This window comes from Platalea leucorodia (genome assembly GCF_965183815.1).
Source record: "Platalea leucorodia genome assembly, chromosome: 3".
Taxonomy (NCBI): Eukaryota; Metazoa; Chordata; class Aves; order Pelecaniformes; family Threskiornithidae; genus Platalea; species Platalea leucorodia.
The window spans coordinates 86,494,336-86,566,424 of record NC_138825.1 but is presented as its reverse complement, the minus strand read 5'-3'; the positions used below and the strand labels follow the sequence as shown (position 1 = coordinate 86,566,424).

General features: G+C 38.7%; 1 protein-coding gene across 4 annotated transcripts; it reads right to left on the bottom strand.

Annotated features, from left to right (window-relative positions):
- Window positions 1–13,350: 13,350 nt before the first annotated feature.
- MAP3K7 (mitogen-activated protein kinase kinase kinase 7) lies at window positions 13,351–63,134 on the bottom strand. Of its 4 annotated transcripts, none has more exons than XM_082306636.1 (17): window positions 62,825–63,131; window positions 50,334–50,444; window positions 48,536–48,601; window positions 47,613–47,658; window positions 46,787–46,925; window positions 45,517–45,641; window positions 41,908–42,036; window positions 39,607–39,737; window positions 39,110–39,191; window positions 37,792–37,943; window positions 36,998–37,157; window positions 34,357–34,437; window positions 27,957–28,021; window positions 22,106–22,214; window positions 19,138–19,199; window positions 18,472–18,587; window positions 13,351–16,406 (listed from the first exon to the last, which is right to left on the bottom strand). In XM_082306636.1, the coding sequence occupies exons 1-17, from the start codon at window positions 62,912–62,914 to the stop codon at window positions 16,226–16,228; spliced, it is 1,845 nt and encodes a 614-aa protein (XP_082162762.1). In that variant the 5' UTR covers window positions 62,915–63,131; the 3' UTR covers window positions 13,351–16,225. The 4 variants fall into 4 exon arrangements, with proteins under 4 accessions (XP_082162762.1, XP_082162761.1, XP_082162763.1 ...); XM_082306635.1 differs by having other exon boundaries at window positions 27,957–28,024; window positions 62,825–63,130; XM_082306637.1 differs by lacking the exon at window positions 34,357–34,437 and having other exon boundaries at window positions 27,957–28,024; window positions 62,825–63,134.
- Window positions 63,135–72,089: the final 8,955 nt, after the last annotated feature.

The following is a 72,089-nucleotide window of genomic DNA, read 5'->3' as shown; positions in this document are numbered from 1 at the left end:
AACACTTACTTCCATTTTATCCAAATATTGCCTCTTTGGAAAAAAATCCTTTAAAATGCTCAGCAGCCAAAAACCAACCACCACCAAACAGATAAACTAACAAACAAAAATATCCCAAATTTTACTGCAGCAGAAGAGGAGGGTCAGAAACTCCAGGAGCTCCCTCGGGACAACAATTCTGTTGTCTCTTGAACTTGGGAGACTAATTTTCCACGGCGGTGGGGCATCAGCATAACACCTAGCTAGGTAGTGATGATAGCACTTGCAAATTAACATCACCCACTGTATTACAAAGATTGGTTCATCAGATGCTCATACAGATGTTGTAGCTCCAGAGCATTTATAAGAGGCAAAGAGTAACTTAGCTTCCCAATTAGCTTGTAGAAAAGAATACATGGTGCTTAAGGTATGCCAAAAAAGTAGCATGCAACTCCTCTGAAAAAGCAATGCTGCTACTCCGTGTGATGCTTTAGCCTCCTGCGGTGCCAGATGTAGCTAGTGTTTTACTATTTCTTTCTTCAAATAGCAGTGCTCAGGGGGGATAAACTTTACTTAACCTAATTAATTTTAATCACAGCTTTCAAATCTCATACTGCGCAAAGAATTACAAATTGGAATACATTAATAGAAGCCATGGTTTATGCTGCAAGCTAATCGGGAAGTGTGCATTTACATTTTCTGCATGAGTTTGCAATTACCATTAAAATAAAATTCAGTTATGTCCTTTTAAATTACTAAAATGTGAGGAACAGATTGAGCTGGTCCCATTTGTTGTAGAAAATGACTTGAAAATGGCTTGCATTTCAAAGAATTAAATGATTCTTACTGAATAAGAGGTTTTAGAAAATGATTTCCAGTTGTCTAGAGTTAAGGTGCTTCTAGGCATTCTGGTTTAAACAATCTTTCTTTTAAAATAATGGATTGCTTAATGTTTCCTACCTGCTTCAGTACAGGTTCACGGAAGGAACAAAGGGAGTTCTCCCACAAAGCCTCAGCTACGTCTTCCTTTAGGAGTAAACCAGAGAAACAACATCTCAGCCGACCACATCCAAAACCTACCTCCAAGCTACCACAGCACTGAGAAGCAGTCCAGAAAACTTCCTTCCCAGTGGAGAGGTTCCTCCTCATCTGATGAATAACAGCAGGGGCAAAAATACCCCCAAATACTAGAATGCAGCAGCTCTGGGCTTTCACTACAAACACAGAACTCCTCTGGGTGTCTTTGAAATTGTAATTCAGGTAGGACGAGGCGAAAAATTTTATATATACCCAATGATTTAAGAGCCTATGTCCCATTTAAAATGAATAAATGTATGCACTTGGAAGACTGATCCCTTCAGCCACTGATGGTGACTTGGGCCCATTCCCCAGTGCCTGGCTGTGGGATTGTTGGACCACTCTTCAGCAATGCCCGCTTTTGTATCTGGAAGGTTAGGTGCCAAAGTTCTGTGGTATGTGTCACCTCAAGTCCAAGGGCCTCAATTTCAGGGATGCCAGTGACTACAGAAGGAGTAAAAATAAGGTGTCCTTCGCCTTGTTGATACATGCGAAAAGAGCAGATATTTTACATGTCTGCGATGCCAGGTCAAAATGATTTGGCCAACTGGCGGCCGTTTTCAAAAGCAACTTGAGCTTGTATGAAACTAAGTCCCATTGACTTCAGTGGAAACCCGGGTTTTGAGGTGCCAAATATCCTTCTGAGCATGCAGCTCAGATACCCAAGTCATCTGGCTCTTTTGAAAAAGTGTTATCTCACTAGAAATGGTCTCATTTGCAAGAAAAATTGAATTGGTCCCGAAAGGAGTGTTGTCCTCAGGAGTGTCTTCTGAGTACCAGTCTGACAGCACCCAAAATCGTTTTTAATATAAAGTTTTACATCATATTGTAATGACAGTGTTCAAGAGCGTACAGCAGTGTTTGTATTTATTTTCCGGTGTAAACCTGCTGCAACTTAACCTTTTTTTTTATTCAAGATCATGTAAAGCGAGCAGTGCAAAATAAAGAGGAAAACCACAGTCTCATCGTAGTTTGTACAGACACAAAAACAGTTTACTCTTTTCATAGCAAAAAGGTCAAAATGCATGGCTTTTGGGAAAACACAAGCAGATGTATCTATTATAGATGATAACCTTTAGCTAAGTTGTAAACTTCATGCTTACTAAATAATTGATAGTACATCAGAGCTTCAGGAAGCCCATGTTAAAACATGCTGAGTTTAAATAAAATGCCTTCTGATAATGATTTTTTTGTAAAACATAACATAAAGTACAAATACTGACACAGAGACCAACAGGATGAAACATTTCCATTTTATTAAACAGATTGTTATATCTAAAATAGCGCTGTACCTCACAAAATTCTCTGGAATAGGAAAATTAACCATGTTTTCACTGTGAAATATCACTTCAACCTTGTATTTGCATCAGAAAGCTTGTTGAGGGTTTCTTCTCTTAAAAAATGCAGCTTAAATGCTGTGTAGAGTGCTCATAACCACAGAATGATATAAGTAGCTTTAAAGGAAATGATGAGCTGGTTCTTAACTGATGTAAATCACCAGAGCTCTGCTAGAGTAAGTGGAAATCTACTCAATGGACAATTTTAATTTTAAATAAGATACAGACTGCAGATCCACCAAAATAGTTTCCATATACTTTCTTTAAATTGCAATGAGAAGAGGAAAATTCACTTTTCCACCCCTCCAGTTTCCGTAGGTGACTGTGAGACTACATGCTCATTTAGCAGAAGGAAATGCAAAAATGCACCTTTTTTTCCTTTCTGTCACACTCAGGTAAATCACCAGTCAGTTTAGAAAGGTTGCACTGCTGCAAAAAATATATAGTCAGAGGGAACATGTAGTTAAATGCAGAAATGCCTCATCTCAGAGTGCTTTGTCCACATTTTTTATGCCAGGTAGGAGGGTGAGAGTGGTGCAAATGCTACACTTCTGCCTTGAAAAGAGTACTGTCCACTGCTGAAGCAGAAGTTGGACTCCAGCAAGCACTTTTTGAATCCTTTAAGGGTTAAAGGTAAGAAGGCACTATGGGTATAAGGCTTACGCCAGGGCTTACCCATGGCAGTCACCAGCCGGAGCAGGAGAGCCCTGCACTTGTCCTGCTCTTCGGTGGCAGCTGCAAATACTGCAAGCATCCTTTGGCCACTTGAGTCATTTCAAAGGCTACGCTAGTAAGTAACCTGTGGGACTTAGGTACCATGTTGGTTTGTTTATTTTTTTTCACATGTGGAAAACCCTAAAGCAAAAGTAGCATCCAAGGTGTTCATTAAAAATAAAGTCTAATTTCAGATACTTCTAAGATTACTTCTTGTTAACGGCTATAATCCAACTTCTTTCTTGTGTCCAAGCTTGTCCAGCTGTCATCAAGGTCAGCCTGGGTTTTAAGTAGGATCTTTGTAGTAGCTGCAAAACTCAGCCTCTACCCAAGCGCACATTTTCTTTGCTCTTAAATTATTAACAATGTCTAATTTCAGACACAAAACCATTTTGCAACCATTAGAGAGGCTTTGTGTGTTGAACAGGCTCCACGTGATGTTCCTTGCCAACAATTCCAGACCAGGAGGAGGAAACCGCTGCAAGTCCCATTTCCAAGCTGTAAAGCAGCTTTCAGCACCACCAGCTGACTACTTACTGCATTCTAATTAGCTCAGGAACATTCCCAGGCCACTGCGTCGAAATGAAATGTGCGCACAACTGAAGACTCGGTCATTGGCAATCAAATTTTTAAGTTACCAGGCCTGCTGAGTTCTCTCTGCAGAGCAGAGCCGCTTCTTCAAAAGCAGTGATATTCCTCCGGGAGCAAGGGGAAAAAAAAGCCATATTTTTGCATAATCACAGCTTTCAGTAGTACAAAATTCACTGCTCTGTGGGAAATTGCAAAACAAAAAGACTTAGTAAGTACAAAGTCCTCAGTGCTCTGACATGTTAATGCAAGGGAAAAATTGCCTTGCACAAAAGAGATTATGAGGGCTATGTGGCACCATTTTTCTGTTGCCAGGTCTTTATTCAGGGTTTCATCGCAGTTACGGAGCAGAGCGGCCTGGTTTGAAGGGCTCCATGAGCAATACAGCTGCTAGCCCTCCTTCAGCAGGTCTCTCTCACCTCCAGGAAACCCAGGTTATAGCATGATTTAGCCCCTGCTGGCAGTCTCAGTATTGTTTAATTAACTTTTTCAAATTTATTCTGATTTCTTGCAGATCCAGCGTAAATGCAGTGTCTTGGCTACTGCAAAGCTGACACTGAGAAATTTTGCAGAAAAACTACGTGTATTTATTACCACTTACATAGTGAAAACATCTTGCTTTTGTCTACTAGTATGCACAATAAAGAGAGGAATAACACAATTTTCTTTTTCCCTTTGCTTGCATTTAGAGGCTAATTTGTGTCTATCATGTATTTATTTCTATATATTTATTTCTATATTTTGGCAAATAAGGTCAATAATTAGGTAGTTGAAAGTCCGTCTGTGCACATGTCCAGTCTTACAACAGAGATTACAAGTAAAGGATGACTGCGTAAGTCCTCTGTACTTGCCTAAACTTCAGTGATGAAGAATATGGGAAAAAGAAACCTAAGCTGGGCATGAAGAAGCCATTGATCAAAAAATCAACTGATCATTTCAATCCTAATTTAGGGTATTAGTAGTGCAGATCTTGCACCGGACAGGCGTTGGCCTTGGCTGGCTCCCTGGCCGGGGCTGAGTGAGAGTCCCGGGGGGGTAACAGCACCCCAAGCTAAGCATGTACAAAATTTGCTACAAAACTCAAAAAGGCGACTCTCCCAGCAAGACATGACAAATCAGATCTTCACTAACACAGCAACAGTGCACTGAGAGCAAACACAGAACAAAATGCCATTCTGTAGCGTGCTGGGTTTTGGCTGTACCCTCCTGAATTCAGCTGTATTTTCTGGATCATTGCAAGAAACTCTGGCATTAATTTTTTATTTTTTTAAAGAGAGTTTGGCCTGGTTTCTCAAGCCAAGTAGGCCACAGTCTCAGGCCTCCAGGGAGCCAAGAGTAACTGAGCTAAATCAAGAGACTAGCAAAATTCATTATTTTGTAGACCCTTAAATGTTTTCTCCAGATATAAGTGAAACATGCATTTATTTAATTTTTGTTTGCTCTTTCACCAATGTCACAAGAAAGTAATGCATTTTTATTTACAGCTTTGCAGTCGCTGCTGGATTCGTAAAAGGAAAATGATCTTGCATTTCCTGTGTTCTAAATTGTAGAAAAGAAAGAATTTGAGCTTGGTGAGAAATTCTTTCTTCTTATGAGCATTGCATGTGGAGATACAGCTTTAGGCACATGCTTTCCTAACTGCACAGCATTTTAATGTAATTAAGCATAGTCACTTGTAAGCAAGACCTTGAAGTGTATAACATAAACAGATCTCTGTCAACCTCTTATTTCAATGAAAAATGATACCATAATTTTAAAATGCTTTTACAGAATTGTTAACAAGTAACAATGTGTTTGGTTTAGGATATTTTACTGTCTCCCTGAACTATAAAGTTCTTTAGAGCATTACCAGAAAGTTGTCTCTTGGATTGTTTTATTTCATTAATAGTTATGATCCTGAGCAAGATTAAGCAGAGTCAGCTAGTTTGTAGCAAGGCCAAAACCCATGGTCTTTTATTAAAGCCTTTTATGTGTAGGAGACATATTATCTCATACTAAGATGTAATTTCATCACCCTGTTATGCATATCCAAAAGATGTACCCATTCATTCATTGCTGTCCCACTTTCGCAACAACAGCTGACCTGGTTTGTAAGGGATTTACTTCCATTTGTATCAGTTGAATCAACTTAGCTGCAAACAACAGTTAAAAATAAAAAAAAAGTACCCAGTCCTTGCTGACTAAAAGGATGTACTCTCTAGTCAAGCTAGACCCAGGAAACCTATCCTGAATTGTGCTGCTTAACTGATATTTAATCAGGGACAGAATTACTGGAGCCCACTACCTAAATTACTGGATGGACAGATAGATAGGAAACTTAAATCTTATTCCCAAATTAGGTATGGACCTTCTGGTAGGTCAGCTACATTCCTGTGGGCCTCTATTTCCCTGTAATCGTGCTTTTTGGAAAGTGATTTGAAGCCTTTAGGTGAGAAATACTCTGCAATGTTATATATCAGTAATAAAAGCAGGCCTAATGACAACATCTTTTTCCCTTAAAGGCTTCCCATGGGGCCAGCATCACCCACGGAGACTGTTCTGCAGCATTTCGCTGGTGGTTTTGCCCTATGAATTGTTGGAAGATGGGCTCCAGTTACTGATTTATCATTATAAGCCTGTGCTGAGGCTTGTGCATCTAAATACTGGTGAAAACCCAATCGCTGCTGTAAATTTTCTTATTACCTATGCTCTGTACATTGCCAAATAAGCTTTTGCCTCCTGGTCGCTGCAATGACATTTTTTACAAGATGCTGCTGCCTGTGAAACCAGATGACAGTGCTAATGACCCATGTCCTTGTTCTCTGCTTCCCTTGCTTACGCCTCTTGTTTCTCCACACTCAATTAAGGAAAGGAATTGAGGTTAATATTCCTGTCCTTGAAATTAAATCTATCCTTGCCCTACAGTGCAATTAATGAAAACAATTTGGATACAGAGCCTTTCATCTCTAGGTCACTGGTTTATTTAGTAGGAGTTGACAATGACTCACACCATTAATTTGTCTGCTGGGTGGCAAACACAGAGCGAATCGGCGACTTTAGCCTAGATTATAGGCAGTCACCTTACAAAACCACTGCTGCAACTTAACTCCCCTGCTGCTCTTTGAGGTGAAGAGTTGTGGTGGCTACAAGACTTCTCGTATCACAGGTCCTCCTGCAGCCTGCCTGCAGACACACCAAGGGTACACATGGCCTGCGCTCCTCTTGAGACTGCTGATTCTAGGGATGATTAGATAAACCTAGCTGTTATATGTCAAACATTAGTCTTGGTCCAAGTAACAGGGCAAGTTATGCTACGCACTCTTACTGTGAAAACTGCAGGTCAATTATATATTTATCTATTAAATGATTTTAAGGTCCAGAACATGTTCAGCAGCACAAACACAACAGATGGGTCAAAACGGGTGTAGGTATCATCTCTGGTTTTCCTCATTGGCAGATGCTGACAAATGGGGAGTTCTTGGGGTATTCACAAATGCTAAACTTGAGGCACCTGAGAGTCATCTCTCCCAGATCCACCTATGTAGTCTATGGGGACGCTGAGTCGCAAGGCAGAGATGTATGTTCTGCATCATCCGCTTCAGGAGCCTAAACTCAATCTCATGGCTTGAATTACTGTGGAGGAACACATCTCTCCCTTGCCTGTAAAGCAAGTGGGAGAAAGCCGCTTTGTGAATCCTTCTACCACCCCTCCAATTACCTGCTCTGAGGCTGAGCTCTGAGAAAATGGTGAGTATGGGAAGAGTAGCCATATACTGAGTAGAGACAGCATCATCCCTCTACAACCCTGATCCTTGTTACAGAGAAGGCTGCGTATCTTCAAGCTCACAGCTCCATTTGCTGCTGTCCTAGATACACACTGGATTAGGCTTTCCAACCCTGACAAGCACACTCAGCTCTTGAAAATAAAGAAAACCCTGTAGTTTTCTTTTCCTCATCTCTTCAGAACAAAACAAAAAAGATCCCCAGAGTCACGGCTTGCTTATAATCATGTTGAAAATTTTTGAACTCCGCTGCGCCTGAAAGAAAGGGGAGGCGGCATTAGTGCATTATCATCACTCACCCAGCAACGATTAGGTCTGAGCAGATACCGTGGGGAGCATTAGTCCAAGTAAATACCAGACCCTGGATCATAAAGGTTCAGGGGAGCTCAAAGTGCTTAGCGTTCACCAGCTGATTCTTAACGGATTTGTATTTATGCCAAGTTAATAAGTGAACAGCAGAGCCTGCGATTCATTGCCATACTGTACAGCAATATTTTTATGCAGCTGACTGCAATAGCATTGATGTTGCGTTCAATTTTTGACCGGCTTGTGGAGGCAGCCACTTTTCTTCTCTTGACACGCTCAGGCTGGACCACAGGGCAGACAGTGGAGCTGATAGCATTGAGATTTGAGAAATCTGTTGTGATGATCTTGCAAAAATCTTCACAATGTAGTGCTGCTATGGTAGCTTGAATACAGATGAATAAATGCCTCACCTGAATGCTTCTGTATTTAAGGTGCATTTTAGAGCTACTGCACACTTGTCCATTACACAGCAGGAGGGACACTGAACCAGAACATAATCAGTCAGCACTTCTGAACTTCTTTTAAGCACTTTTTAAACCATTCAGCTGATTCATCCTGCAAGCAAAAAGGGCTCTTGGGACCTAGCAGCACCGGCTGACAGAGGGCTACTACAGATAATTTTATATTACACTGCCAGCATGGACAGCTCTTTTGTTTTAACAAGTGATTTAAACCTCAGATTTCTTAAATATTAAGTTATAGATTACCTTTTAATTGATTCTAGTATGTTTTCTTTGGGGGTGGAATAAGTAATTATGAGAAATGCTGCCTTTTGGTGCAAGAAGCCAATTGAAATGAAGAAACCTTAAGCAGCAAGTTGCTTATCACTATAAACCATTCATAAGAAACTTGGCCATTGCGGCTGCTGCTGTGATATTAGTGAGACTTTCCTGGGAAATGTGGAAGCACATACCCTCTTCCTACAGCATGGTAACGCGCTGTTGCCGATCAAGGACTGTACTGTCTTGGGAGCCTGACGTTTGTTAAAGAGCAAAGAGTGCGATACTGTCTGCAGTTCTGACAGTGAAAGGGTCTCAGCCAGGCATGGTTTGCTGGAAGGGTAACAGCCTCTCAGACCAACTGACAGAGCTGGAAAAAGCAAACTTTTTGGAACACCATCTCCCTCCTGCAGGTGTGAGGGTAATACACCATTTGCTTCCCTGCCCAGCTAGTTTTAGACATCTGGATTAACATGCCAAATTGTCTGCAAATTAATTTTCCTCACTGGCATTCTCCTTCTATTTTCTTGCAAATTTTTGAGATTTCAGCATTTTGTTTGATTTCAGAAAGGGACTTCACAGGTTCACTTTCTGTGAACCCAAAGCTCTGCTTTCCCCCAGCAACTTCAATACCCAGACTAGAAGTAACCGCTCAGGCAAACGAAGACACAGTGCTGCTTAAAAACTTGCAACATCAACACCTGCTATTAGACTGATGTTCTCCTTACTAGAGATATTCTGAAAATGACTCACTTCAGTGTTACAAAATCTGCTCACAAATAAATCAAGTAAAGGCTGAACTTTGACAGAGCCATCTTCTTTGTAATTAGATTTTATGACTTTCTTTAGCAACTGTCTAATCTCTGTACATGAGACTCATTCTGAATCTGAATTCTCTCAGTGCCCGGAGGCACACAAGGCGCGAACATCGTTCTTCCACTTCAATCGGTCTGCGGCTGCGTGCTCTGGAGTCCCAAGGGCCACAGCACAGTCTTCTGTTGGTTTTTTCCTCAAGACATGACCGATCCAGTTCCATCTCCTCCTCCTCACTTCATTACTGATTTTCTCCATCTCCGAGTTGATGCTCGTCGTTTCTGCAACTTTTTATTTTTTTTCAGGGAGGAGGTAGTTGGCCTCCTGCCCAACCCCCATGACTTGGAGGGCCAGTGGTTTTTCTGTCAGGGTGGCCTTCCCTTAGGCTGCATTGGTTCGTGGCACCTTCTTCAATTTTATCCGGTGCACCCTCCAGAGAGGGATCCCCTATCATGAGCCTCATTGGCAGAGACTAAATTTGTAAAAGCTGAATAGAATACAGAAAAGCTGCGTGCAATTGGTTGTATCAGCTAGCTCCTCTTCTAGCTCTGAGACTGGGCACCAGGGAAGGAAAAAAATCCCCCAAATCTGAGCTCTCAGACAATTAAAACCAAGTTAGACTCTTAATGTTCATCCCTTTTCACGTATGTCATGATTTATCACAATAGGATTATATTAAAAAGAGATCAAGGTCTCAGCCTTACGTCCTGCTCCAGAAGCAGTTAGTTAAAAAAGTTATGCTTTATGGAGGGGCAAATTCATCTGCCCCTCCACCTTGCTCAAGTCACTGACTTGGAGAAAAGAAGTTGCTGCTGCTGGTAGCTCTCACACGAGTACACTGGCTCCTTCTACTCTTGGAAAGAAATAGCCCTTTCAGCTGTACCTGCTCAAAGCCAGTGAAGGCTGAGGTTTGCCCGGGAGGTGGAGGTTACATGGTCCTAAAACCGTAGAATTATAGCAGCTGAGATTGAAAACTCAGTTTGACCTATAGCACTTTTGGGGGGGGGGGGGGGGGGGGCATGGCATCATATACAAAATAAACAATGAGCCAGCCACATTCACATCCCCAGCTGTGTTGGTAAGGCTTTTTCCTCTTTTTCCTTTCAGGTCTGAGAAGTCAGAGCACTCAGGAAAGCAACCATGAAAGCCTCCAGCACATCACTTGTTTCACAAGGAGGGCTTGTGCCAAGGCTGCGGGTGTGTTTCCCCGATCCAGAGATGTGGGATACAGGACACTCAATGACCCTCACCCTTGGGTGGTTTTTTTTTGTTTGTTTGTTTGTTTTTTTTTTTTCTTTCCCAAAAAGAAATAAAACAAGTCCCTCCTCAGCCATCTCTTGGTACCTAGTGTTTCTGATGAGCAGAAAGAGATCACCCTAAACCTCATGCTTTGCTACAGCTTCAGTGCCTGCCAGCACTCCAGGGCACCTGGAGTGGTGGCTAAAGACCTCTAATGAAAAACAGCAGCAGAGCTCTCACCAGCAGCCCTGCTGACATGCAGCCATGGCACCGACCAAAATGGCTCCTTGCGCCCTCTCTGCCTCTTAGGTCCTACCTGAGCACTTTACTGACGGAAGCAGTTTGTGCCCAGCAGCCCCGCAGACCCCAGGCAGCCCTCAGAGGATGTGCTAAATTAGCTTCACCTCCTACCTCACGAATGATCCCCGGCTATGCTCTAGCCACGTTGCTAATGATGATGTAAGAAAATTTAATAAGAGTCTGATTTGCACGTACCAGGTTTAACTTTTTGGAGACAGCTGTTCAAGGAGTCCTCTGGTGACGGGCACAGGCAGGCTCTTCTGCGGCCTTGGAGAACAAAGACGTTCACAGGAACACTTCTGCAGCGGCAGCTTGGCAAATACGGACATCCTCAGATGACAGGACAATTTATTCCCTCGCTTAGACTAATCTTTGTAACTTTGCCTGTCTTTGGAAAGGAGTCCGAGTAGTCTTAATGTATATTGTATTGACACCAGCAATGCTGCATAAAAGGCTCCGTACAAACAGCTCTCCTCCTTTTCTTAAGCAGCTTTTTGCCCACCCCTCTTTTCCACTACAGAAGCTACCAGGACACTCATGGTGGCTCTGCACATTGCTCGAAGGCTGCCCAACAGGTGAAGTCTACCTTGCTGCTCCTCATGAAAGAGGAGAGGAATAGACCCAGATAGAGCTCTTAGGCATATCCACCTCATCATATGACCTTCAAGTCTCCTACAACTAGGGATTTTTTTTTTTTTCTCATTTTCTGCTATAAGCTAAAATCGTGTCCCATCCCACGTGCTGAGCCCATAGGTTACATGAATGCAAGTCACTCCTCGGTCATCTGCCTAAATGCCACAGGAAAGCAGCCTACGTGCAGCAGCTTCACAGCCTCTCCCCTTCAACACCAGTGGGAGGGAAAAGCTTGGCCAGGAAAAGGGAATTTCCACGAGCCTGCATGTCAACGTTAGCGGATTCGTATGTACGCCAGGAGCGCCCACTGCTTGAGGACAGGCAGAGGTCCGAGGGAAGCCAAAACTCGCAGCTGCGGCCTGCGCACTGGCAGGGAGCCGCAGTCGGGGTGCACTGCGTTAGCCCCCGTCTCCCCCAGCACTGGTGAAGAGCTGTGGTCTCACACCAAGGAGGCAGGGGCTCCACTCCACCCGCGTCCAGCTCTGCCTCTCCCAGTGCCTTCTGCTTCACGAGGCTGGATATGCTTCTAACTTCTTTTAATGCAACGATCTGCTCCTCTCTTTCCATCCGTAAAAGGCAATAGTTCCCAAGCGTAAGAGTAGCTGGGCTGTCTTTATCCAAGTTAACAAGGGGGTATCGACAAAGCATGTGTAATTATGTGAACGCGAACCTATTTTATCCTTTGGAGTATCTCAAAATTTTTATCTACTTAGTGTAAAGCACACAGCTATGAATAAAAACCTTTTTTCCATTAATGCTTGTTTAGGTCAAAGCCCTAGGATTAGCAGTGTTCTTTAAGTATTTTATTAATGATTAAAAATTTAAAGTATTTGGTCTAAATTCAGTTTTGCTCTTTCATTAAGTACCCCCTCCATGACCAGGATGTAGGTTTGAAGTCAAAATATTTGTAGCAAATCTGTCCAAGTGCGGTGGGAGATCTGAACCGTCCCTGCAAGAAGTAGAAAAGGGTTACACAGGCACAGAAGATAACCGATGCACTCTCACACACACACCTGTATTTACCTGTCTCTATAGAACTTGATCCTCACAGGCTTAGAGCGCTACTCATCTAGTGTCATTATTAAAGTAAATAAAAGCTAACTACAGAAAGCTCAGATTTTGGAAATAAAAAGACATCTATCAATTCTGATTTGATATACGTAGCTCTCTACACCTATACACATAGGTACATAACTGTGTATACGTGTGCATGTACACAGGCTTACTGTCGTAAGATCCTCCTCTTCAACCAGTTCACCGCAGGGAAATCTGTTATTTTCAGGGGTTGAGCATGCCGCACCTTTTTTTGCCTTTAGCCTTTCAAACTTTCCTGCAGGTTTGAGCAGGGCATCTGAAACAGCCGAGTTGTTCAAAGCAGCTCAGAGCAGATCTGGCGCACAATTTTGTGCTCTTCACAGGCAAGGAGACAGTTACGGAGTTGTCTCTGTCTGTGGTACGGCAACGGAAACTCTCAAGCAGTAAAATCCCTTATGAACAAAACAGAGACGTTCCAGGGCATGGAATTTGTCCCAACTGAATGACGAGAGATGAGCGCTTATCTTTTTGTAGAACATCCGTATGAAAGATGTGGCATTCTTAAAATATCTTGATACTCAGTCATGAGTAGGCCTATTCATCCTACACCCTACTTCTGCACGCAGGAAGGGAAGAGCTAATAGCAGAAGAATTTTCTTTCGGCGGTGGGAACAACTGCATGACGATTATCCCCCACCCCGTGTGGGATTCCATCGGAGATCAAGGATGCTCTGGCCAAGTGTTGGGGGCATTGCTACATGTTTGTGGAAGTCCCTCAGCTTTTATTAATTAGATTGCTGACAACGCAATAAAACCCTGTAGCAGAAAGCCACACTGCTCATTCCTGAATCATATGAAATCAGTCACCATTTTATGTACAAGTTTTGAATTACAATCTTCAACTTCTCATCAGAAAAAAGACCAAAAAGCCTAAAGAAAGCATTTTTGGCAGAACTGCAGTGTACATAAGCATACTTTCAATTACACAATATCTTACAGAACACATACTGTAACAAAAAGCAGAGCCTGTTACCTTTTCTGAGAAGGCAGTGCCCAGACAAAACTAGATGTTTCACCTCCATTATTAGAGGAACAGCTTTCACTGGACAAAAGAGTACATGAAAAAATTCCTGAACACTCCAGATGATAGTTTAACAGAAAAATAAAAGTACATCTGTAAACAACTTTAAAACAAGAGCCTTTTGAAAATAATAAAGGTCATTGAAAGTTAAGCTGTTAAACTCTTCTTAGCCCAAACTGCTATATTCTACCCTTATAGTTTTTTATCTTATGATACACAGATTTTGCCACACAGAACACTTCACTGAGAAATCTGGGCAAATACTTTTTAAATTTTTGGGGGAATTAAGAAGGACAATTTGAAGGCAAAAGGTCAAACTCCAAATTGCCTCTGAAAATTACAAGAGCAGTATAACCTAACTATTGAATGGAGCCGCATTCAACAGTGCATGGTAGCACAGTACTTATTTTACAATCAGAGATCTTTTTTAATGTAAACCCTGAAAAGTCATAAGCAGCTGTTAGAACAGACTTTTCTATTATGTACCATTAAGTTCGCATTGCATTCACTTTCATTGCTCAAACTTTGCCATGAAGTTACTTTTCATATACAATACCTTAAGTGTATCTGTTTGACGACAAGGCAAACTGTAAAAACTGTCCTGGGAAATGATTTTGTGTACATAATTATCAACCATGCGTTTGAAGTTGAGCGTTCGTATTTATGCTGCTCTACTTCATGCTTCAGCGCATGTTCAGTAAGCTGCTGGTCACCGAGTGTGTCCATTTTGGTAGACGGACAGATGTATGTGAACAGCAATGCTTTGGATAACTTGTGCTATTCCTAATACTACAGTTATTTTCTCTGCCAATTACATTTTGCTATAAATATGTGTGCCCTTAAGTTGATCCCAATATCAGTTTCAGCTAACTAATCAAATTATCTGCTAAGGTTTTGGGAATGATAACCCTTCCTTTATTTAAATAAAATGAGGGAGGAGTTTCTAAGTCCCAAAGGTTTGCCAACAATAGATTTATTTTCAAGACAGGATGACACTGTTCAGTAAACTGTTCGTCATCTTTGTTGTTCACAGATACACCCAATAGTATTAATGTTTTTTATCAGGTAGGCAAGAAGGGGAAGAGAAAATACTATGAGGTTTTTACCCTTAATGTTTTTCCAAGTTCTGCTCATGGGCTTCTATGAATAATTATTAATTTGAAATAAGTGTAAGTCAAATTTCAGATTACTTCTCTCACAATTTGAGGGCTCAGCAGCTAAACTTCAATTTTCTATTTTCCTTTTGCAAAAGAGTGTTATTGAAACCCTGCCCACAACTGAGTACACCAAGAGCTTATGTAAGGAATAATTTCTCATTGTATTTAGAAGTGCCTCATTTTTGTACCAGTTAGAAGTTAATTCATAATCCAAATAATCAATCTGCAATGTAAACAAGTAGTTATTTTCTCCCATGTAATAGTGGTAAATAATGACACTGATCATTACCTATTCTGCTTGAGTTCATTAAATGCAATTCTTCAGCCACAAAGGCAGCACACAGTCTGTGATGGACTTCCTTTGAACTATGTTCAAATGAGTGGAATAACTGAGATTCCTGATGGACATCTAAGCCGTTTCCCTCATTTTCTTAATAGCTTCTGCTATTTGCATACTCAACTCCATTTCATGATTTGCTATTTAAAATAAATTCATTTCCCCAAACCCTTCTCTCCCTATGTAAAACAAACTTATTTACATTTATGGTAAATGCTTTTCAGCAAGTAAGTTTTAAGAAAAAAAAAATATCCAAGAAGTGGTATAAAGGGAGCAAGTATTTAAAGTTTTGTATTAATTTGCTTTCTGAATTTCCTTCCAAAGATGCTACAGGGACAAAAGCTTTAAAGGTTTGAAACACACTTTCACGCATTTTGATTCTTTCTCTCTTTTATACAAGGGACCAACTTTGCCCAGTGAATCACCTTCATAACTTTTGCCCAGTAACTAAACGAAACTGCATGTCATTCCCCCCAAGAAAGTAAAGAAAATACAGCCTTTTACTTCAAATATTTTATGAATGCAAGATTACAAGAAATATATTAGTCAAAATGCAGGGCTATCAAGCACTGAACCCAGGATGCTGGCATCAGTTTGCCTACCATTTTGCACGTGGAAAAAATACACTAAGTCTACAGGTAAAAGGCATCACTAATGCATCATGAATTACTCTGGTCAGCCAACATCACCTCTGCAGCTTGATGCATGTTTAAGTCCTGAAAATAATTGTCATATAATAGTTTGAGATGAGACACTGGAACAAAACCATTCTTAAACAGGAAAGTTTTGTTTTGCTCTTATCGAGGTAACACCAAAAACTAAAAACAAGATCTTACAATTTAGCAGCCACTTTAACACTTGTTAGGCTAGCCTTCACACAAGGAGCATGCATACAGCCACTGTTCTTGCTTTAAATTGAGGGCTGTTGGTTAATTCAAGTCACTGTTTTCTCACCTTATTCGATTAACCTGTTGAACTGGATGTCCACCATAGGAAAAAGAAAATTAAATGATGTTAAGTGTAGCAGACAAATACAGATCACACCAAGAAGCTAACACTCATGAGTTGTCATAATAAGGGATAATAACAACAATAAAAAAAATATCAGTCTTTTCTGTGCATATTTTTCATTTGAAAGGTCCCAGGAAATCATGATGTGCCTGGCCGTTTCTGTTGCTGATTTCTGATGACCTCTAATTGTTTTTTGCATTGCTGATAGTAAGTTGAGAGACTTTTGTTTTCATCTAACAGCTTTTTATGTTCTTGTACCAGACGGGATGTGTTTTGCTGGTCTTTTTCATCCTGGTCCAGTTCTGCTATTAGTTCTTGCCTAAAATAAAAAAAAAAAAAGAGTAATTGTCATTTATAATCTACTTCTATTTGCGTGTAGATGACTTCATATGTTTCAAATCAGTATTTGATTATCAGTCTGAACTCATGGCTGGTGATATTTCGTTTAAAAAAATAAAAAAGTTGATCAAAAAAAAGAATCTTATTCTTTACAGCAGCCTGGGGAAAAATTCTCTTCCAAATCAAATCCACATTTAAACTTTAAAATAGCTGCAAGCCATAGCCTCAATCTCTAAAATTGTCCTTTATATAATGTCTTTCAGACGTTGTTTTACAGGTCACAGTAAAACATCTAAGGATCCACTCAGAATTTCATAAATATATTCAACTCTAATTTTGCTTAACTATATGTACATTTAAAAACTCAAAAGGCAACTTAAAAGACAAAATTGCAATAATTTTGGTAACCTTTTAGTGAAGTGCTGTTTTCTATTTGGACTTGAACTTCTTAAAGCAATGGAAAAGCAGAATCAAGCAAATTATTTTTGTAACTGTCATTTCACTTAACTTATGCCATAAGTGTTCAATATGTTTTTTAGCCACAATTTTAGAGGAACAAACACTGATAACTTGACATAAATTATCCTGCAAAACTGATGTAGCAGTTTGTTTTACTATTTGTTTATGAGGTGACAAGAAGGCAAGCTGCCAGCAATATTTTAGCAACAAAATAGTAGAGAAGAAAGTTCATGTTAATTAATTGTTGCCATATGGTTTGTAATTACAGTTAAAGAAAACTTAATCACTCTATAAAGGTTGAACTAATAACTACCTTAACCAGAATTAAACTCATCAATCAGAATACTATTTTTTGTTTTAACACCTATGGGCAATAATGTTCTGACTAAGAAAAAACAGTTTGGGAGAAATGTGTATGCGGACTTGCTAGAAAAAAAGATAAAGTAGGAATCTAAAGGTACAGAATTAACAGTGTTGAAACAGAAACACATTTTCATATAATTTATTGACCCTTAGGGACAACAGAAATAAAACCAAAATTAAAATCTTCATGCTAACTTCAGTATCTCCTCACGAAGTCTAAAAATTCTAGCTCCACTTGAAAAATAATTGTTCTTGGGATGCTAAGCCAAAAGCAAATAGATGACAGGAGGTCAACCTTACAGTAGCTTTTTTCCCCCGTTCTGTATGCTAATTCTAATGTACAAGAGGTTTATACACACATTTTTCTCATTAGCTATTCCACAAACACCAAGGCAAGCTCCTCATTAACAAATGCTTGCCTGCAGTGGCTCAGACACTGGTGGGCCACAAGCTGGCTACTTGGTCTAGCATGGGAGTACGTATGACCTCTCAGAACCGCTCCCCGGTGTCAGGGAACAGAAATGACAAGAAGCAGAACACAATAGAACGTACTGGAAACTGGAGTTCTGAATCAGCAATAATTTTGGCCGTAATACATGCAGTTGCTTCACTTACATGTGTACACAAAGTAAGAGGAAAGAGTTTATTTCTAGTGCACAAGGATAAAAAGGTACATAATGGCTTTTAAGTATTAGGTCCTAAACCCCTGGTAGAAAAACACAAGATGTGTGTTGATAATACTGTTGTAAATGCAATGATTGACAAGAGTCAGATATAAGATAAAAACTAACTGCAAAATGAGTAACATTGACATATTACTCAAAATTCTATAATTCATTATCCAAGTGATTATCTACAAATTAAAATTAAAAATCTTTTACTGGACAGTGTTGGAAATAAAATTCCAAGATTCCTCAACAGTCCAGGTCTCTCATTTGAGATGATACAAACATTACTAATATGTTACATACACAGATGTGCTACGCACTTTAAAGTAGGACCTGTCCAGAAGAGTCGTCTTGATACTGATTAAAGCTTTCAATTACCTGCTCTAAGTATCTCACCTGTACTGAGCAGCTCAGTATTTCTGAGATTAAGTCTGGAAAATAATTATGCCCTATGAAATGTTACTTCATAAAGCTAGAAATAATAGTCACAAATAACAGACTTCGTGTAAAGGAAAAATACAGAAGAACAGGAAAGGTTAAACACATTTCACTTACTTCCTCTGCAACAGCAACGCAATTTCTGTCTGAACTTTCATGTATTCTTGTGCCATTTTGCAGTGCTGTTCAAACACAGCCATAGATTCTTTGGAGTTTGGGCACGGTGCTAGAGGCTGAAAATAAATCAGACATGTTAAAAACTAATGAACTGATATCTTAGTATATAGTGTGTTAGAATGTCTCTGCAGTGTATTTATAACGTCTTTTAAAAACCAGTAAGCTTTTAAAAATAAGTGTTAAACCATGCCCTGGAAAATGTTACTGCACTGATGTCAAAGTTGACTCAAACCTCAAATCTGCAGTTATTAATCTGATACTCTCTCTGTCACAAAAATCAAAGTAGTGTTTAATCCCACACACAACAAATAAAGCGAATACAACGATTTAATTCAGTAACACTCAAGCAAATAATGTCTTATTTTGACAGTCAAACTCAGCTTACATTTGGTTTTAGGGATCATGTTTCCCAGGGCTTGTTTTTAATAGCTTGATCAAATCTGAGTCAACCAATCTCAGATTACATAATATATTTTTTTAGCCTTGGTCAAAAGTTAGACAGAATATAAACACAGGTAAATATGCAGCACTATGTTTTGCAGCCCGAAATTCACACATTAGAATGAAATGCAAGATAAAGAATCTAATAAAGCATATATTTGTTACCTGTAACTGATGATCTAATGTAAGATATGCCATTGGGATGGAGTTATCTGACCCATTGGTCTCTGTAACAGTACCAAGAAAATTTTAATGTATTTTCAGAGTTAATTCTATTCTTATAGGACAAAAACAAGAATTCTAAATCATTTCACAATACACAATCTGAATGTGGAAAGGCAAATGGAAATAGCAGCGTTCCAATCCCAAGGCAGATGAATCATTTTGTTTTTCTGATAAAGTTAAGAACTTCAAAATTATGGTCTATCACACCAAGAAGAAATAAAGATTAAGGTTATCATCCTACACTTCTAGAAGCCATGTAACAGCATACAGGTTTTAAAAATACTATTTTTGTACAGTTTGCAATCATGTTCTCTATTTATAAAAAAATTGCCATTTCATTCTTGTTTATGAAGGATCAGCCAGCCAGCCCATGCATCTAATGATTTTAAAATTAGAAGCTGTGCAAACCAGCTCTGCCAAAATAAAATAAGCACAACCTCCTGCTCAGTTTTGAAACCTGCTCCCAGTGAGGTCTGTAAGTATCTTCCTCACAACATGCTCTAGGGCATCTTCTCTGCTCTGTAGAGATACTTTGTGAGTAGCAAGGAACCCAATAACCAATGTACCTCCTGGGCCTGGCTGCTCTCTTCTTACACTGCAGTTACTCTGGATTTCTCTAGTGCTTTCATTCCAGATTTAACATGTTTCTGAATTCTTTTAGATCCTATCTTTTGGTAGCCCACAATCTGGGGATCGCAAGGTTACTATTAAGCTTTAAGAAACATAGGAATAAAGACACATGGAGAAACTACTGGTTTTATAGCTGCATTATTGCTAATAGAGGATTATATGGAGGAGGGTAGGTGGGAAAAAAAAGGGGCTGCTTACCCATACCCCAAAAGCACCTGCCACAGAGTAGTCGTGGTAGAGAAACTAAGGTGTTGCCCTCAAAGACTATGCTATCTCCAAGAGCAGCTTCAAAAGGAAACAGAAATAAGAGAGTGGGAATGGAGAAAAAGTGGTTAAGTGTATGCTTGTAAGGAAACTGGAAGGTGGTAAAAAAAAAAAAAAAACAAAAAAACCGAAAGAAACAACCCTAAAACCAGAGACTTAATCACCACAGTATCTTAAATGAGAACAATATAAAAAGTCCTTCCCTACATTAGACTATTGCCATATATGGAATACTGCTACAGCAAAGGAATTATTGCAACGTTTCAAATACATCAGTACATGCAAAATACTTCAGATTACATTCCTGAGCATTTCAGCACTGTGTCAAAGAACTGTAACTTTTCCTGTGATTGACCAGATTCGGCTGCATCCTCATTTTATCGTTTTGCCTCATTAACTTAAAAATGTACCCTCTTTTACAGAAAACTAAAATTATTTCTCTCTTTAGAAGTTCAAACAATTCTTTGTTCATGGACTGTGTAAACCTAACAAGAAAAAATATACATGTGGTACATTCTGTATTTACCTGAGTATAAGGTGAGGGATTTCTGTGGGCCAGAAAATGGACCTGACTTTTAGCTCTAGTGCTGTGCTGCATTTAAGGCCAAAGACTTTGGACAAACTGCCTTTGCACTGGCATACAATCAGCAGCTTTCAGTTCCCAATGAACTATTGATTGGGTAAGAGCTTGCTTCCATGTGAGGCAGCAATTCCCGTAAGTGCTCACTGCCTAAAGCAACGCGGGATCCATGCTACACAAAAGAGAGCACAGGGTGGGCTGTGGTAGTTGGCAAGGGCTTTGAGAAATGATGAGTGACAATTCAGAGTGTGGTCAGGCAAAGTGACAATGGACAGAAGGAAGAAAGCACAGAAGCAAAATACGAGTATGCTGCCCTCCTCCCACTAAAACAAGGGGGGGGGGAAAGAAGAGTACACATCTTACATACAGAATCACCTTATATTTGGTAAAATACAAGTGTGCATATATATACATATATATATTTGTGTGTGTGTGTGTATGTATAGATATATATATACACACATATATATATGTGTGTGTGTGTATATGTGTGTGTATATATATATATATAAAAAAGCTTGTGCAAGAGTTGGTCCACATGTGAGTTTCCATTTTGCAATTTGTTACAAGGAAAGAAGGAAAGGATCTGATCAGCCAAAGATGAAACTGATCACAAGAAAAAGATTTCAGAATTTGAGGCACTATGAGGTACCAGCGTGAGACTAAGTTTCAGATTCAACATGTACATTTTGGTAACAAAAAATGTAATTCTTGTTTATATTCTAAAAAGGAATTTGTGGGCATCCATTGTTTTCATGCATTCCAGTACTGGTTCTTTTCATAATGGAGTGCATTATGACTTTTAAAATTGAATTCAACTATTAAATTATGTTCATTCTTAATCCTATTTCATAACAAAAGAACAGTGATTCTACAGTAGAAGCATTTACAACACTTCTGCAGACACACTTAGGTTAGTTCATTTAAGAACAGTAAGATCATGTGCACATGTACATTCTGCATAAGCAAAATTACAACACAGATAAAATATAGAATTAATGTATTCCAGCTGATACTCACCTACATAGCATTCCAGTCAGAGCAATGAAAGCTTTAACTGTGCATTCATAATACAAATGCACAAGACTAAAATCCTCTAAGATGTCTATTCCTCTAATTCCCCCAAACCACACTACAGTCAAAAACTGGTGCTAAAAGATCTGCATTAAATACTACTATCACTGCATATCTACAGTACTTTCTTACAAGTAAAATGCTTACAAGTTTATGTAACTTCATATAATCTATATAAAGAAGTTCTTAAAGCCAGTGTGCAAAACAAAGCAGTAATGATTTAATTTAAGCAGAACTAAAATGGACTGTGACTTTCACTGCTTAATTTTGTTAATGTCTAGGCACACAGCCCACACCATAGTCAAATAAATATTTTATAGTTTTTACAGGCAAAAAGTTAACTAATGAACAAAGGATTACCTGCGTCATCAGGTGTCCATGGATTACGAGTTGGCTTTTCAGGGGTTGGTCCCGAGGTAGTGATCATTCTCACACTAGGACTAGATGATCTACTGCTGTTTCTACTCTCCTGAAATGATAAAAGAAAACAAAATAAAATGACAAGAAAAGTTAACAGAAGATTTTTTTTGAAGGGTTCATTTCAAAAAACATTATTAAAAAGAAAAAGAAACGTGAAGAAACCTGAATCTGTAATTCTCCCAAATACCCTCCTCCCCAAGCTTTTACTCTGAGAGCTCTCCAGATAGTCTGATACCCTTTACATGCATTGCAGGGGTAATTTAATCCTCATTTCTACTCCATCTTTACTGTATAAAAAGAAATGGATATAATTTGGCTATTCAACATAATAAAAAATATTCAGCACTGAACAATGTGTTCAAGATTTTTATATACAAGCATGACACTATGTCTACTAATTTTCACACAACCATTCAGTGAAATCTAGTTGCTCCATAACATAAGGAAGAAATAAAAGTTTGTTTCCAATGTTTAATCAATGGCTGGAACTACATTCAACTAAAGGAATGCATCTTAGTAACTGCACTAGATTACGGTGTTATTAATCTGCAGTTTTCTTATGGTTCTTACATTAACTCAGAGGTTATGTCATTCATCTTTAGAAAACATGGAAAAAGTGTTCAATCAAAAAGGATCAATTGATTAAAGCAAAGCAATTAGAAAATGAGTACATTCTTTCTCACAAAGCAAATTAAGAACTAAAACAAAATTCTGTAGGAAGTTCCTTTATATACAGCTTGGCTCCTCCAATCCTTTTGTTTACTAAAGCACAAAAACATAATACAGACTTCATTATTCTACTGAGCTTCTCTTTCAGAATTAGTATTTACAATATATATTATTGTATTTCATATACCCCTCTCCCACTGACATAAAATGACACAGTAAAGGACTTAAGACTATAAACCCCAGTGAGTTTTGGACGAAAAAAAATGAAGTAAAAAGATGCTATTAAAATACAACTATTTTCAATATGTTGTATTAATCATGAAATGATTAATTAAATGTCCCTATTTTTCAAAAGAAGCATGCAAATATACATTACCTGGAAACTGTATTTCTTTATGACTCTAATTTCCAAATATCCTATCTTAATTTAATTTTTAAAAGCCAGGATTTCAGTCAAGTAACAATGCAAAGAATAACAAGATTCTACACACTGAAATATCCATTATTTCAACTGCATTACATTTCTCCTGTAATTTTTATTAACCATTTAGTGTTTTCTGTTAGCCAGAAACAGGGCAATAAACTATTGTAGAAATTACCTGATGGATGATATCATCAGGATGGTGGCATCACACATTTTTGAAAAAGTTTTTGTGTTGGAGTTTTTATTGACACTAAGCAAGGTTTAAATTGCCAAGCTTACTGCTTACTGTCAGCGTCCTCAGATATGAATGATAAACACACTCTGCCGATGTGAAAGGTCAGAAGACAGAGCAAGCACTTTTAGCAGCGTCTAAGTCCTTTAAGCAAAAAGAGATTTGTTGAATATCTACAGTTGATAGCAAAGGGCACGTGAGTACTCTAGTTGCAGTAACTTCTCAATGCTGTACTAGATTGCTTGCTGTACCAGATTGTTTTGATCCATCAACGGAAAAAAACCCCAAACATTTCCTTGATAACATTATTTAGACAAAATTACTAGAGATAGAAATGAAGGATTTGTATCTGAAGCATATCTAAGTCCAAGGGAAGTTCTCAAAACTGAACACCTGTTCGATTACAGTGTTTGAGCGTGTGTTGAGTGAAATGCTTTAGGCCTCCTGGACGCCAGCCCCCTCTGACAGGTAAAAGCCAGTGACTGTTCTTTAGCAATCAGTTTCTGCTACCCTTTCAAGCGTGTCCTTTCATCCTTGCTTCCTCCAGGTATCTCAGTATGCTCAACAGACTTGTTATCAAGTTACTCTCAAATCATCTTTGCCAGGTGGCCAGACCCACGTGGCATTGTTAGGTTCTTAGCTTCCATTTCTCAAAGACTTGCAGACTTGAAAACCTGGCACGCTCTGAGGAATAATCCCCTCCTCAAGTTTAATTTAAACGGGCAACCCAATTTAAAGACATCATCATTACTAGCCCTGTCTCCTGATCTCCTCATCTGTGGATTTTCTCTCGCTGTGAAAGGGAAGGGAAAAAAAAAAAATAGTGTGTCTGTGACCAATTTCACAATCTCACGGACAGAATGATTCATCTGTATAATATCAGATCCCCCAAATTATCACACTTAGCTTGCATGCATGTGGGCACATACATTCTGACCTTGCTTCTCAACTGTTCAATACAGTAGATGGTTTTCTTTAATATACTATTTTTTTTCCCCCACTTCAAAGTAAACTGTAAGAGTTATGAAGGCCCAGCAACAGTTATTAAAAAAAAAAAAAAAAAAAAAAAAAAAGAGGTTTAAAAGAGGTAATTTTGATATGATGATAGCACTGTGAAGGATGATGTACCAAAACAACCAACCCAATAAAAGATACACAAGTAAGGACACGGATACCTTACTAGGCATCTGACACAAGTAAGGACACGGATACCTTACTAGGCATCTGATCACAACCTGCAGTTCTTGAGTGATTATGCCGAATATGTTTCTCAGTATCTGTATAAAATATCAAATTTTGTAAAGACTCTATCCAGTGTAAATAGCAGGTTTGCTGTGTTCCTTCAAGCCCCTGAAAGTTTTTATGGCTGCAGTTTTGTCTATACATCTGTTTCTGTGTTACGAAGACGTTTAGGCCAAGAGCAGTAGTGCTGGACAGACAGCACAATACGATGTTTTAAAATGCTTCTGTACAGGGAAATGGAAAGGCAGAAGAAACAATTCAGTGCAAAAAAAATTTATGTGGAAAAATGAACAGAGCATCACAGTATATGGATGGAAACAAATGGAAATGTAGCATTTGACTGTACAGGGAGGGCTGCATCAGTGCTGCTCATGTCACTTGGAGTAAGGTCCAGTCTAAGGTCACCAAGCACTAGAGAAATCTGTGAAAAATCAGACTTAAACACATGTTCTCAACACCAAACCACTCCCAACAGCTGCTCCAATGATGAAAAACCTTTGGCTTAGCATATTTTCCTATCTAAACTGTTGATGTAAAAGGGTCAGTTGACTAGTAAAATCATCTGCAAAGCACTATTACTGTCCACTGTTGATAACATCAGTAAGAGCAATACTGGAAAATGCCTTAAGTATCTCAACAACATAAAAATAGTAATCATCAGTCATACAAACCACACAAAAAATTCTTCTAACAGTACACAGAAATAAAATATACATACAATCATAAAACATACAAGATGGTCAGATTGAAATAGACCAGTAGTTAAGCAGGGAGACAAGAGTCTTGGTCTACTCTTTCAGGTAAGCACCCCAAACTTTGGTACATTTATTATCAAGTCCAGTGTTTTCTTCTACCTTAATAAAAATTCCATTCTGAATTGGAAAAACCTTCCTGATTGAAAAAATGGTTGTAACAGAATCATTTTCTATTGACACAGCGGCAATTTTCAGGAAAACCACGTTTAATAAAAAGATTTCTGATCAGCTTTAGTGTGTCAGTCAAATAGTTAAAAAAAAAGAGAAAAGCAGCACCGTGGCAATCCTTCAATTTTGAGCGGGCTAGGGGCTTACAAGGGCTGGGTGCCGGAGCGGAGGCACGCAGTGCCACGGCAGCTCGGTGAAGGAGGCTGTGCCGCAGGGCGGGTGTAAAGGAGAATGGAATGCGGGGAGGAAGGATGTTTGCAATGAAGGGAGGGAGGGGGAAGGGGATTTTCACATTAGAAAGGATAACCTATATATGGTGTGGTGCATATGGGGAAATATGATAAACTGACCAGAGCTACGCTAGTCACAGATGTTTTTTCTGTTTGGCTAGTAGATGGCTTATATGGATAGCAGTTCAAGAATTTTAATAAGAATTCAATGCAGTGAGGTCCAGAGCTATAGAAACCAATAAGAGTAATCTTAGGTCTTTTGCCATAATTACATTGTGCTTGCTTTCTTAATTTTTTTCTGATTTTTTTTTTTTTTTAAATATACAAACATATGTATGTCAAAAGTTAGCATTAGTTTCAGCAGACTTTTCTATCTCTTCTCACACAAAAAAAGGGGATGAAAATTCATTATTCGTTTATATGGACAGTGCAAAAATTTCTTCCAAAGTGCATTTTTCACGCCTGTTAAAATATGATGTTTTCCAGATTTTATCATAACATTTCCAAAAACTGCAAGATAGAAGTAGATAATTGGAATTCTTCCACTTAGATTTCCAATACGTACACTATCAGAAGCAAGAAAGTAAAGTGTGATTCTGGTACTTCTATAGACCCTCATCGGAAATTGGTGAGGTAAACAAAAAAACTTTTCTGTATCCTCCTGGTCACAAGGACAATTTAGCTAGAACATCCATCCAAGCAGTAGAACAGCTTTCAAAGAAAGATTATGATAGTAGTTATTAAGATACGAAGTAAATGCTGAAATTCTATATTTTTAAATATTAACCATTCATTAAAATGAACAGAATGAAAAATTTTAAATAAAAAAACCTATAATTAAATATATTCATACATCAGTCACTGCAATTTGGTATAACTGATGTACTGTCACAATTTTTTTTTCCCCAAGTCTTGCATAATTTTAGTTCTACAATTAACTGAATAGGCTAATCTGTTTCTTTACTAAATTTTGCAGGTTCATTTCTTTCTAACAAACCTGTCTGCTCTGAAGATATTAAAATGTATTTAAGACTCATTTGTTATTTTCTGATAGATGTACATAGTACATTCTACTAACAATACCTGGGGGATTGATGAGGTTTCTGTGGCTATCACACTCCACGGAATTAAAGAAGGATCAAATGCTCATCTCTCTGATAACTAGACACCCCCAAAACTACCACCTATTTTAGATTATTGCAGTAGGTTGTTTAATATGGAAACCTGATTAACGTGATGAATATGCTAAGCTCCAGTTTCCCACATCCAAATAACAGTAGGGATCTCAAAATTGCCAATTCACACTAATGACCAAATAGCCTCTGTGAATGACTGAAAAAGACAATGAAGCAATTAAAAACACAAAATAAACACATGTGAATGAAGCATTAGCTGTACTTTTCTCATTTAACATGTTCTTAGTTTAATTTGGTTTTAGTTCAATTTCAATTTTATGTAGCATATCACTGTGTCTGTTACCATGGCACTTACGATACCAGATAAGAAGCTATGTTATTATAAAATATCTTATTGAGATAGTCTTTTTTTAAACAAAACTTTATGACAGCACCCTCCTGTAAACCTTTCACAAGAAATGGAGAGAATACCACCCTAAGTTACTATTCAGGGTTCAGAGATTGATAATAAATGCATTTATAATACTGATGCACATGCTTTTTCTTTTTATGCCTAAAGTGAGTCTAAGGTACGTATAACTGCTTCAGATAATCATAAGTAGTCATTACAATTGTTTCCTACATACAGAGAGGTGAAAAGGCTTTCCTGCATAACATCTGCCCTCAGCCAAATTAAGCGGTACACAAAACCCATGTGTACATAAAAATGATAAATGCTGCACGAGCTATACAGAAAACACTTCTCTTCTAGAGCTCATTCATAGATTACCCTCATGGAATCTCATTTAAATGCAATACAAACGACACTACAGTCTGCCAAGCTTCCACATCGTTTCTACGAAAGCATCAAAGGTGAAGATTTCCAGACCAGTTTCCCTGTACAGATTCGGTGTTGACTTCACTGCAAGATAAAGAAGAGACGAGAAAGACGTTACCTGACTGGACTCTGTTCCAGCAACACTAAGATCTTGAATGGATCTGCGCCTCTGCTGTCCGTTTCCTGCTGGGAAAAAAACAAAACAAAAACAAACCAGTGAAATCTATTCAGAACAAGATAAGAAGGGTGCGACTGTTGCAGAGGAGCTTGGAATTTGTACAAATCCACAGAGAGAAAGTGAGAGAGGGGGAGAGAGAGACAGCTGCAGAATTTTAACTCAAAACATGCTGGCCTGTCAACAAAAAGTACACCCTAATACAATAACCGCTCCTACCACATGAATAGCTGCTGCACTCTACTCCACCATCTTCTGTCACATGTATTTGGTCAGGCTTAGTACTCGGGGCAGGAGCTGATGACGACATCTATTTCAAGTGCGTTACGTTATGGGGATTTCTAAAAGCTAGACCGCGAAGATAACAGGCTGCCAGCTTTAACCTGTTGCTCTTTGGCGTGCTCAAGGAACACAGCAAGGACTTCTGCCCGCGTGCCGTTCCCCTCACAAAAATTAAGAAGCGAAAAGCGCTTCCTTCTGGTCTTTGTCTCCTTCAGATGAACGAAACTATGTCCTGGTCTCATGCTCTGAGAAGTGTGAAAAGGGGACTGTTCAGCTAAATCACATCTCACCATCAACCTCCTGAGCACAATGCTGTAATCTTTTCCTCTTCTCCTTCCACCTGTTAGCAATTATCCACCAGTGACAGCTACATAAAACAGTTTAAATTTTAACACTGACACTCAATCAAAGGCATTTCCAGGAAACAAAGTCTCCTTAAAAATAAAAGGAGATTATGCAATGGAATCTCCCTGGCTACTTTGCTTTTTATTACGGTGACTGTTGATATTGTCTCTTGAGAGCAGGTCAGCTGTCCGTCCAAAAGGAAACACCAAAACGTCCTGAGTAACAGCTGACAATGCTCAAAATTCTTGCTCTTCGCTCTGCATTACGTAACTTTTCTGCTGGAGGGGAGCATCTGAGACGCGTCCCGCAGCCGGGGCAGCCCCTCGCCCCGCCGCCCTGCGCGCCACAGCCAGCCCAGCTCCCTCACAGCCCTGTCACGGGCGCCGCATTTTTAACCTTTTAGATACTTCTCATTCAGCGTCATTTCCATAGGACTCCACAGCCTGTCTTGACAGGTGTTTTGATTTGCAACCGTTACTAGAAAAATGTAAGACTATTCAATATTAATCAATACATCTAATGGTATCATACTTTAAATTTTTAAATATAGGTGCTATTACATGTAGGAACACATTACCACAAAACAGCAACACAAAATTCTCAGTGTCACTTTACCAATTTGTCATGACATTTTGTAGTCTAAAATTTATAGAAAGTACTATGAGAAACAAGGATATAAGAAAATCAAGAAGGATTCTCGAATGGGAATATATTCTTTGCTCTGACTACAAATGAATTTGAATTGCAAATTTTCTGTGGTCTTGATCTTTTCCTTCTGAAATTTAGGGAAAGTATATACTTACCTAAGCATCAATGGCTATATTATGTTTAATACTTTGATATTAGAGATAGTGTGAATGACAAATCTACATCAACATTTCTGAACTTGTTCACTTGCAGTGAACTTTTTCACTACCTAATAGTTTAACAAGCAAGATTATACATTTAATATAATTCTGTGCTGTGGATACTTCATCTGGCTGCCACAGCTCATCTCAATATTCAAGATATGGGCGATCCACCCACGACCGATACAAAATTATGTGCATGTTTCATTCAACAACACTGTTACAAAATTAGCTCAGCTGAAATAGGCTTGCAAAAATATCTGAAATTCTCATTTCAGATTAGCAACATTTGTGAATTTAAAGAACCCGGCACATGTGTTGCTGAAATATTAGAACATGGCTGCCAAAATGTTAAAATAATCAGGGTGGGGTGCAAAAAAGAAAAGAAAATGCTTTGAGGGGAGAAGGAGGGGCCAAAACTACTGTGTTGTAATAAATGAACACCTTTAAATTAAATATCTCCAAGTTAGTAGCATGAGGGAAGAGCAAGCTCTACTAGGCAATGCCATTTTAATTAGTATAACTACTGCAGACATCTGGCAAATAGCTTAGACAAAGCAGAAACAGACTACGAATCAACAAATACTTATTGCTCCAGATTCAAGACAAATTTCAATTGAAAAATATACTATACAACATACAATCTGTATTTGAAATTACCACTGCTACTTCTTTATGCTTTCCTCTCCCCGTTTTGATCTTGTTCTTACCTCTACCTCCATTGAAAATTAATTTTTTCTCATTATAAAAGCAAAGAGATTTGTACGTGCACAGAAGTCACTATACAGTAGCTTGATGCGCTATGTCAGGATTTCAGTGGTTTACAGGATTTTAAGTTTAAAAATCAAACATCACAAACATACTCCCTGGTCTCAAAAAACCCATTTCACCTACTGTTGTTTATTTTCTAAAATGAAATTCAAAAGGAACAGTATGTGTGCTGCCCCACGTACTCCAGCAAAAACAAATTCTACAACTTACTAATGCTTTTGATCACCCCCCACTGCCAAATATCAAGCCCAGCTATGAACTGTTCTCCCTGCCCTTTAGCAGATACTTGCGTCTCCTTTTACACTTTCTTATTTGCGCACAGTACTCTCTCTTCCTTACACACCTACAAGACCCAAATCTCTCTCTCAGTGCAGGATGATCAGTGAATATAACAGTGTTAGAAGATATTTTAAGTAAGTTAAAACATTGATCTGAATTCTGGAAGAATGAAGTGATCTGGGGAGACAAGGGTGGGATTTCTGGCTCATATTGCTTTTAAAAGTAGATAGAAAAATTAGAGACCTAAAGCATCTATAATTCCTATCCACTTTCTAAGACACTCAACAAAATGTGTCTATCCGGCGTAATCATTTATGCAGTGTCAATGCTATAAAAATCTTAACGCTGTGGCACAGTTTCAGATGACAAAATTACAAAGCCAAATGCATGCATGCTATACACATGAGATGTCTAACGTTGCCAGTGAAGAAAAGGCTGTAATTGAAGGTATTTTTACTAGATGCTGCTTGACTGGTTTGTATCAAAAAGGTGTTCTAATTATTCTTCTTGATCATATTACAAACTATACTTAGATTTTTTTTTTTTTGTTTCTTTAAACATATAGCTACTTAAGCCTTTTGTACTTACTAAGGTTTTTATTTTTCATATATATATATAAAAATAAATAAAATGTTGGTGTTTATTATCTATACTATATATTATATATAGTATAAATTAAAAAAAAAAAGATACTTCACTTGGCTATCTGGTTGCAGGATACTACCACTGAAAACACATTTGCCAAGTTCTTACACAAAAAAGGAATTAGTTGATCCATTTTTCAGTTTCTAAGTTTTGTAAACTAGTAACACAAAAGAGCATCTTAAATGAAAGTTCTGTTCACCCTTATTTACACCTATTTAGAAAGAAGAGCAAATATATATTAAAAACTTCCACTTCTGCCAACATTTTACGTTCAACTGATAAAAATTTGTATTTTACCACCTCAGTAGAATAATCAGTTCATGGATGAAAAGCAGCTGAGGCAACACATTACCAAAAACCCCAATGATAGCAGATGTAGTACTCATACTTCTAAAATAGCCCTGCCCCAAAGCAGCTGACTCATGGTAACATGCCTGCGTGGTGCCTCCCCTCTCCGGGAAGCAGCTGCTTCACCATGCGCTCAGCAGAACTTCAGGCAGCGGCACGGACTGGGTCAGCCCTCCCGCTGCCCCAAGGAGAGACGGGCTGCTCGCCCCACCGACGGACATGCCCAGGGAAGTTCGGAGGAGCTGGGGACGTGGCAGAAGCGCTAAGGAATATAACGGGGTGGGATCGAGATGGAGGTGCCAGTTTGGGGGTCCTGGAATTATAACTAGAAGGCGAAAAGTGTGTTAAGAGGCCAGGACTGCAAGCCTTGTGCTGAGACAGTAAGGAAAGGAAAGAGGTGAGAAATAGGCCACGTTACATTGTCTTTAAAAGAATTACTGAGCAAGGTACTTTTGAATAACTGCTTTAGGTATACAGATAAATATAATTAGTTTACTGGGCAGATGATCACATCCCTGTCATGTAACAATTAATCTCTTTTGTTTTTCTGGCCTTGGGATTCTTACGGGAAATCTGTTCTGACAGCCAGAAAACTTTTAATATACAGCCCAGACTTATTTGCAGGTAATTTACATCACTTTTTGTAGTGCCAATACTGCCTTTTGGCTTAAGTAGTTCTCTCTTCCTAGTCTTTAGCTGCAGAGTCATCTATAGAAAATAATTATTAATTTCTCAGCTTTCATTTTGTAGGCTAAAAAAGCCATGCTTTCAGATTCTTCTTTATACTCTCCATACCATCCTAGTAGCTCTTCTTGCTATTATTTCAGAGTACACATTACGTTTCTTTTATATGGCTGCCCAGAACAGTATGTTCAAGGGCCTGTAAATAGCGTTTGTGCGTCCTTATCTTTCCTGGAAATGAATCCTAAGATTTCAGTTTTTCAAACTGCATTACATTAGTGGCTTATACTACCCGGGATTAATCTGCATGCATCTGCTATGGTTCCATGTCATTTTATTAAAAGAAATTGTTGTTAGTGTATGACTCACAGTGCATCACCCTGGATTTTACCCTATTTCCATTTTTTTTTCCCCAGTCACAACAAAATTCACCCTATGTGATACTCTAATCCTCCTCTATGAATAGTCACTTCTGATAAAACATTAACAGTGAATTTCATTATCGCTTATTTAAGACTTAAATACCTTAAGAGTATGTTTTGAGAAAATTCATTAATATGCTTGCTCCAATCCTATACCTTCTTTCATTTCTACAGGTTGCTATTTCTCTTGTATCTATTCCAAATTCACCTTGGAATTCCCATCCTGTCAAGTTCAATTAAAATAGTCCAGGTGAAGAATATCTGATTGACTTCCTCTGACTAAATAAGTAAAACCAATAGACTGGTACAATCAACTTTGTGAAAATGAGATGGCATTTGATTTCACTGACTTTCTCTAAAAGTTTCAAGGTTTCTTGGAAGCCTCAGTGCTGTCATGCAGGCAGTGTGCACAGACAAGAGGCACTCAGCTTCTAGAGCTTATTTAGCAGGCTCTCATCACATGTTGGCACTGCAAAACTTGACAAATCACTTCCTCTTTCTTTGCTCTCTCAGGATTTCACTTATGTCATGGCAGGCCAGGACTACTTGAAAATTACAGTGGAAAGCTACACTAGTAAACTTTCTTGCTGATTTGTTAGCCTCAATGCCAAACAGGTTTTCTTTTCATAGGTGGTGCTACTGTTGTTTGGAATCTATTTTTCGACAATGTGTATTTTTATATGTAAACTTCAATAAAGGTATTTGAAAGAAACTTCTGTACAAAATTATCTTTTGCATTGAACTTTAAATACCAAACAATGTCAAGATTTGAAAGGAAACTTCCTCAAATGACACAAATTTAGAGTAGGGGGTCCACAGTTTTTAATGGATCTCTAGATTGGCAGTAGATACTATTACTTGGATCTCCTGCCTCTGACAAATCATTTTGAAGTGACTTGCATACTGCTAATGGTACACCTATCACAGTTTGGGACTGATTATACTTATTTTTAGGCTTTGAGAAGTATGAAATGAAAGAAAGAAATCCACTTTGATTGCAAGAAAAGGAATGGGAAAGGAAAATGATATGCTGCTAACTAAATATAGACCTGGCATAGATGAGAATTATTCATTAAAGTCCCAACTGAAATTACGAGTTATGGTGCCTGATTATACTGATTTTCTTCCTGTCAGAAGCCTCTCCTAATAATTTTAGTTTGCATTAACGTAAACACAACAGAAATACCTCATGCAGACACATTTTAGGTCTAGAAAAGTGTAGTCAAATACAAGAATTACACAGATCAAGAGTTAATTTTTTTAAATCACAAGTATCACATGGATTTCAAGTTCTGTATGTAATGTATTTAAGTCTTTTGTTCTACTAATGTTCTACTAATGGGTACTCAAACACAACAAAGATCAGGGCAAGATAATTACCTAGACAGGAATTTTTCAACTTAAATCCATTTTCACGAAGTGAGGTATGATAACAAAAGACTGTATATGTAGTTCTGCTCTATAAGAAGACTCTTAACATCAAGATCATAAAGGAAAAGATCCTTCAAAAAAAGTAAATTCAAACTCAAAGATTGACTCCTTTACTGATAAAAGTAAGTTTGTACTAAAATATCATGCTCCTCTTTACAGAGACGTTATGAAAAAACTATTGGGATAACTTCTAGTTCTGTCCTACAGCAACTGGAGCAAGAAGTATTTTTAGCAGTCTGATCATTATTCCGGCATCTTAACCAATTGACCCGTTCACCTGGTCTGCGATACCTGGTATGATGATCTCAGGGACATCCAGAATGTTGCCAAATGAAGCAGTTTTACGATGGCCTCGTTTAGGCTTGGAATAGGCTGAAAAAATACACATATACAATACACATGCAAAACACTAAAATGGCAATAGCAAAATTATTAAATTCCTAATACTGCATTTTTCATAAACTTGGTTAAACTATAGTTCATGCAAAAATGTGTCATGCAGAATAAACTGCATTGCCTTCCACTCATGCTTACACATAGTAAAGCAACTGTTAAAAAGCAACAAATGCAGAACTAGCCGTCATTACAACACCGTGTAATTAGTTATAGTTAGCAACACAAAAGTCAAACACAGAAAGCAGCATGGCAACAAGGAAGGGAAAACCAAATGTAATTATCCAAACAGAGAACAAATTAAATTATTTCAGGTCACCTGTATACTCAGAATACATTCTTGATTGCCTGAACTTATATAACATTTTCTCTTTAGTGTTGGGTACAAACTATTTTTATAAACAAGAGTAATAGTTGGGCACTTCTGTTTCTTTAAATCACCTCCTCTTAAAGGAAATCTCATCTGTCTCTGAAAAAAAATGCTTACTCTTATTATACTTGACAATCATTCCTGCCTTCCTAGTGAAGACTTTTTGTTTTGCAAATTGGATATCACTACCAACCTTTTCATTTTTGAATGATGTTCAAAAAACATTATATACTTTGGAATAAAATCTAATCATACTTTTTTTTAATTTTTATTTTACTACTTGTGTAGTTTAAGATAAATAGTTCCCATTTAGAGGAAAGTCTGAATACACCTCCCAAAGGCAGAACGTTGCAGCATATCCATCTCAAACTTAATAAGTAATGGTGATGTGCGTTATGTGAGTTACTCTTACACTTAATCTAGCGATAGATGGAACAAGAAGATTAAATAATTCTTGACCTGATTTACGCTTAACAGCAGCCCAATTCTCACCCAGCCACACAGTTTTTTTCAGGTTCACAGCATATTATTTCTGTCACACAGTTAACAAGATTAAAAACCAAAGCAAAACCAATACAGTGCTGTTTCAACTCTTTTTGAAAAAGTTATGGTCAGATGGGTTTGATGTAATTTCTAGTAGTCCACTACCGCCTGAAGTGGTTTCCTAAAAAAACTAACTAGTGTTTTCAATATATACTTTTGTTTCAAGAAAACGAAACCCTACAGTCATAGCAACAAAAAAAATCTTGGAATATTCTGAAATAATAGTTACTATTCAGAGCAATGTACTTAAGGAAGACAAACCAGGAAAATTAAAAACTCACACAAAGGAGGGCCAGGTTATCTCCACTAATGTCAAAAACTGACATTGACTTTAGAGTGTCAGTGACCAAAGTGAGTCCTGACACATCTTAAAATAAAACCAGCATGTTATTATTATCAGGTAAGTACACAGCTGCCTTCTGTGTTAGGAAACCTTTAGAGATATTCAGGGTGAGATGCGCTACACAACCATCCAGTCAAAGACTGACAATACAAAAGACAAATCTTGGAATAAGGCTTTAAAATAAGAACATAAAAGTAAAAAGTGTTTAGGGCAAGATAAAATTATTTCATGAGTAACTTCAGTATTTAGTACAACATGATCCTGGAGTAATCATAATACAATGAAGAACAAAAATGAAATACTAATGGTGCACAAGAAAGCCAGAATATGATGCATATTTCCTTATTAATTACAGCTACCTGATTACCCTAATTTTCAGATTGGTAGAAAAATACTAGAACAGCTAAATAACCCTGGACTAAGCAAAGTGATTTTGTCTGATTATTTAAATCTGTTATATACTATAACAAAAAAAAGTTTCACACATGAAACTTAAAACCTGAAGTTTGCATAGATTAACAAACAATATCTTTGATGAAGAAAAGAGACAAGAAAGTGTTTGCCAAGTATACACATTTTTATTAATTCGCTTTTCTGGGAAGAATAAAGATTGCTTTCACCATAAAATTATATATTTATACTTACACATAAATTCCAATTCACTCAAGGATTCAATGTTTAGACACAACAGTTTATAGCTACCTGAAGCAAACCTGGCAAAACACCTGTAGCTTTTTTTTTTTAAAAAAAACAAAAGACACCAATGCTTTGTTTATCTGCTGAATAAAATCTAACTATGTATCTCTTTCTGAAATATGTCAAAGTGGATTTTAAAACTTATTTGGGAACATGCTGAACTTTAAACCCACCTCTTAATTTAAAAATATTATAGGAATAACCTTGAAGGAAATGTTATTTTAGAAATAATTATGCTACCAAAGATGAAATAACATTATTTCAGATGCATTTGGAATAGGACTGATATTTAGAAATCTCATAATGATTTTTTAAAAAGGTCAAAGTCTAATTCAACAAAAGTAACCTCTTCCGCAACTTTAAAAGTACCCAATTAAAATACTCAACCTTGTTGAGTGTACAACTGTGAACGAAGCCATTTTTCCCCACATTAATCAAGGACAATAAAGACTACTTGAAAAGTTAAAGCATTTTCACATGGCTAATGGTATTAACCTTCTGAAAGACTATGTATGTTTTACATCTTACTTCCTCCTTTTCTTCCTTCCAATTCCTTAGTCTATCCCCCAAACATCCTTTAATTTTACCTGTGATGGAAGCTATTCTTGCTTCTATTTCAGACATGTCAGCACTCATCCTTTTGGCTTCTCCTGAAACAAGGGCTGACTGTGGTCGTGCGCGAACATCTGACAAGCTCTCCACACTGCTTCCACGAGATGGGGGTAAACTCAAACGGCCAGGATCACCCTGTTTCAACAGTTACATTTTTAAAAAGAAAAACCATTCTGCAGAAGCCCCTCCATGATACGCATAGTATGTAGGTTAAAAAATATTTCTATAATGTGCATTTTAAAAGCGACAAGATTTAAAATTTGTAATTCAATAAATGGTGATGAATTAGCTACTATTCGTATACAAGAACCAATTATCCGCAACTTTCAAAAGAATCTAACTTTATGCAGATAAAAATTGTGCAGAATTAGGCCAATACTGTCACAAGAGAGTCTTTGTATTTTTTCATCCTACTTGAAATAAAACACAGTATTTTCAAAATTCATATAAATATTTAATCCTTTCATGTCATACTAATATTTTCGTTTTAAATTAAGGCAGCGATTTTCAAATATAATTTTTTTTAACCTAATGAATCCCTTTAAACAAAATGAACTACTTTTTCATTTCATTGGAGATCTTCCAGTTCACCTTTTTGGAATCATTCAATATTTTCCCATCCCCTTTCATGTTCTTTTCCTATAACTAACTGGCTCCAATTCTGTACTATTTTTGGAAGAAGACATTAATGTTTCATAGCAGTTACAACACTTTTGTCAATCTTTGTCCATTTCATTATTATGGTTCAAAATTGCACGTGTTGACTTACCGGCTGTTTGGCTGTGTTTTTCATTTGTTGCGCCAATTTTGACTCTAAACGTTTAATAGTGTCATTGGTAGAAGCTCCTTGGAAGTCACTTGGTTCCATGTTAGCATCACTCTTGTTACTTGTATTTGTAGAAGTGATGTCCATGAATGAACCTAGAAATCAATAACAAGGGAAAACATTTGAGAATTTCCATTAAAAATACTGAAGCGCATCTCTTCACTTGAGCACTCTCAGAAGCCTAACTTTGCTTTAAAGCAACACTTTTGAAAACTTTTAATGAAAGGCAAGCTGCAAGACTTTTACATAAAAAGTAAAAGGAGTGAAAAAGACAGAATACATGACGAAGTACTCTGATGACATTCTGAAGTCAATCTTTAGCTTGCTCTGAAATTGTTGAGGTAGGTGTTATGTTAACAACACAACTAGCAACCTCATTCACAATTAATGACAAAGTCCATCATTAACTGTAGAGGAGCACAAATACCTGAAAAACAACAGACAATATATATTCACAGTTCGAAGTGATAAATCATATCTTAAAATCACGTGCTGAAGGGTCGAGAACAGCTAGTAAAGTCAGTACAATGATATAGCTGAAAAGATTTGGTAATATACAGGTCACTAAGTTGCAAAGTAGCCAAGGAAACTTTATCCAAAATAACAGCAATTTATTTGGAGATAGAAAACAAACCAACCAAGCAGGGGAAGGTGAAGACAGCTAAGATTAAAAACAACTGAAGTGGGAAAACTGTACTCTAAAAAATGAGAAGACTGAATGACCTTTATTTTCTATTATTAAAAGGATTTCTCTCAGGTCAAGATCACCTGAAAGCATAGCTCATATTTTGTTCCATTCACCTTTCCAGTGATTTCCTTGCCCTTAATTTAAATTACTATATATTGCATCTTAATATAAAACAACTGCAAGTTTAAATTGTGGAGATCGTAACTGAAAGCAGGTGCAGCTTTCAAGAATAGTCAAAAATTTAAAAATGCCAACTCCTAAACATTACATATGAGTGAAAGTGTGCCAATTCCTAGCAACTTTAATGGGAAAAAAGGAGGAGACCTTAAACCCAGACACTAAGAGACAGCTTTTACTATATGCTTGTTCTAAGGTACTCTTCAGTAAAAACATTTGGCTGAGAACACTAAATATTATGAGGTCTTAACAAAAAAATAGATTCCTGTCAATGCTTAAGATTTTGGAAAGGCTACCTTTCCCAATTTGAGTTCAAAATCAATATAAGAATGTGCTTTATAATCCATCTGCATCATTTCATGTTGCTGTTCTTTTCTCTTATTTATACAAGTATACCTGTACTAGTGGCAGAGTTGCTTTGGCCTTCATCTGAATACTGGCAAGGATACTGCAGAGGTTCATCAGCTCCTGGAAAGTACTGGGGAAAAAACAGCAATGATTTCATAAAAAAGTAATTAACAATTGTTTTGAAATTATTTAAATAGTACCTCATAAACTAATTTCTAAATATAAATTATATATTATGCTTATAATAATTTATTTAGAGGAGAAATAAATGCAATTATTTTTAGTACTACATTAAAATAAATCTATGACTATTTTTATTAATTTCCCCAAATCTGTTATGAATTAGTATACCTCTCTCATAAGGAGAGGAACGATTTCCCTTCTCTGCTGTAATAATTTGATAATTTTTATCAAAAAGAGAGAGAAGGAGAGAGAAAACATGCAAGCCCACCTTTAGACTGTGATAAAAGGTATAGCTTTTATAATTCAATTTCCCAACTTAATAGGTTAAAAAATGATTAAGATACTAAAATAAATTTTTATACCCGCATCAAGTGTGTCATTATTTTAACAATTTCCTCCATGGATGGTCGTTGTGAGGGATCCTTGGACCAACAACGGGTCATTAAACTCTCAATTGGTTTAGGTAAGTTTTTGATCAGTGGTGGCCGAGTACCTATAATTGAAATTAGAAAAAACCCTTAATTTGTTAAACAGACTGTAAGATGACTGACAGTGACTGATCTCTCTCCGGTATTTTGCTCAATAAATACATGAAAATGTATAGTTAATTGTAGTCTGACAGAACTGGCCTGTACTTAATTTTCTCTCTTAGAAACAAAAAACTGACAAAAAAAATGTTCTTTTGCACTAAATACAAGTTACAATTACATACAAACAAGCAGAAAGAAAATTAAACTTTTCCTTCAGTAGTGGTTTGAATAAATTCACTGACTGACCAAATACAACGTATTACAATGGCTAATGAGTATGTTACCACTTTCTGAAGAATAAAGCTCTAGACCAAACTAGGAAGCAAGTAGTAACAGTTCCTAATGCTGTACTTATGGCGGGGTGAGGGGGGGAGGGAGGGGAAGTATTTTTGAGGGCTGATTTTGCTCTTAAGAACTTCCTGAAAAATTATTAAGCACTGGAAGTACCAATTTCAGGTGACTTTTTCATGGCCTATACACATTTTTAATTACATATTTTACTTCAGCTGTTGTATAACTATTCAGATGTTTTTTGGTTCAGCTGTTGTATAACTATTCAGATGTTTTTTGGTTCAAGTTTCTACTCTTTTTACTGCTTCAACAATGAATACAATTAACGGACATCCAGTTGTGTTTAATACATGAGATGTAGTGACATTATGCATAGAAAGCAGCAAGTATTTAAAAACGTATTAACCATAACAAGTAATACATGACTCAAGAGTGCCACAATGGTTTCAAGTGAGATGAAGCGCATGAACATTTCCTTCCTAAGAAGGAAAAGAAGAAAAGGAAAAGGGGGGGGGGGGGGGGGAAGAGAAAAACAAAAAAAAGAGAGAGAAGTTTTTAAAGCAAAAGTAGGGGCAGATAGGGAATTTGTCTTCCCCTTAAAGGATACTCCTGCACCTTACCAAGGCTTTCTGATTTATGACTACTACATTTATGCTTACTTTTACAGTTAATGCTTTTATGCAAGGCACTCATCACTCCTAATCTCAATGACTCCTGTCCTTGAAAAAGTGAAATGGAGAATCTCTTTCTTCATTCAAAAATGCCATTTGCAAACATCTATCTTTGTGCATTATGATGACTACAATGCTCATCCATCCTATCGCTGTCTGCCCCTTTCTCTTCTTCATCGAATAGGATGCCTGTGCTCACCTTAAGCTTCTATCATTTAGCACTGAAGCAATGACACTCAGGCAGAGTACCGGCCTTCATTGCTTGTTTGTTAATTACATCTTCCAAACAAGTTCATGCTTTCTTTGCTGTTGTCTTTCACAAATGGCAGAAACTCTTGGCAGACATTCACTGAACTACTTCACTATTATTATTCTTCTTAAAACTCTGCTTTGCCATGGTACCTAAAAACACACTGTTAAAAAAGTTACACCACTAGCATGACGATACTACAGTCTATTATTCTGACCAATGTTGTACCACTGCTTTCTTTTGTCCATTTGAATCCAACCATTGTCTCCTGTTTATATTCTAAGCTCCTGAGAATCTGTTCTGTATAGTACCTAGCACAGTAGAGTCCTGCTCCATGACTGCAGGTACCTAGATATAAAGGTAAAATAATTCAAAAAGCAGAACAAAACCAAACCAAACCAAAAAAGATGAAAAACAAAGTAATATTTTTAATGCCTAATGGTCCTGCAGAAGTTTGACAGTTTCTAGCATTTCTAAAGACAGGTCAAGTTACCTAAACTCACACATGTACTGTAGACACCCAATTTTAAAAAAGAGAGAGAGAGAGAGACACACACAACTTGGCTAGTAAAATTGTCATTCATCCAGACAGAGGGGTTGTGGGGTTTTTTGTAGCACATGATTCAGATCACTTTTAAAATGGAGTGTCATAACAAAAAGAATGTGGCTGTTTTTCCTTGTTTGTTCATACACTACTTACATGTAGCAGGAAATGCAAGCATTGTAGCAGTCAAATAACACACAATCCACACTGATGCAAAAGTGGTAGTGTCTAACTATTGAGTCTTTATGACAAAAATGCATATTTAATGAAGCATGAAATGGTAAACCTAGTAATTTAAAGCTTCACAGTTAAGAGTGTTTAGCAAATTTATAGGTCAAATACACAACTTCAAATGCAATAAAGTATTTTCAACTCACCATTGTGAACTGCCCACATTATGCGGAAAGCTGGACCACCAATCTCATCAAAAGGTTTCCTACGGGTGATTACCTCCCAGAGAATAATACCCCAACTGAAAACATCACATTTTTCACTGTAATTGCTACCTGGAAGAAAGCCATCAATACAATTTGTCTCTTTTCTATATAACACATTAAAAAGAAGTACAGTTTGACCTGATAAATAGCTCTATATGCTTCCTTTCACTTCACATTTGTTTTGCTAAGAAAAAAAACAGTTTTCTAAAGCTGGCTGATTCACGCTAACCTAAGTCTGAAATCATTTGACAGTAGGATCGTTAAGAATGCCTCTCTGGAAATCAATCCTTTTCACTTGGAATCATCCTGAAATGATAAAATGCGTCAGTTTTCTCATATAATATAAAATGCAATTTATTAAGTTTCAAAGATCTCTTGCATTCAGAATTTAACTGACTATGCTTGCTTACTCTAAATAGTCTTCTTGAATTCACTTCTTCCATGTTAGTCACAATATGCCAGTCAATAACATACCCGTCATATCCATTGCTCTTTATTAATTACAGGTTTTTAGCAGAACTAGGAGTTAGCATATGAACAAATCAGCAGATTCCTCAATTCCTCACCATCTTATTTCCTCCCCGTTTATTATTCTTACTCCTTTTGTCATGTCATTACTTAAAGTTCTTTGACCATAAGTTCAATATTTTAAGACTCCTGTTAAAGGTGCGGAAGACATGTAGTGGATATAGAATAATGAACAAAAATGTTCAGAGACTGCAAAGAAAGAATGTATGCTCTGTAACCGTAACTCACGCAAATAATAAAAAGAAATGTGAATGGCTAATGACATAATAAATGTGTGAATATAAATGATAGAGATTTGTTCATCTGCCATCAAACAAGGATCAAACTTGGCATCGAGTGGCCAAGAGGGTTTTGTTTTTTTTTTTTTAATACGTAATCAGAAAGCATTGAGACAAATCATTTCCTAAACAGTGGAATTAAAGAAACCTAGTTTCATATGGATACCCATCATATAGTATGCAATTGCAATAAGCTCCACTCTACCTATGAGCCATCTTCCTCTGCCCCCATACCTCTGACAAACCTTGCAAGGAAAGCAGCATGTTCTCAGGCCAGTTCTTGCAGACCAGCAAGTTTGCAAGGCAGACAGGAGAGACAGGCTGCAGCATGAACCACAAGTCCTCTCTAAGTGAAGGCGCTAATTTGGACTTCTCCCAGCTACTGATTTTACAAAACTCTAAGAACCTGGCATCTCCAAAACTCTTTACACCTGTATCAAAGTAGCTGAATGTGGCTAACGAGTTCAAAAGTTACTGAAGGGGAATAGCAAAGTCCGCTTTTTTTCTCAAAGGCGCTGGGAAAAAAAGGTATCTGTTAACAACGGCAGATTGCTAAGGGAAACAAAACAGTCCCTCTTCGCTATGCAGCCACAGCACTTCTGCAAAACACAGCCTATGACAGGGAAGTAGTGTTATTCTCCTGTTTGAGCAAGGAAACCCTGTTTTGTGACTGAGAAGTCTTGGACTAATTCTGAGAATGGAGAGTCCAAAAGAAGTGAGAGAGTATTCTGTACTGTTTCATTATGTAACAGACCAAGGCAGGATAACAGATAGACACAACCATTCCTTGATTTATCCAATTATCCCAAAGAAATTTAAAAAGTTTCTTCTAAAGGGAGTTCTGAAATTAGAGCACTTGTTCTCTTTCACTTTATCCTGAGCTAAATGATATTGGTTTCATTTAGATTGTTTGATCTGTACAAGGCTTTAGGTGCCCTAATATTTAAAATGGGGGGAAAATTTTAATATTAGGGCAATTACTTCAATGAGCACTCTGCCATCTACAACAGATACTTCTTGTGCCTTTATTGTTCTCATCTAAAAATGTTAGTACTAGAAAAGTACTAAAATAATATTAGCATTTATTCCATTGCTGAATTCTGATGCAGTAGCGTAAGCAAACAAATTTTTAACAATTTTGACATTTGATACGATAATTTTAGCAGTTTAATAACTGTTTCAAGAGTAACTTGATATGGTGCACCATGGAAGCTACTAGATTCCTTTCTTTCCTTGATACTTGTATAAAGATTTGTCATTATCACTAAATGCTTCTGATAAAAGTACATAAAACCAGCTGTAAACTGAAGGCTTTTGCTGCTGTCCAACAATAAATTTGCAATACAAGATTTCTTTGTTCTGCCTTGCGGAATTCATACACCAGAGGAATTAGGATATGTACTGTAAATCCCTACAATATACTTAATTCAAAATCTGGTTTAGAGTAAGATTTTTCACTCAAAAAAATCTAGCTTTAACACAGATCATCCAATTGGTTATTTCAAAAAGAAAAAATGATCTCTTATTTATATAATTTCATTTAATAGTAAACAAATGTTAAGAAAAGAAGCATTCCTAGCTAGAGTTAAAGAAACAGAGTAGGTGCCTCAGTATAAGGTGACATAATGGAAAATGTTTAGGCACCAGAATGAAACAGATCACCCTTGGGTGGGTCCTCTAAGCAATATGTGGGAGAAAAAGGTACCTTCAAAACAAAAGCTCCAAAGGTGATGTTTGGGAGGAAACACCTCCTAGAAGCGTATATGGACATATATAATTTGCTCCTTCTCTCTGGATTAAGGACAGTAAAAGAAGAGGCCACTTGGATCCAGAATCTGGGAAACCATTGCTGCACATAGGCACTTGTCAAATATATCAAAACCAGGACACTTGCTTCCTAAAGCAGGAAGATGACTTCTCCAGACCATTCTGCTAATCGCAATGATAATTTAAGGTACTGACTGGCTAAAAGGTGTTTAATTTGCAATCTAATATTGACTGGATTATTTCTCTGATAATCATGCAGCAATTATACCTATCTAATTATCAAGTGTCTTCCCCGCTACACTCCAAGAAACAGCTTGTTTTCCCACTTAACTAAATCAACTCTTAATAACAAGTTTCTCAGTATGTAGGAAAGAGGAAGCACATCAAATCTCTAGATTACATAAAAAGCAGACACAGATGGAGTTACAAGAAAGTGGGGGATTGAAAATGAAGGCAATTATGTTCAATTTAGAGACACTAACGGGGAAATTCTAAAGATAAAAGCTGATCAGAATAGGGAGTGAAAGTAATGACAGCATATTTAAATGTCAGAAGAGTTTGAAATTACTTAAGAATCTCGGAAACAGCACAATCCTGGGGAAATAGCCCTCTGGCTGTGTTTTACTTGCTTATAAAATAAGAAAGAGCAGCTGTCTAAAGGTAATACTTACGTAAATCTCAGCAATGACACAAATAAAGGTTCCACATCTTCATGTAATTAACTAATACTAACATGGTAAGAGTCATTTCAGTGCTGCTCTTCAATACTCTGCATATTATTTGGCAATATACAATCATACAGATTTTTAAATAAATGTTAGACTTCTGCCAAGACTCTTTCAGCTGTTACCTCAAACTTTAGTACACTGATTGAAATAAAGTAAGATTACATGATGCTCTTTTTCCTATACCAAATTCATTCACAGTTGCATTCCTAGAAAGAACACATAATATTGACACTGTAAATTATTGTTACCTTCAAAAACTTCAGGTGCCATCCAAGCAGCACTTCCCTTATTGTTGGTCATATGTGTTTGAATATCACAGGCTGTACCAAAATCACAGATTTTTAGAACTGTCCCCCCAGCTACCAAGAGCAAACTGTCAAAGAACAACAACAAAAAAAATTAAAATTGTAGGATGAAATAGTCTGGTAACAAACCACTGATTTTTTTTTATCCCAACAACTATCATTCTAATACAGTTGAATATCTAAAGCTTTGCTTCTCAGTGCTTTAGTTTTGTAATTTGAGAAATAAGTAAGGTCACTTGTGCCTAATCTGAACATATGAAATATTTTCAAATAATCAAACATATATTGTAATTTATTAGTATTTCTACATGCTAGATTTTAAATAAATATATTTACCCATAGTAAACCACTAAGCATATATTGACAAAATCAGTCTTTCAGATGCCAGAGGCTGAAAAACAAGTGCTGTTACAATTTTACCAGAAGAACGATCAAGACTCCCATTAATGTCAGTCGATGTAGCTATTTAATTTAAATGAAAGCACTCGAAGTTACGTGTTCAACAGCTCTCTAAATCAAAACTGGAGATACAAGAAAGAGTTCAAGATTTAAAGTGTGGCTTCATGTTATGATTTTATCTGACAATAACAGCAGGCTAGCACGAAAAGAGGGTGATCCTGCTGATCCCCAAATCTGTTTCCACCTCATCTGTAGAGCCAGATCTGAAGCTGTAAAATGAGTCAGATCAACAAACTGACTGAGCAGAAAACTATTCATTTTTGTTTCAGTTGGAAAGTGATGGGAGATTCTGGCAGGGGTAGTGGAACAGGCAGAAGGAGGGGACAGAGGAGGATGGCCATGTGGGGAAAGAGCTCTAATATACCAGATTAAATACGATGCTAAAACCAAGCAACCAAATAACCCCCCCACCTAACGTTCTCTTACTGAACACCACAACCCATTGTAAAGCTGGGCCATTTTAAATGCCTCTGATTAGAAGCCCTATCCCTATCAAAATCCTCTTCCATGATGCCGGACAGGAGCAGGATATTTTTTCCCGTTTAACAGAAAGTAACTGAGTGCAGTTCATTTCCTGTATCATGCACCATCATTCCGCAACTGAAGTTTCAAATGCACAGCTTTCATTTAGAATATAGTACATCCAATAAAGTTATTATCAATTAAAGGTATTTCTTTCAAATGCAATGAAATTATTATAAATTATCTTAAATTCCAATTGTAAGAAAATACGAAATATGAATCATAAACCTACTTTGGTGGTTTCAGATCTCTGTGGATTAGAGCCTTTGGTTTCATACTGTGGAGATACGCCACTCCTTGGGAACACTGTAAACACCAACTCATGGCATGTGCAGCGGTATAATGAGGCAGAGGTTCAGCACCATGCAGCACTGCAAAACAAAGGCACAAACTAAAAAGAACTTTATTGCATATTACAACAGATACAATGGAGTTAACAACATACCAGTCAGAAAGCTCTATGGAATCTAAGTAATTATCAACGCCTCATCACTGCAACTGAAAATATCCTTCTGCAGACTGTTAAAATAATGGAAACGTCAAAATATTTTCAAATTTTTAGTAAGTTTTTCATAATTTTTGATGTTAAAATTCAATATGAAAGGTGTTGCTTGTTCTCAGCTATCCCTGGTAAAGTCTGTGTTAAATGCTGAGGGATTTACAAGTTAAGGAAGAATCTTTTCAGATGTTCCACTGGAAAACCCGAGATGACTTGTGTAAAATATAAAAACCTGGTATCAAGAAACAAAACCAGTGGACTGTTTTTTAAAAGTGGTTTTTAAAAGTGTTTTTTAAAAGCACGCTCCTTTCTCCTTAAAATTATTTTAAGAATTTCAAAGAACCACAGAATGGTTGGGGTTGGAAGGGACTTCTGGAGGTCCAGCAAGCAGGGTCAAGCAGGCCACCTAGAGCCAGTTGCCCAGGACTGCATCCAGGTGGCTTCTAAGTATCTCCAAGGATGGAGACATATGTATGAAACAATTTCATATTTTAGATCATGTTTGTCCTAACACTAGCACTTCAGCTCCAGGAAGACACTATGTTGAAATGATACTCACCATTGTACAGAGAACCTCCTTCAGCATACTCCATAACAAGACACACCTTTGAGGGAGGAGGGGACAAAAAATAAGGATGTTTTAAACGTTGGGGCAGAAAATAGCTTTTGTAAACTGAAAGTTCTTTGATAGGAACTGCAAAGTCTCCATAGCTCAGCTAATGGAAAATTTATCTATGGGGTAAAGAGTCAGTTTGAATGGTACATATTTATGTATAAGAAACAGAAATCAGTTTTATACTTAGTTCCCACTGTAAGTTAGGAAAGAACAGAATGACCTCCCCCCATCTTGAAAAGCAAATGCTGTCTTCAAACTGCAAGTCATTTGCCTTTACTTTTTTTTTAGTGGTTTACAAAAAATTTTAAATACCACGTCAAAAGAATTTCACTAGTACTAAGGAAAAAAGGATGCAGCATTATTTTACCCAATCAAATAGCCCTGTCACAGTACTTGCTTTTCTGCTTTAAGAATTTGTGGGACTGTTTGCAGCTGTGGCAGAAAGAAAGCAAATCCTGAAAACTGCATATGTGAGAATAGGAACTGATTTACAAGCTATGAGTCATGTGTTGCTAACGTATTCTCTTTTCGTATCGCTGACTTGCAATTAATAGGACTGTAGATATGAATGATACTACACATGTAATACACCAGATGTTGTTCTGACAAACTGAAGTGTAATTGGTGTTTAGAAACAGCATTTGGGGTTTTCTTGAAATAATTTCTTTCTCACAGAAGGGGAAACAAAAACCAAAAACCTGAAAATATCAACTAACCTACATATCTGTATATTTCCTTTTATGGCTAAAACATACAAAATATATATAAAACATACATTTTTGTATATAAAGTACACATTTTGTGCATCCACGCTTGTGTATGCTAGGCTAGTCACCTTTTGTCATACTGACAAAGCTATAACTTACTGGGTTTAGACAGGCTCCATATAACTTCACAATATTGGGATGGTTTACTCGTGACAGTTGTCGAAGCTGCAATACAAATCACACTTCATTTCAAACCACGGGGAAAAAAGGCTAATGATTTATTTTCACATCTATAATTCATACACCACAACAGCAATTACAGTTTTATATATCTGCATAACCCTAGATGGTGATTTTAGGACTTACAAGACGGATATCCCTGTTTGCATTTTAATTTATGTAATTACATTTGTGTCTAAAATATAAACTGTATACTGGAACTGTATTTGAAAGAAATTTTAAAGAAATTAAATTTAAAGAAAGTATTTTTTCATGGTGTAGTAAAATCACTGAAGTCATAAACACTGTGCAACTATGACCTCTATAGGTTTGGTGTTCTTCCTGGAGCCTCCAATTTTGGAATCCCAACTGTCTGACTTCATAAACCACCTGAATCATATTGGCTTTATTCACTATATAGAAAGTTACTATTCTTAAAAAAAAAAAAAAAACCAAACCAAAAAAAAACCCAACAAAAACCGAAACCCAAAACAAAACCCACAACCCTATAAAATAAGCCAGCCAGTTTAATATTAACATGACACAGTTCCACTACTGCTGCTTGCACTAATTGACAATTAAACTATTTTGCACTGAATTTTTCTTTAACAGTAGGCAGTAGAAGAAAAGGAAAAAGGAATTTTTTTCCCTTTACACAGACTTCTGGGCCAACTTATGATGTTCATCATCTAGAGAGCTAATGTTATTTTTTTTCTGCATACTTCAGAAGTTCTAAAAAACCAGAATGGAATATCACAACTGATGCTTGCACTGTGTAGGATTTCCTGAATCCCAGTAATTACTGAAGTATTTCTGGGCTTATCTTCTCAGATCTCTTTTGAACACAAAAATGCTAAGAGACTGATCAGATCTACTCAGTATTAAATTAGACTCAGATTAATAACATTAAAAACTTTCCATGGTAATGAACAACATACAAATATTTACACAGAGAAGCCTATTACAAATATGCTTCCTTTACCCCTTCAGTGTGTTACATTTTTAGTTCCAAAATTAAGAAATTTATTTTTAACATATTTTGTATATCTTGAACATCCTACATTCCTACTGACTAAATACTAAGCAGCATGTGACAATATATCTTATTTAAATTACATGGCTAACTTTTGATTCTAGAAAATGTTATTTGTTTTATTATGTTATTTATGTTATATTGTTGTTATTGTCACAACAATAAACTTCTTGGGAAGTTTACTGGTATATCTGAACTACTCAAGATCTTTCTGAAGGAGTAGACATTGAATGGAAAGAGTGATTGCCCTTAAATGAGTTACATGTATTAATAGACTTATATGTTAGAAAAAATAATGATATGATTAGAATTGCTGAAAAACCTAAGGAACAGTTTCAAGTATGGACCTGATTGTATGAAGAACCTGTAGCCCCTGGAAGCGTTAATCAGCTCCAGGATTTTGGTGGGTATTTCAGCTGCCCCCTGACTCCACATTGGGACAGAATCCAGGAACTGGTGTTTCCCCGACCTGTGTGCCCTCCTTTCCCTGTTCTTGCCTTCCAGTTTTTATGGGAAGCGAACTAAAGGAGCCGCAACGTGCTCTGACAGGTGTCCTGTTCTGCATGACAAGGGGTACCTCTACTGGGTACCACAGGCTGCATTTACCTTGTAATGCAGCCATAGCTTTTAGTACACAATATACACCCATGCACTGAAGAAAACTAGCTCTACCAAACACCACGTTTTCCAGCAAACTTACTGTACCTCTACAATGAAGGCTTTCCTTTCAGATTCACTTTCTATTTGTTTAATGGCTACATCTTTTGCTCGCCATTTTGCCTTGCAGACCACACCAAAGGCTCCTCTTCCAACAACCTAGAACAATATGAAACACTTGAGTTAAAACCTGAAATGGTTTCATTTGCTGTGCAGGACTTCACAAACAGAAAAGAAATTTACCTTAGAAAACTGAAGACACACAGAATCATGCTTTGCAGCAGCAATTTAATATTATGCCATCAAAGCGTAACTGGAGCTTAGCTAAGCTTCCTCCAGAGATCATTTACAGAAGAAACAGGAAAACACACATACAAAACATTATTAACATGCATTAACAGTATTTCAGAAAAACATGATCTTAATTATTTCAACAAGATCTGTTCAGAAGAAAATTAGGGGAATGATGGCAAATTTATTTTTATAGATTTGACCAGTGAAATTATATCTATCTGCTGTATTCGTTTATGCTTGCTAGTAATAGGAACTCAAAATTCTGAAATTTAAATGCATATGCAAACAATTGCACGGGACTATGGTGAAGTCTGGATGAGGTGTTCAGTGTGCTCAAAATTATCCTTCCATTTTCTCACAGATGCCTCAACAGTGTAAATTGTCCTGAGAGTCCTCCAAATAAGGACGTTGTCTGTATAAACTACGCTTTCTCTATATTTGTTGATGTCTCCTTTCTAGTTTATTTCAGATTAACATTGCCTAAAAATACACAAAACCAGGCAAGAGTCATAACTCTTCACTGTAACTTCACAGAAGCAGTGGTAGCAGCTTCTGCATACTATATTATTCAAGAATCCTTTAATGTTTGCTGTGAAGAAGCTCCAACACCACCACTATTTGGAGTGGTTCTTTGAAACCAAGCACAAAAATGAAAGCCTGATAGAGAGGGTGTCCTTTTTCTATGAAGTCACTTTCAGTTACTGGTGAGTTATAAACTATGGTAAATTGAAATTTCACTTCTTTTAATTATGTTCTTCAGGGCAAAAATGGCAACATACAGAAATAACAACAAAACATGCATATGCAATGTAAAGTTTGAAACTAGAGTGTCACCAAAACGGTGACTCTAGCTGCTACAGGAAAGCACAGACAAGCAAGTTGTTACACACATGCCCAAAAGAAAGGTGGAGAGGAGGAGGATATGGAAGGCACAGAAGAAGCTACGGGATAAGATCTCTTCCAACTCCAAAAAATGCAAGGCAGGGCAGATGAGAAGGATGTGGGGGGAAGAAATGGACAAGGGGCTATGTGGGCTGGTCTCGGATTCTGTATTTGGCCCTAGCAGCCTTGCTTCACTGCTGGTTTTAACAGCATTCTGTGCTCATGTTCCTAGCCCTTGACTTCAAGTAATATCATATGTATCCCGAGGAACAAAGCAGATACTTCTAATGAAATAAACACTTTTTTGGGAGGTGAAAGAAAAAAGAAGGGAAAGGAAAGAGAGTAGGGAGAGGGTCGAGTGGAAGCATTTACAAATGTGATTACCATAGCAGCTTATTATGGCAAAATTTAATTTTCCTGTCTTCCTTAAATGGGTAATGCACACACATGAATATGATTTTGGATGGAAAAAACCACACTTTCCAAAATTATAAAGCTCTTCACTGGAAAGTCATAGTTATTTATGACTTTATCCAATGAAAAGGGGAAAAGATTTTGAAGGGGGTAGGGGTGGGGAATATCCAAAACTAAAATATAGAGATGCAACATAATTAAAGGACCCACAATAATATTGCATCCACAGTATAAACAGTACACTGATTCTTATAGGTTCACTATTGAATTCACTCCTTAAGAGGATGGCTTCTTAAAAGAAAAGTGTGATTTGTAGGAGATCAGTGAATAACCACCCATTCACTATGCTGAAACAACGCGAACTGCCTACTGCCTGAATGCTCATCCTTTGAGGAAATAACATCTCGTAATTTCAACTCTTTTTTTGAGATGGCCCCCAATACAGTAATAATCCGGAATGCAAATTAAGAGTGTTGATCCAGAGAAGGCAACTCAGTAGCCAGGAAGGTACAATCACCAGACTGTACTTGTCAAGGCTCCATACCAAAGCAAACTGACTATAGTGTATGTAAACCATGCTTGGGTTAGGTTCTTGCTACTTGCTTTCTTAACGAATAAATAAATAAATATTGAAGCTGATTTCCCTTGAGAACAGGGCAGACAAGGCTGCAGGTGCATAGCTCAAGACCTACTAAACTTTCATGCTGCATATGAGAAAGTCTGCAATCAAGGGCCCAATTTCAAGAGGGGAAAAATATAAATTAAAAAAATAATCAAGATTTTGCATTACGGAAGATGAGAAAAGGGGAAGTATGCTCAATATTTTTGTAAGGTTACATATGGATATGAGAGATGGCTGCCCAGGAATGGTGATCCAACAGCATTTTCCTCTTCTGGTTTCCTTAATAGACACAAAGAAGTATTTTTCTCTTTTACATTACGGCACACACTTAGCCTTCCAGGATCTCCTGGCTTCTCACCCTCCACAGCAGTGGTTCATAGACTGAGTCTACCACAAAGATATCCACAGCAGATCAGCAGAACATGCCCCATTCTGCCCCATATAAAAAGGGACCTGTTGATTGTAACCTCCTCCCCCAGCTACAATATAGGGCCTTGACTCTTCTCTCAATATAACACACACCAAACATTTTCTTGCAGTCCACAACTGAGATTGGAAACACCAACCCATATGAATGACAGTCAAGTGGCCGACGAAAATAGTATGTATAAACAAACTGGAAACAGTGAGTCACCTGAAGACCTAAAAGTCCCAAATAGTCTCCCTTGGTATTTCCTCTTCTCTCTCAAGACTACATTTTGAATAAAATTGCCCAATTTCTTGGGGTTGGCAGGCCCCCCATCTTCTTCTACTGGCACAAGAAAGTTGTCCATTACAAGCCTTCTACCCACCTGGCACAGCGCACGACCAGACCGACAGTTTAAGAAAAATCTCATCAGTCTGTGTGTGTGCGCCATAAGTCTGCATTTCACAGCAGTGCTGATTTACTGAGCACACGGAAGTCATACACTGCATGAGCACATTTAACTCGGATAGCAGCCTGCTCACACCTGAGAAGTACTAAGGACAGACAGTTAACAAGAGAAGGATGCCACCAGGCAACTTTGGCAGGACGAACTGCACTGGCAGCAGCAATTCAAGGCCTGCTGCTCCCCTACAGTATGGAGGAACCCACACTGGTGAAGTAACTGGGAAGAAGTCTTCCCTCCACTTAGGGAAAAGGAGGTGTGCATACAATGATCTCTCCTACCTGGACACAATTGGCCTTATGGCACAAGGCTGAATGAGACTCCTTTCAGAAGACTCCTTTTCTCAATGTACCTTTTCTCACACTCTTTCACGGTTTTTGACTACGGCTCTATTACATTTAATTCAGTGACACGGAAAAAAAATTGCTATTTGAAAACAGTGCATGTATGTCAGTTAAAAGATTGGTCTCAGATACAACCGATAAAATTTAATGAAGCGATTTTTTTTTTTTTTTTTTTTTTTAAACTTAGCCTTTATCATTTACAACAGTTTGTGATGGATCAGGCTTAGTTTTTTGGTTAGTCATATCTTTCCTTGTTGAAAAGACCTGTGTATGTCCATATGTACAAATATATTATATTTATTACTGATATAATTTTAATATGATGATTACATAATATATACCACATCTATTTTTATATATTAAATATATTTATTTTTCACATGTATATAAAAATAAAGTTACATATATGAAAAAAAAAAAGAAAGCCCAAGTATCTCTTGCATTTGATTCCACATGGTCAAATTCAGCCCATAAGCCAATACAATTGCATACTGTTCCCCTGAAGAGAAATCCATGACTATTTGCAAATTTAATACCAAGAATTGGTACACGTGTTTCCAGTTCACATACTAGAGAAACCATTATTTTTCAATTTTGCCATATTTTTAAGTAACATTTCTATTCAATGAAGAAACTGAGATAAATGAATGTACCACCCAATGTGATGTTTCACATTGTGCCATAAATGTCACAATACTTGGGCACTGGTTGAAAAGTGGAATAAATTCCAAGAATCAGATGCACTTTCTGAATTCCTGCTAATGACTGGGGGGGGGGGGGGGGGGAAATCATCAGTGTCAGGCACCAACAGGAAGAGCTTACCAGGCAATCTAAATCTTAATTACGTAATAGAAAGCTGTGAGAGACCATCAGATATATCAATTTTACGGTTGGTGAAAAGAGTTTGATAAATGACTAGGCAGTCAAGGTTTCATAACAATTTATCAGTGACTTGGTGCCTGCTTAGGCAGAGGGTTGAACTTGAGAAGAGGACACGAATACATTGAATATTTACCTAGGATACAGGGAAAACAGAAGAGCTGATCCTCCACTAAAGCAGCTCAGCCTCTTGGACAGCATACGAAACAAGCAACCGTCAGAAGCAATGACGGATCTGATACAAATTTGAAGTTTACCATATGTGAAAGCCAGTATGTCTTAATCTGGAAAAAAAAATCTTACTCATTGTAAAAACATCCTTTATAATTGACAGAATGGAGTTTGTGGTGGATTCCACTTACATTTCATTTTCCTCCTTTAAGTTTTCACTGAACTTATTCTTTAAAGGAGCAAGTCTTAGAATTTGTCAGAACAGTTTAAACACTACGTAGTTTCCTTCAACACCGTGTGCTGGAACTAAGTAACTTAATAGCACAGGAGGGAGGCGCTGCCTGAACTTTAGTTTCTTCACGCTCATTCCTTCTTGTCCCCTGCTGTTGGTGCCACACCATATGTTTGGGCAGTAGTGCATATTCTGAATTATATGAAGCACAGTTAATGGAATTATTGACACAACAAATCAATAAACAGAAGTTGATCTGTACCACTGTGTATGTTTGGAAAATGATCTAAAAATAAACACATTCTTTTGGTAAAAGATTTTATCCCTCTGAATATCTTCTAGGAGAAAAAAGGAAAATATAGGGCAGATGGCACGTTTAGGAATCAAACACCAGTGCTTCTACTTTTCCACAGAATAGAATTACGTTTGTCAAGAACCGCTCAGTTAGTACATGACAGACACATTTTAAACTGGCAGAAATGCTTAGAGCTTTAAAGACTGAAAAGTATATACAAATTTATTCCTCTCCCTGTAAAATTCATACCAGAAAAAAGTTATGTTTTACTGTGCGACACAGTGACATGGTGAAAGAGAGTGCCGTTTGCATGTTTTCCAGATAATGTATTTGGAGTCTTATTTAAAGAATATGAACCATACAAGATCCCTGGAACAAACATTACCTCTGCCTCTGTGTACAAACAGTATCAAATGCTGTACATAAACAAAGATACATGATACTGACTTGTAAGTATGTAGACTATACTGACTGGTAAGTATGTAGACTCAAAATCATGGAAGAAACAGAGATTGGAGATATGTTAAGCCCTCAAGGATGTATTTTGTCCTAAGGGATATGACCAATAATTTTCCCCACACACAGTAAAACAAGAAAAATGCATCTCTGTTTATTCAGATGCACCCTATTCCCCTATCAAATGTCAAAACTTTGGAAGAATTAATTTCAACTTTGCGTTAACTGCACAGGTTTTCTATTCACTCAAAAATATAAAGATACAAAATTTTCACCTCTACCCATGAAGTTTCCATGTTAGTTAGCTCTGCATGATGGATACCCTAGTGCTTTTCTTTCTAAAAAACCCTTGCTGGATATAGAAGAGAGCAATAAAATGTAACAGCTCCCTGGTTAACAGATTTAGTATTCATTGGAGAATTGTCTTCATAATTTGCAGTATCTACATGACATGTTTGTTTATGATTTTGGGAAGCAAGACAAGCAGTTAAAAAAACCCAACACAAACCCAACAAAACCCACGCTTCCAAACAGACAACAGTCTCTAAATTATCGTTACTCATAGAATCATAGAACAGGTTGGGTTGGAAGGGACTGTAAAGATCATCTAGTCCAACCCCCCTGCCATGGGCAGGGACACCTTCCACTAGACCAGGTTGCTCAAAGCCGCATCCAACCTGGCCTTGAACACTTCCAGGGATGGGGCACCCACAGCTTCTTTGGGCAACCCGTCCCAGTGCCTCACCACCCTCCTAGTGAAGAATTTCTTCCTTATATCTATATCCCTTTGGTTACTGGTATATTTGCAAATGAAAGGTTTATGCAAACTGAACTTTTGGATCTCTCAAGCTTCAGACACAATGCAAGATGGGGCTGCGGCAGGGGGAAAATGTTCTACAATGCTTTGTAAAAACAGAAACACATTTTTAAATTTAGTTGCTTCTATTCTACCAGAGTTCCAGCAGTACCAATAAAGCACACTACTATTTTCAGTTTTTCACCCATCTGCCTGTATGACACGTACAAAGCATATAGATAAAAGAAAAAAATGAAATGTCAAAAGAAGCCATGAACAGTTTACAGCCCCTAAAAATATATGCCTACATTTTCTATCATTCATTCAACCAGCCTCAAATTCCAACTTTGGTTCCTCTGTGTGCACTATGCTTTATTAAGCAGGTTGAAGCAAATCGGCCCCATGCCACAAATGACTGTGGCCGATACCCTGGCAGCACTTTTAGGAAGGAGTTCAGATCTGCCAACTCTCACAGCTATGTTCTTTGACTGGTTAAGTTTATTGGTACTAGTGCTCAACCCAATTCTAAATGTTGCCTTCCATTTCTGGGATTCATACAGCAATGAAAAAAACCCAAACCCCCAAAACGCACCCCCCACCCCCCAAAAAAAGCCCCCGTAAGCAATCCCACTAATTTTAAGTGAACTATGTAATTTAGTTTAGTTTCCAAGTTTCAACTTTATTATGCAAAACTCCATACAAAAAAGTATTTCTTAATGAAAAAAAATCAGTTATTAAAAATCAACTTATATTCTTAATAAATATACATAACTTCTGCTTGCCACAAAGTAATACAGTTGGTCCACATTTAGGGCATCATCTGTTAGAGCTGCATAACACTGTACAGTTATTATTTAGTGTCTCGGCTATCTGAATTTAGTTTGTTTTAAGAAATCGTTCTCTTTTCAACTTCTTCAGAACATGTTTATGGAGAATCAAAGTACCATCACATATGTTCCTAAAATTATGGGCATTTCTAGAAATTCTTCCTTTGCTCTAAACACACAACCAGCCCTCTTTGCAGTTCGATAGCTCCGTCATTCTAAGAAATGCGTGCATCTCAAGCAAAGATAACAGTTTATCAGGTTATACTTTCATTCCAGCTTTTTACATACTGATAGCCTTTTACACATCTATCTTAAGAATTGCACTCATTTTAATTACCAGTAATTTAAAACATTAACAAAACACTTGTCTGATGTTCTAGTATAAATCAATTTGTTCGGTTACAGAAGCCCAGACAGGAGATTCCAGTTTTAGACACAAAATGCTGGGTAACGAGGCACTCAGCGTGAAGGACTCCAACATGAGCTGGGCTTGCTGGGCTGGCAGACTTTAAAATTACTGGTCTTTGAAAAACAAATAATGATTCTGCAGTCAGTAAAATACTACTAGAATCCACTGGGTGGGATAAAGAAGGGACACGTGAAGCTCGTTCTGTTGTTTTAGGTTTTTTCTTAGGGAAAGGCCTCCCCCCCAGTTTCTGATAGCAGTTACACTGTCACTCAGTTGCGACTTTAGCTGCTGCATTAGACATGGAACTTTATTATTATCTCATAAATACGCATCAGGCTTTCATCACTGGCATATAAGAGCCTGTGAGGTTTCTTTCCCATGCATTCTTTACGAGAGGAAAATATAAGTTTATTTTACAGGACGCAAACTCATTCATTGAATAAATCTGCATGTGTAGAAATAAGTGTAAAGTCTTACATTAACAGTTTAACTAGCTTATTAGCCATCTTCTAACACTTACTGCACGCTAAATTTCATCCACATGAAATTGGTGTTGTGTAACTTTGCTATAAATTCACACTCCAGCTGACACTTCAGCTATTTTCTTATGTAGATGAATGAAGAGAATCTTCCACTGGTATAACTAAACAATTTGAATTAAATCAGAAATGTATTTAGAGTAAAATCACAGAAAATTCTGGCGTATTTTTTCACTATGTACTAATTTTTTTGCCTTTGCTTCTGGATGCCCAACTTTGCTCCTTGAAGGCTTACTTTCTGAAAAAGGCTGAGAAATTGTAGATGTGACTGACTTCAAACAGATTCCTAACTACCACCCTTGACTCTTGAAAACTAAGCCTTTTGTACTCATGTCAGATATCCAAGAATATTGTTCAGATCTCAAATCACACCTGCGGTTCTCGTCCAAACTTCTTCCAATTTTGCAGATTGGTATTCTACAACTGGACAAAATCCCCCAGGACGTAAAAACAATGGAGGCAGTAACAACTCCATCTTCAGCAGCAGCTTACACAAATCTGCTTCACCATGTAGTGTAATGGACATAATCGGTCTCTGCATCTCATTAACTTTTTAAAAGTTAACTACTACAAAGGGGAGCAAAACCCAGTTGTCTTGCTGTGTTCCCCATTCTCTTGTTTCTGAACTGCTCTGCTCCATAATCACAAAGAACACACGTAGTTCTTGGCACACTTCTCAGACAGTTAATGAAATTATTCAGCTGTTTCAAGAATGTCTAAGGTAGGTGAACATGCCATAAATTGCATCTCCTTAGTTGCTGGCACCTTAAGTAGGTTTTCTGAAATAAATATTTAGAAAGCTTACCTGCTCATCTTAAAGAAAACATTACCCTAAATGCCCTTAGAATTAACTACTGTTGCCCAAACACTGTTGAAAACAAACTTCAAGTGTATACTAGAGTGTACCAGCAGAGCGTTAAACAACAGTTTTCAAATAATTTACGCTTTCAGACTATTCAAAAGTAACTTGCAACTATGCAAATATGGCAGTGGTTTTCAACCTGGCTACATCAGACAGTGACTGGGCAGGGCCGCAGCATACATGACCAGACATGCATCTTTTGGCTGTGCGATCCAAGGCACACACACATCATGTGATGAAGAGGTCTGCGCTTTGGTCATGTATGGGACTGTTATCGAGTTACGTGATGGAGGAAGGGCTGTGGGATTTTCAGGAAAGAGTGGCAGGGAGCAGGTTGCCAGAACAATTCAAAACCAAAGTCTGTTCATTGCTTAGATGTGAAAGCTCCTCTGGGAAGAGACGACAGCAGTATTTAGGCTAAATTTAAATCCAAGATTTTAAAATAGGGCTATTGGACTTCTTACTGTTAACTTGATTTCAGTTATATTAAGTTTTCAGATAAACTCTGTAGTTTTATTTATTCAGTTTCTAATGATTTGTCTATCTAATACCTGAAAACTTAAGAGAGGACATTGTCACAGTCAAAAATTTGCATGGTAAAGTAGGGAACATTTCTGCTCAATGCAAGTTTTAGGTTGTTTTTCCCCTTCTAGTTTTGAAGATGCCCCCACTGTGTGACATCAATTCTGATTTGACTCCAACTCATTCATAGTAATTATCTCTATATTTTACCTCCATCTAAGCACTTTAAATAACGAAAAGGCAGCTTGAAGTTGGAAACATGTTTGACCAGTGGGAAGCAACACTACAGTAGTCATGTGCATGGTAGTTAAAACAAAATATGGTATATTCTTGATATTATCCAGTAGAGTTCAGCCAAACCTAAACGAAAGCGCACTTATAGATCTCACATTTATTAGCAAGGACTCAGGGCCTGCAAGTATTCCAGAACTTCAATATCTATTAATAAACCAGTGGCAGAGTGGGACTGCTATCTGCTGACAAGACAGCCTTGATAATACAACAGCAAAGCTATGATTATACAAGCATTCATTTGAGTTCCCAGTGTAGATCTGTTGACACTCCATTTTGAAACATCTGAAGTTTGCCAAGATTAAAATCTGATCAGATTAAAATCTGATCATTTTGAGTCCTTAGAGCCATTTAAAAATCCTTGAAAACTTCTGAACCTGAAGCAAGAGCACGGAAAATCCTCAGTAAGGATGTATGTTTGGTTATGACTGCAAAGTTGACTATTTGCACTGAAATTGCATCATGAGTAACAGGTCAACACCCACAGAGAAAAGCAAGGTCTAAGTATGGTCTAATCCACCTGTTTTATTGTAAAGTAGATCTTATTTCTTCCTCTGTGCAATAACGTTTAGACTGTATTCAGCACGATGGTATCCCCATTGCCTATAATAATTTCTGGTAGGACAAGTACACTGAGTGTAACTCAAAATGCTACACCAGCTGTCATCAGATTTTCTCATGGAGAGAACACTTCATCAGAGCTCCCCTGCTTATATCACATGAGTTTTGTCATCTCCAACAGAGATACTACTTTGAGGATAATGCAACAATCACATTAAATTAAGCACAAATTACTGCTTAGGCATCATCTCTACATACGTTTTCGTGCACGTAGTCCTGTGTCAGTGGGTGCTAGGCAGGTATGTAGGACACAGACAAGCTCTATACACTAAACCTTAGAATGATAAATTCTAGTTACACCAATTACACACTAAGCAGCTCCACATTTCCTACATGTAAAAAAGCAACATAATCCTTGCTAACAGCCTTCCCAAAGGTGTTGTGAGGATTAAAGATTTGTATAGCATTTTATTCATTCAACGTGCTATGTGTAACATATTAGATGTGCTACTCACTTCTATGAGCCATCACAGGACACCTTTTTATGATGGATAAATTCCTATAAACTTTATTTTCTTCTTTGGGTGAGAAAACCCATTTCTCCCAAAGTATGTGATTTGATCCCTGTCCATTAGTAAGTGTTGCAAAAACGCCAGCATATTATCAAATGCAAAAATACTTTCAGTTCCCAAACACCATAAAATTTTCTCACTTCAGAACAGTTAAATGCATATAAAGGGAAGAAGAACCGTTAGATTTAGAGAGTCAAAAATCTTAATGATTGCCATATTTATAGAAAGGGGAAAAGGCAATCTTTTGGAATACACTATCTTCTGAGAATTTCCAATGTCCTTTATGGTGAAAGCCAAAGTTACCACAACACTACTTGAATACAGCAGAAAGTGCCTGGTGTTCTACGAAAATATTGCAGATTTTATGTTCTGCGAACTCTCTCAGGCCACGCAAGCTCAGTATAATAATTATGAACAAACCAGTATCTAGCAAACCACTTTAAAAACATGAGACAGTGGTTGTCATATCTATAAAAGCTACTACACAAAACTAAATTCACTTCCGCAGAAACGTTTTAAGAAAAAGAGGGTAATTATTACTGAAAGAGAAAGATGTTAATCTACAAATAAAAGCAGAAAGACTGTTTCAGCAGTCTTGGGTGACTGTTAGGTCGAAGCTGGCCTCATCAAATTCAGTATGGATCTGCATGAAGAAACTTCATTCCTGTAGAGACGTTAGCAGCGGAGGAAGAAAAAAAATCCAACAGCAGCAATTTTTTGTGTGATTCTGAGAGTTAAACAAAATTGTGGTATATACATGCTACCGAGCCCTTTAGTAAAGCATGTAAGCTATCCTAGATCACACCCATCCTACTCTCACAGGAACTCCAGACAGACGAAAGGTACATACGAAGTTCTGTACATACGAAGTTCTGTACTTCATCTATCCCATTCCAGCCTCAAAGAATTGAAGGCAATAATTTTACTATGAAACTTTGTACAGAAGAAGAAGAAAAACTTGCTCCCAGCTATGTTATACGATAACCGAATGTCACTTCCTGGGTAGCATGCAGAGGTCACAAATGAAATGCTACAGAGCCATGAGTGCATATCATTAGCCTATGTTAAGAAAAAAATAATAAAAAAAGATCTGTACGCCCTTACAGCTAACAGAGCTGTAAACTTAGCAAATAATTAACACTGGTATGATGATTATATATACAATGGTTCAATTACGTGGCAGAAGGAGAAAGCAGGGGCATACAGAAATAGAGATCTGAAAGAAACATCAGAATTAACAGTTCCCACTTGTGACAGCGTTTGACACCTGTGTTTGCCACCCATACTAAAGTAGGTGGCAAAACGGACGGCGAAACTTTAGAACTGAAGTCCTGAATAAATCTATCCCGCTTAAACAAAACGCCACAGTACCTCAGCCCGCACCAGGGTTGGTATAAGCAGACCGGCACCTCCGCTCCCAGCCACACCGCCTTTGTTCTCTGGTGCCAACCTCTGCAGCATCCAGAGGAGAAGGGAACCGCACTGCGCGGGGGTGTGGGGGGTGTGCGCCCGGCAGCCCCCGCACCCGGGAAGCCTCCGCGGCCTCTTCCGCCAGCGGCGGGACGGCGCCGGGGAGGGCGACCCCGGGGGCCCTCGGGGGCCGGCGCCGCGCCGGGGGCCGCGCTGGCCGCTCCGGCCCGCCAGCAGGCCGCGCCCGGGGAGCGGGGGGTGCGCGCGGGGAGGCCGCGGGGCCCTCGCTCACCTCTTCCACCTCGATCTCTTTGTAGTCGATTTCTTCGAAGTTGAGGACCGGGGGGGTTTCAATCATTTCAGCGGAGGCGGCAGCGGACATCCCTCCTCTTTCACCTGGGGGAGGAGAGGCCAGGGCAGCCCGGGGGCGGAGGGCCCGGCGCCGGGCAGCCGAGGGCCTCGGCCGGGGCTACGCGGGGCGCGGCGGCGGCTCCTGCCCTCCGCGCGGGCGCAGGTCGGGGAGGGCCTGGCCGAGGCGCCGCCTGGGCCGCCGCGCGGGGCGAGGCCGCATCCGCGGCTGCCGCGGGCCTCAGTGGCGGCGGGCGGAGGCCCCGCCGGCGGCGGCGGCGCCGCTCCGCATCCCGCGCCCTCCCGCACCCCCGCGGAGCGCCGCGCCGGCTGCCCTAGGCCGCAGCCTCTGGGGAGCCCGGGAGCCGCCTCGGCCGCGCGTCCCGGGCGGAGAGAAGGGGGCGCCCCCGGGGCCGAAGCTGGCCGCCTCCGCCAGCCCCGGCGGCGGCAGCAGCAGCGGGGCGAAGGGGCCGCGGCGGGGGTGGGGGAGCCGCTCAGAGCCGCGCCGCGGCCGCCGCCGCTGACATCAGAGCCGCTTCCTGCTGCCCCGGCCGGGAGGCGGGGGAGGGAGCGCCGCGGGAGGGGGCGGGACGGGGAAGCGCGCCGGCGGCCGCTGCTCCTCGGGGCGGCGGCGGCGGGGGCCACGGCCTGGCGGCAGCGGCACCGCCCCCGCCGCGCCCCGCCCCCCGCCGCCCCGCCCCGCCGCCGCCAGGGGGCGCAGCCGCGGCCCCGGCCCCGCTTCCGCTTCCTACCGCCCTCGCCGGCGCCGGCGGGGGCGGGGCGGGCCGGGGGAGAAGCGGGGCGGCGGCTGGCAGGGCTGGCACCCCCGAGGCGGGAAGCACGTCGCCGTTTCGGCGGCGGGTCTCGGCCGGGGCTGCCCGGGCTGCAGGCAGCTGCCAGGCGCGGCGCCCCCCGGGGCCCCGCGGTGCCTCTGCGCTGCAGGAGGCCGGCGGGGGCTGAGGGCCCGGGCGGGGCCGAGGCAGCGCCCGCCTCACTTCAGCTCCGGGCGAGTGCGGGGCAGCGCGCCTCGAGTGCTGAATGTGCCTTTTCCTTTTATATATATATATATATATTTCCCCAGGGGGAGAGGGGTACGTATGGGGGGCATGCGTCTCAGGACGCGTTTTCCCGAAGGCAGAAGCACAGCGCAGCATTGGTTGGCCTGTGCTCTTGAGCGGCTCTTCTCAGGGGGAAGCCTGTGTAGGAGGGCGGCTGGGGAGCGGCTGGGGAGCGGCGAATGATGTAAACACATAGCAATAAGGGAGTAGGACTCAGGAATGAACATATACCTTAACCACGCCCTCCCCGGTCCCCAGCTAATGAGAATCTCAGCCCGCTTTTCCAGCTGCTAGCGCCGGCTTAATTTTTGGCTGGAGCACCACATCAGTGTTTTGGTGGTAAATCTCCCAGGCTGAGGCTTCAGGGTGACCCTTGGTGTGAAATCAGTGCTGGGATGAGTGGATATAGCTGCTGTGTTTCACTGAAACAGCTGTGCTTCATTTCAATACGTTTAGCCTCAGGACTATATATAAAAAGTTATGTTATTGTACAATACTGTTAATAGTTTGTAATTTTAGTAGGTTTAGTAAGCTTTCCTAGATCTTCCTCCACTAAAATGCTAGTGAATGTCTCTACCTCACAGTGCAGTCTTGTAAATGGGCAATAGAGCTGGTTTACAGAGCTAGCCTGAGAAAACTGCTTAAGCAATTAGCTAGGGAAGAGAGGATCAAGCACAGACTATCATTTTGGGTTGTTTGCTCCCCTCTTGCCTTTTTCTGTCAGCTTTAGTAATTTGTCCAGGATTTCCAGATGCCTAGCAATCCAGAAATCCCAGACAAGCAGTCATGGTGCATGTACTGGTAGACTGTGTTGCATGCAAGATGAAACTAGTCTCCAGAACAGGTTGGGTCTGTGCGATTACGTCGTGTGAGCGATCTGTGTGTGCACGGGGAGCAGACTCCTATCCTGAGTGCATTCCTGTTGCTTTTTGATTTTCTGATACGATTTCATCTAGAAGGCTCTAAAGAGGCTTCTGTTAGATGTGGGAAGGTTCCAGGTGCCACAAAAACTGGCTAATATCTGCTTCATCCAGCAATGGGATTATTCAGAGCCCCTAGTTTCTCAGAGGTTGTATATATGTTTGGATGTTCATATTAACCCTGGTGCTCTCCAGATATGTAGTCTCTGGATGATTCGGATCTAGCACCCGCTTATACTCAGAGACGTATTTGAGTTTTGCTTTCATGAAGGCCACCATTAGTACACATCTTGATCATACTGTGACATGGAGTCACAAAGTACCACGTTTGTACTTGGACCTGACGACTTCTTAAAGGAAAGCGTATCACTTTTGTATAAGCAGCTGCTGCTGTCTCAGCTGCTGAGTGTGCAATACATTGGTTTTTGGAAGATGAAGAATATGGATTTCTGAGGTATTGAGAAACTGCAGATCAGATCAAAACCAGAGTCCTCTCAGATAAATTGATAGTGCTGGATGAATTGCTTCAGTTCTCTTAACACTTTTAAAACTGGGATTCAAGGCAGCCAACACATAAAGTCAACTGAAGCCAAGGAACAGGAGTGAATGGAAAAAAAAAGCATGTGTGAAAATCTATCACTGCTGGTCTTGATACCTAGTTGCAATCTTGAGGATGGTGTCAGGCAGGATTCTGAACTTCAACTTCTCTTTTTATTTTTTTTTGGACATGTATGTTACGCCTTGGGGAAGGTGAACTACATCAGTGCTTTTTGCAAACATGGCCAAAGATGGGTGGTGGTAGTTTAGGTGGCAGTTGGTGATCTCTTGTAAAAGTAACTGAATATTTGGCTTTTTGTTATGTTTCACATACCTCTCTTGGGGATATATATCAGGCAAGTGACGGTTGCAGTCTTTTGTATTTTAGTGGTGAGATTTTTCTGTTACCTTTATTTTTTTTTTTTTTTGTTGATGAGAATTAAGAGCGCAGAGGAGAGCATTCCAATTATAGTGCCTCTAAGGTTCATTTCCTTTCAGAAATTGATATAGAAATACGTATCTCAAAAATAATGAGCTCTCTCTGTGGAGGCAGAGTCATCGTCATTATCAAAATGTCACTGTCGTGAAGATCAGGTGGGGTTTTAAGGATATGGTAATTTTAATGTTACTTCTTTTTGTTTTCTGACTGACACAGTCTTAATTAGCTGTGTTGGGGACTGGGTATAACTTGTACACCCCGAAAACAGAATATTTTATATATTTATTCAACAAACACATTTGAAGGGTGAAGGAAAAGAAAAGCTGCATCTGCCACAGGCTGTGTTTGTCTCGGAGAAAAGCTGCTCTTGGGTCTAGAAGAAAAACCTAGAACATGGGAAGCCCACGTTCTGGGTCTCAATCGCCTGTGTCTAACATGGGAAAGAGGTTACGCTGCCGGGAAGGTGAGCACTTAAAGATTGTTGGAAGTCTCGGGATACCATGGGCAGAGCGTGCACAAATGCTCAAACCTGAGATAACTGCTGTGGAGCTGTTTGTAGCTCCTGTCATAGAGCAGGTTTAAGAGCTGTATTTTTGCAGAAGATCTTATGCAAAATATAAAGTAAGTCTACGTGGCCAGCTTAACAGACCTGAGACTTAGCCCGAACATCTGCATATCTTAGCTAAAATTTATCCAACATATACAGAGTCTTGCAGCTTAGAATTTGGGCACGTTTTCATGAGTACAGACAAAGGCGCAGATATATTATTCTGGCTACCGTCTGTCCAGCTCTCTTAAAATTACTCCACGTAACAGTTGTAGGAGTTTTTTAAGAAGAGCAAACCTGGATTATTGTTCTCTAACTTAATTTAGAAAAAAAGCTAAGTGATTTCTTCTTTCAAAAGCTTTCAACTTGTGTCATATTTTCAGTATATGCAAATTTTTTTTCAGTTGGTTAAAATATCTCATTTTAAGCAACGGAAGAATGATACTAGAAAGCAGCGGTGGAAGGTGTTGGATAGTCTCAACAACTGGCATACCTACAACAAGAAAGGTTCCCTTCTAGCTTTAAGCACGGGGATATTTCAGGTTTCTGACAAGACTGACTCTATTTTTTTCTTGTTAAATATTGTTTTGTAAATATGAAGTTATGTCATTTCAGTTCGTGGGAGCCCTGTGTGATTAAAGACCTTGACACCAGCTGTAGAACTGATAGTGAGTCATCAGCCTCATCTCACCTGTGTGTTGGAAAGTGTCTGGATGCACACTATTCAAAGGAAACCTGCAGGAATTAAAAGGAGAGGAATTACCCTGGATGACTGAGTGACAAGAACTGGTAGATAAACTGTCTTGTGCATTGCCTTGGAAGTCTGAGGCCAGAGCAGGGCCCTCGTGACCAGTAGTATGGAGCAAACCATGAAACACACGTGCTGTACAAATTCAGGTCCCAGCTGGGAGGGACCCTGGAGAAGCTCACTTGTTCCAGTGCAGATAGAGTGAAAATATTTTATGAGGACAAATCACCATGGTGATACTGAAAGATTTCTGTTGCTGAGCATGGCAGAGTTGTTGCCTAATCCACTCTTCTCATGTAGCTCCTTCGGCTGTTGTGTTAAGATTTCCCAAGAGCAGGTTGCAACATTTTGTGTGTCAGCTTTCACTATGAATCTCAGTGATTTCACCAATTCTGTCTTGCATTAGTGGTTTGCAAACTTTCAAAGCAGCACAAGGGTGTATTGTGCCAAATACATTGAGATAGCAGCCCCAACATGCTTCATGTGTTCTTATTACTTCTTTCACTTTCTGGGAAGACTTCCCCACGCTATGTAAAGTCTTCTAAAAACCTATGAATTCCTTCAATTGTACTGTGCCATATCATTTGTAATAAAATGTATATATTAATTAAAAAAAAAAGCCTTGCAAAATAAATGCATGAGCTGCTTTGCTAAATACGAAACACAACTGTATGCAAGGAACTGTATTCACTTGGGTAAAAGAAAAAGAAGTTCTCTTGTATGAATGTTACAGGAACTCAAATGGTCACGATTGTTTCTGAACCTTATTTTGCCTCCTAATCTGAGGCATGTTAGATCTCTCAAAGTTTTCCAGCAGCCTAAACCACCAAGAGAGCTAGGAAAGAGGTGTAATGCAGCCACTGTGCAGTAAGTGCAAAGTAAAGGTGAGAGATGATCTAGATGCCGTCCTGAAACCAGATTAACGCGTTTTCCCTGTTGCAGCTATCAGCAGCTGGGGCTGGCTGATTAAGTGGCTAGCGGGAAAAAGATACTAAAAAATTTAGCGCACAAAGAAGGAGAGACAGACGGCAATAGAAGGTCCGATCTTCAACTGAGAGGTCTGAAAGACATGGTACATGAAATTTCTGGTAGAAGATGTGTTAGAGAAAGGCAGAAATGTTACCAGGTAACTATAAAGTAGCAAAGGTATTTTAGAAAGGTGCAAAAACTGATCCAGGCATCTAAGTATGTGTTGGTCTGCTCTCGGTAGGCTTTAAAATAAAATGTGAAGGAGAGAATAATAAAGAGCATGGAGGTAAATGGAATGAAATGTCACATCTTTTTAATCAAAGGTAGATTATCTCAGATTAACGAAAGATCATTTTTGATAAATTCTGTGATATTTTTAGGCAAAGGGAATGGATAGAAGTATTCTATCTTGATTGTATTTGATATATTGCCTTGTGGGAAATTATTAATTAAGCTGGACATGATAAGAATCATTAAAAGAACTGAAAGTGGGTAAGGAGAGTAGGGGAGTAGTCAGAAGACAATGGGGACTATCAAAAGGGAAGTATTGGAATGAAGTTACTAATAGATCTTTTTTTTTAAGATTCAATTTTGAGAGCAACCTTGTTAATCTTAATAATTGCTTTAATGATGTTGATAAGAGAATTAGGAGAGTGACAGTGATTCTGGTGATGCAAGCTTAGATAGCATAGTTAATGGAGAGAAGGATAAGAATATCAAAAGGGAAAAATTAGACGACTCCAAGGACGAGAGAAATAAAGTGGTTAATATTTAAAATATTAGAGTGAAAGTTCATGAATTAATTTGAGAACTCATAACATCTTGTTATCCTGTAACAGACTTATCGTGAAGAGATGAAGAAGAATACAACTTGCATGTTTTGACTAGTGTTGGGAGGACTATGAGTGTTGTAGATAATGCACCTAGAAGAAAGTGCAAGCTTATATATCCTGTGTGATATACGCAATAAAGCTATACAAGGTTATGCAGACCTCATCTGAAGGACTGTACAGTGTTGGTTATCTGCTTTCCAAGAAAAATGAATTGAGACCTAACTAGTTGCAGAGAAAAGCTACAAAGATCGTCAAGATAAGAGAGGGCTTACCACAGAAGGGAAAATAAAACAACTTGGCATGTTTAATCCTGCAAAACAAAGACAGAGAGGATATATGTTGCATCTCTTTAAAGAGATTGGAAGGATAAAGATATTGGAGAGGTAAACAGTACTGATGGAAAAGTGGTGTTCAAGCCAAAGGAAACTTCTTTTGGCACAAGAATCCTGTTAACACATGCAGATTGGAAACCTGAAAAGCGTTGCTTGCCGTCAGGGCAATAGTTGCTTCACTGGATGGTGCCTGATCAGTGAAATCACTTATTTGTCATAACTATCTGTGAGAGCAGAGTACTGTACTCGTTGCCTAAGGAGGTCTCTTCCTATCATATGTTGGCCAAACAAGTGCTATTAAAAGTGTAAATAATATAATGAGTTCTCATCATGGTCTTTCTTTAGCAGAGTATACATTGAAATGAACTGGTATGTTCTTAAGACGAAGCAAAAATCATATTGATAGACGTACGTGAGTAAGGCCTTGTTCTGAAGGACGAGGTGAATTTTGGAAGGAGGGAGGATATTTAATTTTTTATTTCTTGGACAAGGAATATCAATCTCTCTTTCATCTTTTAAAGCTTCGTACTCGTGCATCAGAGCAAGAGGAGGGAATTCTTGCAGGTATGATTTTTAAGTGATATTAGAAAAGGGAGATGACAGCCTTGTATGTTTTATGCAAGACACACAAGTGGGTGGAGTACCACAAAGCACTGGAGCAGTGGACTGGAAGTCGAAGGGGAGACTGTTCATGACTTTCATCATGTAGTGAGGATAGAGACTAATGTAGCCTGAGTGCATGTACACTGAGGCTTCTGTGGATAAGGAACTTGTCTTCAAAATCTTTCCATTCTAGAAGATCTATTCTGCTATTTAAATGAGAAACAGGAATAGATGCTCTGTGTGCTTAGTTTCTGGTTCCATACCAGCTAGCACTGACAGAAACAAGGAACATGTAGAGCTGTAGGTGAAATGGAGAACCTGCCCTATGAGGAAAGTCTGAAGGAGTTAGGTCTTTTCTCCCTAGAAGAGAGAAGGCTCAGGAGAGGACCTCATCACAGTATTCCAGTACTTAAAGGGTGTCTCTCTCTTCATAAAGAGCCACATGGAGAAGACAAGGGGCAATGGGTATAAGTTGCACCGGGAGAGGTTTCATCTTGATACAAGAAAGAAATTTTTTATGGTGAGAACAATCATTGACTGGAACAACCTCGCCAGGGGTGTGGTGGAGTCCCCATCACTGGAAGTTTTCAAGATGCCACTGGACGGGGTGCTAGATAATCTCATCTAGCCTCCCTTTCCCACACGAGGTTGGACTAGATGATCTTCCGAGGTCCCTTCCAACCTGGGCTGTTCTATGTTTCTAGGAAATACGCTAGCAGGCTAGCAATACCTCCGCAGAAGGCAGCCCGATTCTTGTGCAGTTCTCAATAGCCAACAGCGTGAGTGCAAACACAGACATGCAGCTCCAGCCTGGTTCCGTCTGCAGGAGCGCCTTGTGCGTAGCTCTGCCTTCTGGTTGCCTGTGGATGTGTGTTTGGCTAACAGCCTATGTATGCATGTGGAGGACTCAAAGATGCCACCAAATAGGCCTATTTCTAATTAATATCTCATTCACATGCTATATAACCGATATGCTGAAAGTCAGTGTTTTGTAATGTACAATAAAAATCACAAAGATCTGGCTCTTTTTAAAGAGGTACTCGTGAATGTGCTTTGCCATATGTCATTAGGATGGTGTATCTTTCTAGAAGGTATCTTAAAAAATGGTCGGTCAAAATTACCTGTAATCAAGACAACATGTTCTCACCAGTGGAAGAATAAAGCAAATACAATCTCAGAAGAAAGAAGTAAGCATTTTATATCATTGTATCACTTGTTTGGTGATGAATTATGGACATTGTCTTCTGATTTACTGGGATCACAAGACACGTGATGTTCCCAGTTAAATGAGATCAGATAGGAACAAAAGTCACAGTAAAACTGGAAGTGACAAATCACCAGAAATTTTCCTGTCCCCCCTAGGAACTTCCAGTCAGGTGGTACTTGACCACTGTCAGTAACTGAGTGTTTCATAAAGGCAGTGGTTCTTCAGGCTATTACTGTAGACATTATTTCAAGAGCCAGAACAACGTAATAGAAGTGCTGAGCCAATTAACTCGCTAAGGCCTAATTTTTGGCATAACCTCAGCAAGTTCTAGTATCTAAGCATATAATTCTTCAGTGAGCATAAATATATCTATCTCTTGGTATCAGACCAGTAGGTTAGATGTTACTTGAGAGAATTTCTTCTCAGCATAGGTCAAGCTTCTGAATGTAAAATCATTATTCTCCTTTATACCTACTAGTTCATAAATTTACTTCCTGCAACAAGGCTCAATTTCTTTAAAATTTGAGATAATTTTAACCTATAGATGCTGCCTTCTAGTGGAGAATCTATCCTCAAAGACACTGAATGTTTTACGTGGGAGATGCTCTCAGTCGCTCCCCTTGATGCTCTTCGACCTCATGTGATCCGCTGTTTATTGGAGCAAGGGAAGGAGTCCAAAGAATGCACTGTTACTCCTTGACTCAATTGATTTTTTAAGTATTTTACACAAAGTGGAACAAGAGAGGATGAAAAACGCTCAATGCATAATACCCTAAAAATGGTATTTAATGACATCTTTGGGAGATGAATGTTTGATGAATGTTTGAATCCCCTCAGGCAGAGGAAGGATTTGAATGGAGGTCTGTTGCACAGCAAGTGAACTATTAGATAGGAAGGGCTCGTAACAGTGATACTTGCTTCTCTTCCATCTCCTGTTGGTCAGTCCAGCGCAGAATTTGGTTTGATTTTCTTGCAAAAGTCCTAAACCAGAACATTAAAGATGAGCAATTAAAAAG

Excerpts from the sequence above, each read along its gene's own strand:
- MAP3K7 (XM_082306635.1), bottom strand. The coding sequence starts at position 62,914 with ATGTCCGCTGCCGCCTCCGCTGAAATGATTGAAACCCCCCCGGTCCTC. Across the intron at positions 46,926-47,612 it reads AGGAGGTTCTCTGTACAATG|TGCTGCATGGTGCTGAACCT; the intron begins GTGAGTATCATT and ends TTTGTTTTGCAG. Across the intron at positions 28,025-34,356 it reads CCCTGAGATCATCATACCAG|CAGGAAACGGACAGCAGAGG; the intron begins GTATCGCAGACC and ends TTTTTTTCCCAG.